This window comes from Conger conger, chromosome 2 (assembly GCF_963514075.1).
Source record: "Conger conger chromosome 2, fConCon1.1, whole genome shotgun sequence".
In the NCBI taxonomy this organism is placed as follows: Eukaryota; Metazoa; Chordata; class Actinopteri; order Anguilliformes; family Congridae; genus Conger; species Conger conger.
Window position 1 is genome coordinate 51232912 of NC_083761.1, and position 65711 is coordinate 51298622.

General features: G+C 41.2%; 2 protein-coding genes across 3 annotated transcripts; one reads left to right on the forward strand and one right to left on the reverse strand.

The window, feature by feature from the left end:
• Positions 1-14662: 14662 nt before the first annotated feature.
• On the forward strand, positions 14663-23649 carry LOC133122311 (uncharacterized). Its single transcript, XM_061232238.1, has 2 exons — positions 14663-15654; positions 20820-23649. Exon 2 carries the CDS (start codon positions 20839-20841, stop codon positions 22375-22377), a length of 1539 nt encoding a protein of 512 aa, XP_061088222.1. The 5' UTR covers positions 14663-15654; positions 20820-20838; the 3' UTR covers positions 22378-23649.
• A 3425-nt stretch (positions 23650-27074) lies between these two features.
• LOC133121777 (liprin-alpha-3-like) lies at positions 27075-59477 on the reverse strand. 2 transcript variants are annotated; one of them, XM_061231233.1, is made up of 31 exons: positions 59148-59477; positions 47815-47916; positions 46700-46864; positions 46286-46360; positions 46145-46204; positions 45407-45535; positions 44645-44737; positions 43644-43696; positions 43211-43304; positions 42610-42744; positions 42345-42428; positions 42041-42172; positions 40935-40997; positions 40703-40782; positions 40334-40499; positions 39749-39942; positions 37493-37739; positions 36955-37088; positions 36372-36523; positions 35677-35770; positions 35477-35558; positions 34832-35032; positions 33327-33389; positions 32870-32896; positions 32373-32548; positions 32123-32220; positions 31144-31319; positions 30767-30835; positions 30437-30596; positions 30075-30138; positions 27075-29247 (listed from the first exon to the last, which is right to left on the reverse strand). In XM_061231233.1, exons 1-30 carry the CDS (start codon positions 59475-59477, stop codon positions 30086-30088), a joined length of 3687 nt encoding a protein of 1228 aa, XP_061087217.1. In that variant the 3' UTR covers positions 27075-29247; positions 30075-30085. The 2 variants fall into 2 exon arrangements, with proteins under 2 accessions (XP_061087217.1, XP_061087216.1); XM_061231232.1 differs by having other exon boundaries at positions 40679-40782.
• Between the last annotated feature and the right edge of the window lie 6234 nt (positions 59478-65711).

Genomic DNA, 65711 nt, shown 5'->3' on the forward strand with positions numbered 1-65711 from the left:
AGTCTATCTATATCTAATTTATACAGATTTAATGCATGTTTCTGATATAATAAGACATATATAATTATGCTGTCAATATTATTTATATACAGTAAGTAGTAAACCTACATTTCTTTAATAAGGATAAAATATTTACTGTCAGAACTATGTTTTCACAGTCTGGGAAAATCCCTGTCCTTATATTTCAGAGGTTGCATGTCATTGCTTGCATTAGGCAATTACCCTTGAAAGATGCTTGATTGCCAGGTTCTGTGTTTTTCATTGTCTAAGTGGTTAGCGTTTCCTTATATTCATTCCCTCTGTGCTTACCGTAGTTTCCTGGTGGTTCCTTTCATTAATTTGTTTCATCATTTCATGTCTCCGCCTCCCTGCGATGGACTGGCGACCTGTCCAGGGTGTATTCCTGCCTTTCGCCCAATGTATGCTGGGATAGGCTCCAGCACCCCTGCGACCCTGTTCAGGATAAGCAGGTTAGGATAATGTATGTATGTATGTCTCCGCCTTTCCACTCCTTATATGTACTTATAAGTACCTACAGTGGTGTGAAAAAGTGTTTGCCCCCTTCCTGATTTCTTATTTTTTTGCATGTTTGTCACACTCAAATGTTTCAGATCATCAAACAAATTTAAATATTAGTCAAAGACAACACAAGTAAACACAAAATGCAGTTTTTAAATGAAGGTTTTTATTATTAAGGGAGAAAAAAAATCCAAACCTACATGGCCCTGTGTGAAAAAGTGATTGCCCCCTAAACCTAATAACTGGTTGGGCCACCCTTAGCAGCAACAACTGCAATCAAGCGTTTGTGATAACTTGCAATTAGTCTCTTACAGCGCTGTGGAGGAATTTTGGCCCACTCATCTTTGCAGAATTGTTGTAATTCAGCCACATTGGAGGGTTTTTGAGCATGAACCACCTTTTTAAGGTCATGCCACAGCATCTCAATAGGATTCAGGTCAGGACTTTGACTAGGGCACTCCAAAGTCTTCATTCTGTTTTTCTTCAGCCATTCAGAGGTGGACTTGCTGGTGTGTTTTGGATCATTGTCCTGCTGCAGAACCCAAGTTTGTTTCAGCTAGAGGTCACAAACAGATGGCCGGACATTCTCCTTCAGGATTTTTTGGTAGACAGCAGAATTCATGGTTCCATTTATCACAGCAAGTCTTCCAGGTCCTGAAGCAGCAAAACAGTCCCAGACCATCACACTACCACCACCATATTTTACGGTTGGTATGATGTTCTTTTTCTGAAATGCGGTGTTACTTTTACGCCAGATGTAATGGGACACACACCTTCCAAAAAGTTCAACTTTTGTCTCGTCAGACCACAGAGTATTTTCCCAAAAGTCTTGGGGATCATCAAGATGTTTTCTGGCAAAATTGAGACGAGCCTTAATGTTCTTTTTGCGCAGCAGTGGTTTTCATCTTGGAACTCTGCCATGCAGGCCATTTTTGTACAGTCTCTTTCTTATGGTGGAGTCATGAACACTGACCTTAACTGAGGCAAGTGAGGCCTGCAGTTCTTTGGATGTTGTTGTGGGGTCTTTTGTGACCTCTTGGATGAGTCGTCGCTGCACTCTTGGGGTAATTTTGGTCAGCCGGCCACTCCTGGGAAGGTTCACCACTGTTCCATGTTTTCGCCATTTGTGGATAATGGCTCTCACTGTGGTTCGCTGGAGTCCCAAAGCTTTAGAAATGGCTTTATAACCTTTTCCAGACTGATAGATCTCAATGACTTTCTTTCTCATTTGTTCCTGAATTTCTGTAGATCTCGGCATGATGTCTAGCTTTTGAGGATCATTTGGTCTACTTCACTTTGTCAGGCAGGTCCTATTTAAGTGATTTTTTGATTGAGAACAGGTGTGGCAGTAATCAGGCCTGGGTGTGGCTAGAGAAATTGAACTCAGGTTTGATAAACCACAGTTAAGTTATGTTTTAACAGGGAGGGGGGCAATCACTTTTTCACACAGGGCCATGTAGGTTTGGATTTTTTTCTCCCTTAATAATAAAAACCTTCATTTAAAAACTGCATTTTGTGTTTACTTGTGTTGTCTTTGAATAATATTTAAATTTGTTTGATGATCTGAAACATTTAAGTGTGACAAACATGCAAAAAAATAAGAAATCAGGACCACACCACTGTATATGTATTTAAAGCAATTGTTTCTGTCTTTCGTTGCCAGATTGTTATGTGTCCTGACCATAATCCAGCGTTTATTTCTGATTGACTTCTGTTACGAGATGTTTTGTCCTAGAGTTCTGCCTCTTGATTTATCCTTCTGTTGTGATTCGACCCGTAGTTTTTTGACCCTGTTTGGCTTATCGTCTTTTGTTCCTGGATTCTGTTTTTATTTGGACTGCCCATTTGTTATCAACCCTTTGCCTGTGACTTTGACTTTGTTTTAGATTATCCCTGACATGTCTGTTTGCTGGTGTACCGACCCATTGCCTGGACAATCGTTTACGAACTGTCTGATCTCTGTTGCTACTATTTGCAGGTTATCCACCTTCACTGGATAACTCTGCTACAAAGATAATAAAGAGTTTAAACATACTCCTGTGATCTCGCTACTGGGTCTATTGTTCTAGGATCCTGACAGTTGATGTTTGCATGCGATTCAACTGGACTCTACAACAACAACTGGTGCCAATGTCTGTGTCCTGATTAATTCACAAAGCCCTAATGATATAGCAGAAGCTGCTGACTTGGGATGGGGGTTGGGGATGTAGGGATTTCAAGGGATCAACATGTCAACCCAATTCCTGGTCCCTCAACCCAGCTTCTAGGCCAAGCAATGGTACTGTCCCACCGGGATACTGCAACTCTGTTCTGCTGGCCTTCTGGCATCTGGCATTAGACCCCTGCGACTCATCCACAATGCCGCAGCTTGTCTACTCTTCAACCTCCCCAGACACTCCCACTTCACCCTGCTCACTGCCATCCACTGGCTGCATGTTATGGCTTGCATCAAATTTAAAACATTGGTGCTAGCATACCAGGCACTTAAGGGGTCAACCCCAGCATACCTCCAAAAGATCTGCCAGACCTCTCCATTCTGCCACCGCAGGACGTCTGTAACCTCCCCCTGTAACCACTTTCTGATCATGACTGCTGTCTGTTCTGGCCCCACAGTGGTAGAATGACCTTCCCATGGAGGTCAGAACTGTAGAGACTCTGACAACCTTCTAGCACAGACTGAAGACGGGCCAATTCAGGGTGCACCCCTCCTGAACTCCCTGTAATTTTAAATTAGCTATGTAAGATGTTAATTGTAGTTATCACACTTGTGTATACTTATTATTCCTTGTGTTTCTAGTGGTTTTATTTGTTGAATATAATTATACTGTCCTGTCGGTATTCATTTCAACCCTAAATTGGCATGCTTGATTCTACTAGCAGCTTCATTAAATCTCTAGCTGTTGAAAGAGGTGTGCTTTGTAAGGGTTGGAATGAAAACCTACTGGATCGTAGATCTCCAGGAACAGGTTTGGACACCCCTGCAATAAGTTATTAAAACTGAGGCCCGGCAGTTTATGTAGTACATGTAGTTGTAACCCAGCAGATCTGAAGCAGTAAGGGATAATGAGGGGCTCTCTGAATACTGAATAGTGGCGTGCATTCACTTCAACAACCCCACCGTGGGAAAGTTCAGCTAGCTACTAGCCTAGAGGTAATCGCCTAATACTTCTGATTTATTTTTGATTTATTTTGTTGGTTTTATAAAATGGGGGGAGAGATGGATGAGGAGGACAAGAGAACAAAATCAGACAAGCAACCAGCAGCAAAAAAAGAAAAGAAAAAAAAGATATACCATACAACTCAGACTGGGCAAAAAGAGAGCACTTTTCTGAATGGATAAGGCCAACCCAACTGTTAACATAGTATATTTGCAAACATGGTTTAACCCCCCCCCTGTCGCACATCAAATGTCCCAGTTTTTCACAAAGGAAATGTGGCAACCCTAATACTGAACCCAGGATAACTGGAGATTACCCAGTTTATTCACCTTCACACATAATATTATATTTAGAGGGAATTCTCCCTCCACATTTATAAATTCAGATGTCTCTAATTAACTTTGTTGGTGAATCATTCCTTCAGCATGAGAGGGGAACCACAATCAAACATGTAAGCAAAAATAGAATATTTAATAAGAAATGATGCAGAACTGACACAGTATGCAGTGCAATGCTGTACATACAAGGTTACATGCCGTGATCAATAAGACGTGGCTATAAAAGTATTATTATTCATATACGGGTTACATTGAACTGATAACACGGAAGTCTAGATATCATACAGACAAGCTTACCACACACTGAGGCCTTCTCGGGTACAACTGGGTGAACTTAGAAATACAGCGTTACTTACGTGTCGAGTGTAGATAAGCGGAAAAGGAAGAGAATGGAAGGGAGGATCTCCGAGGCCTTGTTAGTGTATGATGTGCGGGGAAATGCAATTCGATGCTGGAATTCTTCACAGACGTCAAAGTTAGCACGAACACTGTAGCATCCCAGGTGCAGTTTCTGAGCAGAAACTCGGAGGTCCAGCAGCAAGGCAATTCAAACTATAGGTAAAGGCTTGAGGGCAGGGACAGTTCGCCAAAATTTTGGTAGAAAGAAGAAAAAGTAAAAAGTAGAAGAGCAAACCCTGGGGTTGTCTACCTAAAATACCTGGCGGACTGGGGGGAAGTCTAAGCTGCTATTGGTTCCTCGGAGTACATGCCTTCATATCATAGCTGTTTCCCCTCGGGGGCGGGTCACAATAATGTAAAGTAATAGAAAGTAATAACTTAAACTTAAAACACCAAGTTAGCTCACCATGTTCAGAAGAGTCCAACTATCGTGACGAATAATGTTAACTAAAAATATATTTCCAGACCGACAGTCTGTATTCATTTATCATCCAATTAAAAAAGTATTTTCCACATATTAATGGCATGCAGGTTGTAATTTTTTTAAGCATCATTCACAGGGTTGCTTGCTTGATTGTTTGTCTGCTCGCTTGCTACGGCCTTCCTACTAGTTCCTTAAAGTGTGATGTGTTTTCACTTAATGTGTGATTTGCAGTGCTGCGTGCTTGTGTGTGTGTGTGTGTGTGTGTGTGTGTTTGTCGTCTTAGGCAAACTAGTGTAGCTAGTACGTGGTGTGGTGCCAGGACCTCTGGGAAGGTAACCTCTGTGTGCTCTGTCACTGCCAAAAAGGTCATCTGTAATATTCTCAAATTTGGGCCATGTTAGGTCATTTATTCCCTTAAGTCTCATTTTAGCTTTTCGATAAAGAAAATAAATAAATAATAGTCTGCATTTATCCCTTATGGTGTAGTCTGCCAAACACTAAGCCTGTTATTAGGGCTGTAGGTCACACGAGCATAATTTCAAAATATATTCAGCATATAGCTATGCATTTAAACCATGAAACACATAATTTGAACCCAGATATCAATGCTACATAGTTTGGTTATTCAACTTTTGCCGCTCTATTTATTAGGTATCAGTATACCGGAAGTATTGCTTCCAAAACATCTGCTTTACCTCTGTAGTTTTGGGGGTGACAGCTCAATAGGCTTTGGAAGTCTGTTATTGCTGTTATTGTTTCATTATGCTGCATCATTTTATGAAATGCTGGTCAGCATTTACTTCCCCTCTATGTGGTCATTGCTCAGTCATTTTGTGGGAGGAGTTTGTGGTGAAGCTTGCCATAGCCAGCCTGCACTCACCCACTCTATGAGATGAGTAAGATTAGGATGACTCAACCAAGTTAAACCATTTATGGCTGACCGACCTTATGTATATCCAACTGTACACTGCCTTTTGTGGCTGCCCGTCTCAGTCCATATTGGTACAGGTTGTACCAGACTGCAGGGCACATCCACACACTAGAAGCAGCGTTATAGAAGGATGAGCCAACCAGCAGCCTCTAGAGATGTTGTTTAATGTTGTAAACTGCCCAGTGATTGTAGACATGGTCACATTACTATATGATTAATCTAATCAGATTACACGGCCCAAATTCTTATCTCTGTGGTCATTCCTAGCACATGTACTTCCCTCTCAGGTCTTTTCAGGTTTTCCCTGGTTATGGTTATGTACTTTGTTGTACATGGCTCTAGATAAGAGTGCCTGCCAATTGCCTGTCATGCAATGCAATGTAATCAATGTAATATGGACACAAACCATTTGCCTCAGCTTCACCTGATTGGATCACTCTACTTGTGTGTGAGAGGAACATCAGCTGTATCCAGACACCCAATTCACGCCTGTCATCAAAATGCAGCTTCACCAATCAGCACCTTCTTACTGTCTCCTTTACACATATTAGCACCAGTGTTTTAAGAATAGTGCTCAGTCAGTCATAGAGAATTTGCAGTATTAAGCCCCCCCCCCTCCTCCAATGACCACACTTTTTCCCAAAATCTACCCCAGCCTTGAATTTTACTTTAAGATTAAAAACAGACGAACAGCTGTTTTAGGACTCTGCACACATCTGCACCATCCTTAATTGTACCAGATCCTCTTGCTGTTTTGACTACATTAAAACACCATATAAAAATATATAGAGCATAAATAGCATGGTGAGTGCATGTGTGTGTGTGTGTGGGTGTGGTGTGTGTTCATGCTTATGTGTGTTTGTGCATGTGACTGCAGTGTTTGGCTTCAAATACCATGCATACACACAGACAGAAATGTATTGATCAAGACAAATGTATCAATATCTGTGATTAACCAGTGTACCAGTATGCCAGTACAGATCAACTTGCTGTACAGTACAGTGTCCAGTGAAAGGATCGGCATATTGACTTTATTATTCTCATTCTTTTAGGATGTCCAAAAGGCCATTTGTGCATGTGTAATCTGTAAAACAGAGAAACAGTAATATGCATGTGTGCGTGCATTTGCTTGTACCCAGGGGACTAACTACAAAGAGAGAGGCAGTATTAAAAAAGAGAAAGGAATCCCACTCCTCTGTAATCTGCTGCACATAGTAATCAGATGTCTGATGTACTCCTGAAGCGCAGATGCCTGGCTGCTTCCGTTTCTGCATTCCCACATTCCCTGTATTTTTTTCATCTTTTCGTGTGCCTTTGCTTTCCCGTCCAATCTCTAACGACGACCGCTTTATCTTCGTCTTCTCTCTGTTCTCAGGAGGACCCTGTCCCCCCTTCCCTCTCCCTTTCCTCTCAATCTGTTACTCTCACTTCAGTTTGTCTGCTGCAATCTTCTGGATCAACATTCAATTTCTTCTATAGTTTTCACACACAAACAAATGTCTATATATGAATATATTGTACCTTGCATGCAAACCGCCCAACACCGCCTCCCTATTCAGTCAATATTAACTATGTGTTTACATCTGCAGATTGTGAAAGACAAAGTTGCACCACATTGTGGAGGACACTGCAACAGCATTAATGGAACATGAGAGGCATAGGAAAAATGCGAATTAAATACAGACACAAAATATAAAGATTGAACCAAAACACAGAAGACGAATTTAGAAATCCATGTTGAAGTGGTCTATATCTTGTAGCAGGCACATGTTGAAAACCGGCCTGTGGTTTGACACTGTCCTTCTGCTCACAGTAGATAGACATCAGAGCAAAACCAATGAAAAACCTCCCTCCGTCTCTTTCACTCCCTCCCTCCCTTCCTCCCTCTCTCTCTCCCTCCCTCTCTCTCTCTCGCTCCCTCCCTCCCTCCCTCCCTTCCTCCCTCTCTCCCTATCCCTCACTCTCACCCTCCCTCTTTATCTCCCTTTGTTCCTCTCCCTCCCTCCATCTCTCCCTCCCTCTCTCTCTCTCCCATTCTCGCTCCCTTCCTGTCGAATGGCAGTAGCCCTGTACAGTGGAGCGTTGAGCACAGCTGCAGATACAGAACCGGAGTTGGAGAGTCAGCAGCTTGTCTCAAGTAAGACTCCCTTCAATCCTAGGATTGAGATTACACAATAATCCATATTTAAGACATAATGTCCAGAGGACCTCACAGGATACCCTCGCTCTGTATGTGATGCTGTAGGTGCCCTTTCCGAAAGCCCACTATAAGGTGTGCTTATCTCTTTTCTCCACGACTCTGACATTCCTTCCTTTTGCTTCTCTTGACAATAGCAATTGTACTATTTACCTCAGATAATCTGTGATATGAAGGGTCTCGTAAAGCCAACAGGCTGTAATTGCAATGAAAACGACATCCTTGCCAGGACTGCTAGTGATCAGTCTAATGCAGAGAGCAGAGCTAAATCCCCTGGGCCTCCAGCTCACTGCCAGTCATCTGGCTGACAGTTACAGGGCTGTACCTGTTAAAGCCGTTACACTAACCTCGTTACAGTGTTCTTTTCAAAGCGCTAACAGCAGTGAAAATGTAAACTTTTCTTGCAATTCTACCCTCTAGACCTGGTGTGACTCTGACAGCTGGCTGTCTCTGAGAAAGTCCAGCTGTGGCTTTGTTGTTGCTGGCTCTGCAATAACAGTATGGACTTCCAGGATTTTTTTCGCAAAAAATGTTTTATCATTTAAATCTTCTAAATTCACTACATGCCCTCCGTATTTTTTAGTTGGACCTTCTGGCTTAATACGGTTGGTTCATAAATTTTGGAATCCATTAAGGACTGGGGAAATCCATAAAGCACATGTCTGCCAAGCTATTTAGATCAGATGATTATTAGACTCAATCCATAAATAGGAGGAGCTGTCAGGTATTACATATTTCAACCAATAATATTGCTTTTGCTGTGGAAAGCAAAGTCTTATCATTTGTTCATGCAACCAGTGATTTACAGAATTTGATAGCTTCACCAGTTGCAGGATTCCTGAAGCATAACTCTCCCAACTCTCCCACAGCTTTTCAGGCTGTAGCACAATTCCTGTCCACCAGGTGGCGATGTGGGTCTGGCAGGGACAAATGTCGGCGATACGTGTGTAACTTGAATTTCAAAGGCTGTTTTCTCACTCTGTCATCGCCATTATACAGTACCATATTTAAATTATTTGAAAATTAAATTGGTATATACATCATAAAGTAGCTCAACCTGTGTACAGCCAGGTAGTGACATACAGTAAGTGTGGTATAAGGTGCACAAGTTAAAGGTACAATAGGTAAGATTTTTGTGTTAAAACATTGTTACTAGACCATTGTAAATGGTCAGCGTGTTCACAGAGAAGGGGGAGGGATAAACAGTGTTGTAGTTTGAAGGTGTTTGTTGCTGCAATTCCTCTCCTGACCGTTAGAAGTCCAAAATGACCCATTGTACCTTTAAGGGTAAACAGATCAGCGGTGTGACCTCGTGAAAAGCCTAGGTATCAATGCAAAGATATGTGTGTCAAAAGTATCCATCACTGACAGGGTTGCAGTGACTCAGCTGGTGTGACGACCATTATTAAAGAATAATTGTATCACACGCTTATTGTGTTTTTGATCTCGTATAGTGTGATGATAACCAGTCAGTCAACGTGTCATTGAGTCCATCTGTGTAACCCCCTCCACCCAAACAGTCCTGCTCCCCAGAGATGGACAGATGGCGAGAGAGGGGCGGAGAGGGGGCTCCAAAATACATCTCCTTTTCAGCATTGGACAGAGGCATGAAAAAGTGGACCGTCTCTCTTTTGTGCTCTGGATACAGAGTAAATCTATCTCCTGTTAATTGTTGGTGTGGTTCAAACAGTCTATACAACAAGACTGCCTTTGAAATCCAAACCGGTATGTATTGTAGCGCGAGTAAAGTTTATACTGTGTTGTATTCTTCCCCTGACACAGGGAGAAAGAAAGGGAGAAAAGAATAAGCAAGAAGAAATGAATTACAGAGACAAGGGGGGAAAGTGGGGAAAAGGGGATGGAAGGATGAGTTTGAGATCCAGAGGAACAACCGTATAGTCTGTTCTGAAGCGCACAGACTATGTACTACAGCGCTTCTTGCTTTTGTGGGGTAACTGCTTTGACTCCACTGTTCGCTGTCACACCAACAAAGCACCTTTGACTTTGAATGTAACATGACCTTGGAGGAAGATGGGGGAGTCGATTGAAGGGAAACAGAAGAGTGGTGAAATGCGGGTGAGACAGTGAGAGCCTGTTAGGCTAATACTCAGAGATGCTGCACAAGAGCTTGGGGACGGACCACCGCAGACCTTGGTCGCTGTCCACAGCAAAGTTGATCATCGTAATCCAGTAATGCTTCGCAGACCCCCCCCCCCCCCCCCCCAACCCCCCACCAACTCTCACTCATTCAAATCTGTTACTCGTTAAGGATTACATTGAACCGTGCCCCCTGTTCCCATGATTAAGAAATTCCAGAAATCAAACCCGCCCACCCTCCATGGCACTCCACCCCCACCCCCTTCAAAAAAACAGTGGACATTCCACACTACAAATGCTCTTTAGACATCTGCATGTGCTGAAGCTTGCTCCTCACCCTTTTTGACCCCTGCTTTACTGTGAAATTAAGAATCACTCTCGTGGACCCACCCTGTCAAATGAGAGCCACCCAGAGCTCCACCAGGGTCAAAGCTTTTTTTTTTTTTTAAGTATAGTATTCAATGGGGCACATTACGGGAAATTAACATGAAAATGTTAAAGATGATTGGGATAAAAATAAAAAATAAAACTCACCACACCCCCTTCTCTAAGTGTGCCAAAATAAATGTAAATTATTTTCCAAGATATTTAACCCTCTCCCTCTCCCCCATTCTGTCCTTGTGTCGGTCGCCCCCTCTCTCTGTCACTGTCACACGTTGATCTGAGTTTTTTGCTAATTAAGGGTGATTCTGGTGGACAAGATTACGGGCGAAATTGGAAACACATGTCGCTGAAATCAATGTCCCAGACAGAGTTTGGGGGAGGGCTGAGATCGTGCCAGGAGAGGGGGGAGAGAAAGGGAGCGGAAAGAGAGGGTTAATGCTGGGCACTGAAAACACACAGATGAGCTCCAGGAGACGCGGTCCCCAGCCCATGTGCGCACACTGACTGAGGCTATAATAAAAGAACAGGAGGAGGGAGAGGTTAATAGACGCACAGTAGACACTTGACAGCAGTAAAATGCAGCCTAAATGGAAACGGCACGAACACGGCCAGTTTTTTTCCTCATTTCTTCACTGTGTTTTCTTCATTAGAATCCCTGTTGTTGTTGATGTGTTTTGCAAGGCCTGCTTGATTTGTTGCTGTATTATTCCACAAACCCATTACACGTGTTAAACCCTGTTGTTCATTGTTTCCTTATGCACTAATAAACCCAAATTAAAGACAAAAACCAGGAGGAGAGGGGAAACAGTGTGTGAAAATTGCATTGGGTGGCAAAACAAATGTAGAGGATTTGCGCAGTAAGTGATACTTTGTTTAGTTCAGTAAAATAAAAGACTGACAGATTTCCCTCAGCATTAAGTCACACATTAACGCTCAACTGGAATTACACAAACTGCCATTGATATAAATCCCAGGTCTGGCGATTTCTGAGAGAGGGATTAAAACTGTTTATTTAAGGTGACAGTACACTTGTGAGGTTTAAAACTTGACAAGGGGTGTGAGCAAATGAGAAAATGAACAAGAGATAGGACATTGAATTAGATGATCTATCCTGTCTTCTCTTCCTGCAACAAACTGTCTTTTCCATCCTTTGCTCTTCTGGCATGTGGACATGAGAAGGGAGGAAGTGGCAAAAAGATGGAAAAAAGTTTGTTGGAGGAAGAGAAAACAGGACAGAGCAAGTGAGATGCAATTGAGCAGGGAAGGGAAAAGCAAAAGGAAACAAGGTTTAGATAGAGATAATTTCCACAATCGTTGTACCTCCACAATATTTTCCATTGCCAAGTAACTCAAAAAGTACCTTGCTCATTTTTGCATTTTAATGCTTATTATCCTGTATATCTAAATGTTTTTGAACATTTTATACAAAGCTAACCCCACACAACACCGACAGGACAAAACATAGCATTATGTTTATTTCATGTTTACTGTTTTAATCCCACCAAATTAGAAAATTAGAAAAATCATACAGTTTCAAGATTTAAAAAAAGGTTAACAGGTTTTTAAGAGATGTCAAACACAGGTCATGTCAAATAGAAAGCAAAGGTTAATTTGTATAGCCTAGTTTTATCGTCTGTAGTCTTCCTTTACAGTATACACTGAGCACTTAGGTATTTATTAGACTTATTTTGTTCTTGTGTGTTCGGAGATGCTCTTCTGCATACCGCGATTGTAATGTATGGTTATTTGCGATACTGTCAGGCCTGTCTCCTCTGACCACTCTCATTAACAATGTGTTTTCGCCTGCAGAACTTCTGCTCACTGGATGTTTTTTTTATTTTTTTTATTTTTTGGTGATTAAAGTGCCTACTTTCAGCTTTCATTTGAAATGCATGCTCAATTGGATTGAGGTCAGTTGATTGACTTGGCCAGTCAAGAACATTACACTTTTTGTCCTTGGTTGCTTTGGCTGTATGTTTTGGATTATTGTCATGCCGCAGGAGGAAGCGCCGTCCAATCAGTTTTGATGCATTTGCTTGGAGCTGAGCAGACAAGATGTTTCTGTATACTTTGGCATTCATCCAGTAGTGACATCAATGAACACAAGCGAGTAAGTTCCAGTGGCAGCCATACATGCCCAACCCATAACACTACAACCACCATGTTTCACAGATTTTTTGGCAAACTGTAAACACGGGCATTCTATTCTTGAGGCTTGCCAGGTGTTTGGATTTTGTGGTGAACCCTCTGAGGTAAAGTTGGCACAGTAGTCTCTTGATGGTTGGCACATCTTTGCCTATATCCTGGTGAGTTTGAACAGTTACAAAAGGATTCTTCACCATTCAAAGGATTCTTCTGTCACTCATTACACTGGTCTTTCATGGTCTACCAGGCCGTTTACCATTGCAGAGCTCACCAATGCATTCTTGCTTATTAATAATATACCAAACAGTTGATTTTGACACACCTAATTTTATCACAGTGTCCCTGACTGATTTATCTTGCCTAATGATGGCTTGTTTATTGGCATCTTTGGTCCTCTTGTTGAGAGATAACAACAGACTCCAAACCTAGAATCAACTCTGAACCTTTTGCTGGCTCTTTTATTCATGACCTAACAATGAAACCTAACACACCTGCCTTAACATATCCAATTACTTTTCGTGTCCTAAAATTGGGGGGGACTATGTATAGAAAGGGCTGTAATTCCTACACAGTTCACCCAATATTGACGGAAAAAAACTCAAATTAAAGCTGAAAGTCTGCAAAGTAACCACATGCTGGTTGTTTATTGCAACTGTTTGTTTGAATAGTTACGGACTGCACTGTATATTCCATCTCTGTTCAGACATATAACTCTGGAACTAAACTTGAATGGTAATTATGTCATTATCATTAATGCCAGCATATCAAACAATAGTCATTCATAAAAGCAATTAACAGAAACATAAAGTGATGCACCCATTGCATAACTGTTTCTTCTCTTCAGGTTTTTTCTTTGGATTTCCACCCTGCCTGCACACCAATCCAAATACTATCAGTGCTCCAAAAAAAAAAAAAATCTGAAACTCACAAACAGTTCTCTGTCATGCTGCATTAATGGCTGGCATGTAAGGGTGGAGTAGAGGGCCGTCGACCTCTGACACTGCTGGAAGGGATCCAGGGTCAGGTATATCTGTCAAAGTTCAACAAAACATGAATGAATGGATCCATTGCAACATGGTACAGGCAAAGAATGTTTGGAGCTGATGAGAACCCAGTATTTTCAGTGTGGTGTCTGTTTTTCACACTCATCTTGCCCTTTGCCATGTCATCCTTTGTCCCAGCATTCTTTGCCTCTCACGCTCTCTTGACTTAAGGCTGACGTATCTCCCGGTAAGTATGTACAAGGCAAGTTTAGACAAAGCAAAGAAACAAGTGGAGGGAGGGCACAGCTAATGTGAGTGGCAGACATTAAATGCTAAGAAAACACATGGAAGGGTGGATGAAAAGAGTAAACCCGCTTTGGGTTGTATTTGTCAACAGTAGCACAGCAGTTTTCAGACTTTTTTGGAGGTAGGCCTACAAAATAGTTCATTAATCCTGTGCCAGTGCCTGTACACCATTAATCACTACATAGTCTACTGTCATGTACTTCAGGATCCAGTCTGCGTTGTCTGGATTAACCACTCTTACCTTCTCACTCCCCTTTTTTCTTGACTCTTTCAAGGGCATGCGCTCAGGGCAGTACTGTAACAGAACACATCCCGCTTTTGTCTCCTTTCTTTCCCTAACCCTTTCATCTTTTAAAACTTTCAAAGTAGAAAGCTTTTGGTGAAATGAGAACGACAGATTGGTAAAGGAAAGAAAAGGCCAGGGAGGGGCACCCGCTTTCTCTGTACATCTACCAATTTATGGCTTCCCATTCAATTAGAGCTTTGACTAGACCAGAAGCTGATTGGACATTAACAGCACTCCGTTCTAGGACGTGAAGAGAGTACACTGGACACTATACATCTCTATGCTAAATACCTGGTCCCATTATTTCTTATCATCCTTCCATCTTTGTGCTTCCCCCTTACCTCCCTTCTCTTTTCTTCCACTCAAACACTTTTATCTTGCCATACCTCCCTGTCCTCGCCTTCTCGCGTAGCTACATACACGTCTTGTTTGAATCATGTCCTCTCACACGCACACTGTAGTCCCGCCTCAAACCACTTGATTGTTCGTCGTCGTGACGTCATGACTTACCTGGCCGATTTACTTTCACTGCAAAAAGAAAAGGCAATTTATGACTTCTCGTGTTTTAGATTTCGGAAGAAACTCTTTTCTTGGTTAATCCTCTCCTGAATATATATGACTACATCGATACATAGCGCTTGAGAAGAGCAAGTTAGATGTGGTAGCATAAATAGTTGTCGTAACATGATAGTCATGTCAAACACGTGTTTCTCATTTTAAAAAACGACATAATACATCCATTGCTGTGAACATCCGAAGATATTGAACGATTGTGGAAGGTTGTCTTTTTGTTTTGGTTTGTCCTCACTAAAACGCTTTTCCAGAAATAACCTGTGTAAAATAGGAGGCGGTCGATACTACCACTCTTTACAGATGTTCCTCATCCTGTCTGTCTGTTGTTGCCGTCCACGCAGTCCTATTCCCTCTTTGGAAATCCTCCCCTCTTGTTGTATTCTTCCTTCCACGTCTGGCTCGAGAGTGAGTAAAGCTCATTGCGCCAACTATTTCCGACAACGACTTCTTCAGCTCTAGACTTCTAGCATTTATGGAGCATTTATTTTAAAACCTGACCTGACGTAATGTCCGAATTCAATAAGTTCTTATAGTTTTGACATCGCGGTTCTTAGGCTACCAATTATACGTTTGAAATTAGTTAAATGATACATTGCATGATGTCTCATTTCATGTATAGATGTTCAGAAACCCACTGTTGATAAAAAACAAAAAACAAAACATAGTTTAAGGAATTTTCGTGTTTTTCCCCATATGGATCGAAAGCGAAATAGGCTATTGTTGAAGTGACTTATTTTAAATACATGGTTACGCGATATAATGTAGAGATTATTAATATGGACAAAACACGTAAGATATTGATTTTGACAACTACACCACTGGAAGCTATTACTACGGATTCTTGGAGAGTCTCGGACCACGGAATCTATGCCTTTTCCGCTGAAAGAACGAGCTGTCGGAATCTCTCCTAAACGGTAAGAACACTGTCATTATTTGTATTATTAGTATTAGTATTATTATTAGTAGTAGTAGTTATAGTAGTAGTAGTAGCCTAATAGTTTTTTCATACATTGCATGGCGCTCTAGTTCAGACATCAGTTGTTGCAACATATTGGTATTTAAAGTTTTACTCTGATTAAACAGTTAAAATTTAGCTGCTGCAATAAGTGCTTGCTCATTAGGGTTCAGGGAAATAAAGTGCAATTGAGTAGCATATTTCTGTGTACCACCCAGACATGCCACACTCAGATATTTCATAGAGCAATGTAGACAGTAATGTATGGGGTTAATGGGCTAGTGCATATCTTAGGCATTATTTATTTTATTAAAACACTTAAATGTAGTACATATTATTACTATCACCACCTGACGGGATCACTATAAGGAAAACTACCTTATTAATGAGTTTAATGCTTGTTTCAAAAATTATTGCAGCCCACCGCTCTAACCCCGCTCTACATCAATTTCTGGCCCAAAACTGCAGTAGTATATCAATCATACAGCCCATATTTGTGTAGTCTTTTCATACACAGCATTTTTTGAATATCAAATAGATGTTCTCTTCATTTTACACAAATATTTCAGAAAACTTGAAATGCTGAATTTTAGTGCTTGTTGCTTTTCATTTTAAAGATGACAAAGTCGTACATTTTTAGAAGTAGAAATAACGTTACATTATATTCTTTTCTGCCTTATGTCCTGCTGCTTTTATTATTTATAATAAAGTTAAGCCAATGCTTAGTTATAAGTACTAAAGTACTAGTACTAAAGTATTAAGTACTAAAAGTACTAAAATCACCCTTGCAAGGGTTGTCGACTACCTGCTTGAATGTCTGTAGTCCACAGTCCTTTTTAATGATAAAATCTATGTTACCAATGGATTAATAATCAAGAACTTTGTAGTTACCATCCTGTGATTTTTTTTTGTAGTTCGTATAAGCTATATGCATTCACATTCATTAATGTTACAGCTCAAGTTTTGATTTGCAGATGTATAGAGAGTATATTTGTACTGCAAATGGAACAAAAAATAATCTTGCTAGGGTTATACTGACAGGCATTAATCTTTTTTGCCCTGTGGGAAAATACATTTACATTTTTCTCTCCTTGTGTGAGGGATTCACACAAACAGACTCCAGTCAACATTACCAGCTAAGAGGAAAAGGGCCGTGAGAGGTACTAGATCATGAGGAGAAGACAGAATACATGGAGCATGATGTGATCAGGGAGTCAACAGGACTAATGGACTTTTTGCGCTGAGGACAGAAAAGCTCAACCATGTGCAGACAAACATACAACCTCAGATACACAAGTGGCACAAAGTAAATACAACCTCACATATGCCTGTAAAACTGTCATTCAGTTTCCCAAAGCATCAAAACATGCTCAGTGCTATTTTGTCTGATGCATAGGGCTACAAGAACCTTTTAATGCCTGTCACTTTGGTCTTCAACCATTGCCATTCAAAAATCTATATCTTTAGCAACCTGAACTCCTGTAATAATGGAAAACTGTTTTCTACATAAGTGTTGTGATACTTGTTAAATCCTTATCAAAGTGTTTACAAAATGGTCTTGCACAGTTGGCAAGTTAAATCATTATTGAAGTCTTTACAAAATGGTCTTTCATGGTTGGCATGTTGGCAAACTGTATTACAGTTTGCTTGTCCCTTTCTTGAGGTCATTATAAGTTAGGGTTGATTAAAAGAGGACTGGAGACAGGAAATGTATCTAATTTCAACCTTAAGGAGTGACACCATGGGTGGTCAAACCTGCCAGTGTCTAGCTGCTGTTTCATGTTTCATCAAAATTCTTGCTTAAAGGCACACTCCTCCAGCAACTTGTTTCCCAACCCTAACATTGCCTGCATCATTTTTCACATGTTTTGTAAACTCACCTGAAAACCAAATCGGGGAATTCCATGGCAATTTCAATAGAGAAGCTGGTATTGAGTTAGCTGCTCTGTTGTGTTACTGTAGTATTTAGTTTATTTCTTGATATGATGCAGTGATGGTCTGATTTTTATTGAGCTTTCTTTGTTGACCGAACAAGGCTAAATTGAGCTTTAAACATGACAGAAATTTGGTTCAAAGGGTAATAAAGGTCAGTTTTAGCAGTCATTGAAGATAATTTGGAACGCCAATAAAAACAATCATTGTCCTCACTAAATGGGCTTTGTAAAAACTGAGATGCTGAAACTATGGGCATATGTAGTTATCATATTATTACAGAAAAAACAGTGTATATGACTTAGCTGCAGTCCCTGAGTGTGTGGAATAAGACTTCAGCATTGCAGAGTAAAGCCTAATGAAATGCACACTTGAACAATAGTTTGCTAATGTGCTGATCTCTTAATAAGAACAGCATGTCCCTAGAGATCCCACTGTTTGATTAGAAATGAAAGATAAAGCCACATTTTCCATGGACATAACAACAAAACCTAGAGGAGTCTAGTCATGGTGATGTCTCAAGACCTGCTTTGAGGTACTTGTAATTAAAAAGAGAAGACATTGACTGTTTTACCGGAAATTATTATCAAATCACAATGCTGGAGTACTTATTTAAACTTAGGAATTAGTCAAAACCTTACTTTCCCAGCTTTGGTGGATTTGGCAACATCTGTGGTGTTTGGGAAAAGTTAATTTTCCAAATACTCGAGTTCCATATGAAACAACTATTACTAAGAGCATGCAGCATATTGAGTTCTTCTTTTTCTTAAAATTTTTCAGTAGCATATTTTGGAGAAAGAAGACTGCCTAGAGACAACCAACCATGTTGTCTGACATGGTACTATTGAGCAACATATCATTTTACATGACACAGGATATGATTAATTTAAAAGGCACTTTTTTTTAAAGGCTCTTGCTCTTTTGCATTTGGCACACGTGTTTCTGAGCGTGTATTATCAAATTTGAATATGTGCTGGGTATATCACACCTGACAGCACTAGTGGAAAACAGCATATACTACGGAGAAGTAATTAACGAATGCAAACACATTGAATTGATATTGCTGCAAAACATTTCCATTTTGGAAACATAATATTTGCTCTTTGTACTTCTGCCAAACTGTACAATTCTAACTTGGGTGTAATTTCCTTATTTTGACTGGATGCCAACACTTGCAGTGTAACTCGGAGTTAACAGAACTAAGAGAGGTACGAATAGGGGCATGGTTTGTGAGCAAATATGCTACAATATCCATCACTCCAAACCATCCAGCAATCCAGTGAGTTGACCCTGTCCAGCCATAACCAATTAAGCATATCATTGGCTCAAATGAAGCGTGAAAGTACTTCTGTGTGTGACAGAGACAACAAATGCTGTTATCTGCAGATGTGGCTGCTTGTTTCTGAGTTCACAGATCCCCATCCTGCAGCCAGACCTATATGTGCTTGTTAGGCTTTGCCAAACAAGCACATATACTCAAAAATACACTCCTCTTTCTGTCATTCATTCTCAGTAAAAAAGGTAAAAAGAACATGTCATAAACACACATATTCTGTCTTTTATTTTCTGTTAATGTTGGCTGTTCCTAGGCAATGCCACTGGGCTCATAAGAGACCACAATCTGTTGCTACCAATCAGTTTCCTAGAGTGACAGAGTGTTGACCGTATCTGAGAGCGGATTAACCTCTGTTGCACTGATAATTCTCACATTCTAGCATTTTCCACATCCTTGTCAGGCCTTCAGAATGACATGGTGATAGGCATGCTATTCAAATGGTTTAGGAAGGAGCTCAAAGGTCAGGAGAAGGTGTCTGCTCCAGGTGCAAGTTTTAACAGACTACTTAAAAGAGTGAGAACCAGAAAGAGCAGTGCAGAAATATGGGAACATTTTAAATACACTTTCTATGGGATTTGTAGATATATATTGTATACAGAATTTCACATACATGGATTAAGCACAAATTGATGAAACTGAGCAAAATAGGCAATTTTATGAATCACCCGAAAGATGAGATTCTTTTTAATTACGGTATAACATATAATATATGCTTACAATCTACAGTATGTACTACAATCTATGTTGGGTGTAAAGGCCTTGCTCAAGGCCCAACAACTGTTTGGATGTTATCGTGGCTACCAGTCATGTGCTTTAACCACTAGGTTATAGGCTGGGCCCAAGGATTACGTGGAAGATTTGTTTATAAACCTCCGTACAAAGGCAGTCATGTTTCCACAGAAGTGCTACCTGTCAGTCAAAAGTTCAAAAATATATTTAATGGTGTAACGAGTTGCACCAGTTCTGAGAGTTTATCTGTTGCTCTCGCCAATGTGGAAAGAAGAAAAATGAAAGTGACAGAGGAGCATGTTAAACTGCATGTTAAAACTGCATCAATAAAGTGAGCAGTCCCACCAATATCTATTACAAAGTATTGGTAATCCAATGGCAAATACTACATATTGTGCATTTGGCAGCTCATATTGCAGGCTTAGGTGTTTTCTTTATTCAGATCCTTGACCTGGAGTGGCGCTCTCTCCCTTGGTTTGACAGCAATCTGTCAGTCAGAGCCCCAGAAGCGAGAGGGCGGGCGTGGTTGCCGCTCAGCGTGTTGACGTCTTAGCATGTAAATGTGTGGCGGTGAGCACCCCTGCTTCTCGCTCCCTACCTCTCCCCCTTGCGGTGAGAATGACAGATAACCCTGAGGGAATCTCTAGTCTAAACCCGCATAATTCACATTCTGGGCATTCCTCCTGTTTTACTCTCTTCTGTAGGTCTTCCCTCCCTCCTTTCTGTCATTCATCAAAATAAAAGAAGGACACCTGGCTGTACCTTGGGGTGGGGATGGTGGAGAAACTAAATGACATTTGTACCTCCGTGCAAGACGGGGAGATTTAAGTGCCGGAATTCACCCACATCACTGCAGTTAAAGACACACACCTCTGAGATAATGGGTTTCAAATGTGCTCAAGGCAACCTTTGGCAAAGCACGCTAGGATGTTAGCTCAGGAATGAATAATATGTAGTTTCAGAATATAGAGGTCTTGTTTGCCATCTAGTGGTGGAAACAAACTGCTTAACCACTGTCCCAATCGGTCTGGTGTGAGGTTGTCAAAAATATTTTTTCTTATATATTGTCTTGTCCTGTGTACTTACACTTATGTCCCTCTCATGTATCATATGTTCTGTCTGTTTAGTTGATACGTCTTGGGAGTGATGCACTGGCTTCCCTTGGTTGCCATGGTGATCACCTCGGCCCTGCCCTTCCCTCGCAGTCCTGCCCCTAGGCCCATTGCTGCAGCGACAGAGCCTGGCAGAAGCATTGATAACCACAGAAACAGCAACAGCGAATACAACCGTCTTTCTGATGCAAGTATGAGCTTAAGGACTGATACAACGAATAGCAAGCAGACTCACAAGAGTGTGTCCTCTCTGCACAACACTGACCGAAATAGTAAAAGCCTGAAACACTCAAGCCATCTGGACAATGCTTCACAGAAGGATTTTAATGTGACTACTGCTAGCAATCAAACAGACAAGACATCCCTGAGTGATACAGCCGACGCTCAGTCACAGGATAACCACAACCAAGTGGACTACAGTTTACCTTCTTTAATGGATCAAGTGGACTACAATTACCAAGACAAAACAAAGCAGGAGAAATACTTACTTCAAAGTGAAACACAACAAGATCCCCAGATTGATATCGTTACACAAAGGGACAATACATATCAGGATACTGACAATGACATTGTCAGAGGAAACTTGAGAAGCTTTCACACTGAAAACGACAGGTTACAGGATGTACAATGGAAGGGGAACCGAATTTCTCCAAATAACCGCAAAGCAGAGGAATACAAATCTCAGGATATCGCTGCTCATGAAGACGACCGTTTACCTGGCACCACTCCAAAGGAAAATTATTTTCATGCAATGGGTCATTATGATAAGGCAGAAAAGCTATCGGTGGAGGACAGTGCTGGTAACTGGGGGGGTGAATTGAATGAAGTATACAGGGCAGGAGAGGCGGATATGACAGGAGGGAAGTTGCTGGGAGAGGCAGATCTGTTGTTTTTGGACTCGCACCCAAGAGTACTGTTTTCCCCCTCTTCCTCACCGCCGGACCACCCCCCTCTCATGCTCATGCTGGAGGGTGGGTTGACCGAGGACGGAAGGGTGAGAGAGGAGGACGAAAAGAGGGATGAAGGAAGCGATATGCACACAGATGGACCAGGGGGCATGGAGGGACAGGCGGAATCGGAGGGATTCGACGAAGAGGCCGATGAAGCGAAGGGAGAACAGGCCTCTCACACTAGAGCCAGGCCCAAGCGCTCCCACGCCTCCTCTGTCGGGCCTAGGGAGATGTCGGTGTGCGACTCGCACAACATGTGGGTCACGGACAAGAAAACCGCCGTCGACCTCTACGGGGACACCGTCAACGTGCTGCCCGAGATCCAGACCCTTACGGGTCCTCTGAAACAGTACTTTTTTGAGACGCGGTGCAGAACGGCCCAGCTCCGCGGCTCCGGCCGGGGCAAAGCGGCGGCGGCCTCAGGGAGTTCGGCGCCCCTGGGCGTCTCCGGAGGGAGCTGCCGCGGAGTGGACAAGAAGCAGTGGGCCAGCATGTGCAAGCCAAAGCAGTCCTACGTCAGGGCTCTGACTATGGATGTCAACAGGAAGGTCGGCTGGAGGTGGATAAGGATCGACTCGTCCTGCGTGTGTGTGCTTCTCTCCAGAGCAACCAGGGGGGGTTGAAGGCAACAGGAGCTGAAGTTAAAGAATGCAGTGCAAGGGAGTGTCCCAAGTGTTGATTGGAATCTGCTGCTGCTAACAATTACATGGTATATTTCGGTCAACTGAACTCTGCTGAAGAAAGTCATGGTACTGTTAAAAACTGTTACACACCAAAAACACCTACATAATCTAGAACATTTATATTATCATTCTGCTCACCTAAAGTGGGCAAATATGTTCTGTGTGTGTTCTCTAAATAAAGAAACTACTGCTCCCTTTATTCAGCCTGTAAAATTATAGCCTTCTTCTCACAATTTTCTTGAACACAGGTGATGTTTAAACCTGTAGGTGCTCTACCTGTAAGAATTTATTTGATTGGATCATTCAAAATTGGGTCGGCACTCCATGTAGGACTCAAGCTATGCTGATGGTGCTTCTGTTTAAGGCATTAGGAGGGAGCTGGAGTGAGGGCAGGAGGTCTTGGTGTTTTGAGTGTAAACTTTAATTCAATCTCCATCTGGTCAATTTTACAATTTTCAGTTGACCCTTGGACCTGCCATGCCTACTGCTTAAAAACCCTTCTCTGCATTCACCCTCCCTCTCTACCTTTATGTCCCATCATCCATCTCATCCAGCCATTTCTCATCTGCCATGGCTATGTGACATGGAAAAACCTCAAGTCAAAGGGAAATATGTTTATGTAAATATTTAATTTCCCTTTCAGGAGCTTCTTATGACTTTTTAATATATTTTTTAATCACTGTTATTATGGATGATGTAAATTATTTTAGTATTGTTTAGTTTTCATGTAATCCACTACAAATATGTTTGATATTAATATATTTCTTGATGTATGTACTACATATGTGCATTGTATACATGTATGTATATTACACATACGGATTATATATAATCTGTGTATATAGCTATATATTATATATGTACATATATTTATATCAGTTAGTGATTTGTTAATAGGTGCAATGAAAAATCAGCAGTATTTGGATATTTGACAAGACGATTACCCCCTATACTACTGAATTCATGCTTTTTATATTGCAAAATATAATGTACAGTACCACCGGGCACTGAGCAGTCAATGCAATCCTTCAACAAGTTCAGTTCATACAGGAAAATTCTGTTCACCACATACATTTGTGTTCGCATAATGAAGTTTTGAATATTTTCATATTCATATTTTCATGCAAAAAATAATACATAATGACCAGCATGTAATTAACCACAGACAATGTGAACAATATAAATAATGTTTCCTGACATAAGTAATAAAAGTAATTCATTCATGAACTGTGGTCTGTCTACCACAAGAGGATACAGTATGTGCAAAAATGACAATATAGAAAATGACAATAAAATGAATCTCATTGTTGAAAGAGTGCCAGTATAAAATTAATTTACAATTAATACAATTAATTTTTATATTAATACTTTTCTGTCTGGCTGTTGCCTCTTTCCATGTTCATGCAGAACCATTCCAGGGATTGAATCCCCAAAATGTATTATATGAATCGATATACAGCTACAGGTATGTATGCCCAAAACCTAATATTTACCAGGTATCTCCTGGCTGAATGACAACTTCTCTGCTAAGAAAATACACAAACAAGCACTATTCCAGGAACATTTTCCACCAAGCAGGATTATTGATTTAGCCAAAAAAAACTGTACCGAGTAAACCTAGAGTATCTCTTTTTACTTTTAACAGTCCTTGTTCCAGATTTCAGGGAGTCTGGGTTTTGCAGTGCAGTTGTGCAGTATCTGGGTAACTAGGTAATCCTGCTTTGTGGAACAGGCCCCAAGGCTGTGACTTTAGTGGGTACATGTGCCTTTTGAGATGAAGTGAAAGTACAGTAAACTCTTTGGTGGAACTACTCTGAGTGAGTGTGGTATAATGGCTTAGCGTCCAAACAAGGTATGTGCAAGTAGTCTTTGCTAGGTCACATTCTCACACAGGCACATCCGAGTCCAGATGTAAACATAGACATCAAAGCACATACAAATGGAAATGTAGCAATGTTTACTTAAAAAATTTAAAGCAATAAAGAATCTGTTGAAGATTAATTTGATAAACTTCAGATATATAGATATGGATGTATACAGTAGTGTGCAGTTATGATTATACACTTAACACAATGAAGATAAACAGATAACAATATATTGTGAAAACAAAAATAGTCTGATAAGTTGATATCTATTGTGGCCACCCTTTGGTTTGCATTTAATCGTTCACATATTTTTTATTTCTTCACTTGTTAAACCATTCCATATGGTTTGAAGTTCATTCCAAAGAGATTATTTCGATGTTACACCAGATTTATTTATTTTGGTATCCAGCAAATCCCAGATTTGCTCAATCGGATTAAGGTCTGGACTTTGAGCGGGGCCAAGTCATAACTTTTATGTCACCAGATGATTCTTTTTATCAAGTGACCAACCGGCATCATGTAAAGCTACAATGCGGCTACAAACAATCTCCTTCTGTCGTGCCATCTTGTTTAACACTTTGACACTGCTCAAAGTTTGTGTTACCTTAAATACTGGAACAACTGACCATCAGAAGTCATTTTGGAGAATAATGTTGCTTCAAACCAGTTTAAACAAATTGTTTAGCATCAACACTCATGGAATGAGTCTTCAAACATGCATTCATGCTATGCAAAAGTAAAAAAAAATTAAAATTAAAATTTTTATGAAAAGAATTATGTTTTCAGTGCATCTGTTTATTAGCCATACTTTCCCTCCAATGTAATACTGATTTTTTTGCTCTCATTGCCTATAATAGTATTGTTCAATACATTTTCACCAAAAAAATGTTCAAGAAGTAATATATTAGGACCCCTTTTAGACAAGCGTGGAGGTGTATAATCATCACTGCACACTACTGTATATCTGTATGGTATTCAGATTATACATATGGTTTTAACAATAGATGCTGTATTTTAGTGAGCGCGGTAGCACTATATATTTGCGTTGGTTGGCACTTCCATTCAAAATAAGACATTTTGAACCTCAATATCTCATCCGTTCCAAACCTAATCTCAATACCATTTCACAGGGCTACTACAATGGCAGCGAGCTCGGCAACTACTGATTTTGGTATTGCGAAATTGTGCCATTTCTGTGTTATAGACACCCTTAAACAAATTAGCATAAACATTGATCGCAAAAATTTAAAAAAATTAATCCAACGGATCCTCACAAAAGACCACTTATTATGTGGTTAATTCAGAAATGTACATGTTTTTCCTAATTTCATGACTACATTTTATGAAATTGATATATCAACAGTAGCAGCAGCAGTCTCAGTCACTGTCCAAAGTGACAAGCAAGCACTCAATTTGTGAAACCATGTCGGATACAGTAAAGCAAGGGCGGTCAACGAGAACAGCTTACATAAACAGAAAACTTGCAGCTAAATCGCCAGCTATGTTATTTTATTAGGCTAGGCTTAAACACCAACAAAGTGAGTTCACCATGCTAGCCAGCTAGCTCTAGCTACACGGAAAAATGGAAGGGACAGTGTTAGCTAATGGCAGCTAGTTAACTAGCTAGCCCGGTTTTAAAAGTAGTTTGCGATCTACCTTGCTAGCTAGCTGACTAGCTAGTATGGGATATTTCTCATTACACATGACATGAGAGAACCCGCAATATTGGTAGCCAGATAATATGCAAATGCCGTGTTGATGGCAGACGCTGTCCTCTCCTTAAGATTTGACTGAAGAAATGCATTTCAGACAGCAGAATTATTGTTGAAAAACAAATGACACCCCTTATACTTTTAAATCATGCATTGTTATGCATAATAGCTATAAAAACAGAACTGAACCAATAATTCATAATCAATGAATATATCACTTTTTGCCAGTAGATGGCATCCGCCTATAACAAATGGGATTTTCTTTACTTTAGTTAGCTATGTTTGAAGTGAAATGTTTGCATTTGCTGAAAGCCTCATAAAACAGGAAATTAAACTGATCAGCCCTAACGCTAAGATCAGCCTGCTCTCCATCAAGGTATTGGCACAGATCTTTGACAACATGCTATTGCCATGTACAATGTCTACTCTATGTGAAACAACATCTGCTTACCACTGGGCAGATTGTTTAAGATTCAAACCTCTCAAAAGAATTCATAATCTTAGAGTAGCGCACTGTAAAGTGTATTGACAATTTTGCATATTAAAGTGAGAGGCAATATACTTATTTAGCATTTTTTAAAAGCATGCTTTATTTCCAACTATGTCTCCTATTTGGGACACTCTTGTATCATTCTTTCAACATTTGGCATCCGTTAAATTTCACTTAAAATGTAGTTTTTTGTGATTAATATCTGTAAAGCCCAGCTACATACTGTTTAGGTATAATGATTTATTGTCAAATGAAAAACATTTATTGAGGTGAAAAATATTTATCATACAGATACTCCTATTTTATGCGCAAGAACTTTGATGGGTATAATTATAGTTATGACTATAATCATACAAGTCATTTTGCAGTAATTGTATAGCTTAAAACCTATTGTTACAATGTACTGATCTTATTCATATTGAACATGGAGTCATATTTATGGTTGTGCATTCGTTTTTATGGGTGCTTATTATTCAAAATCCAGTAACCCAAATCCTGCCTTTTTCAGACTAGCAAGCCAGTCACACTTTTCAAAGGAAGTACATATAATAAACAAACACTCAGGCACCATTCTGTTTAAGTGGTATTGTATATTTTTTTATTTTCACCAATTTTGGTTTTATCATCATCATTACTGTAATTGCATGTTTGTCTTGTAATTTTCCATTGATATGACTGTTTTCTTTATTAATATTTTTCCTTTAAATCATAACACAATTTGTTCTCAAAATTTACACGTACAAGTAGCATATTTTACTGTCCATTTTTAAAATGTATTTACTTTTCAAACTAAATAAATTAAGGTGAATTACAGTCAGTCAGAATCAAGTAATAAATGAACAAGTACATACAGCTATTCAATACATACATACGTACATACATACAAACATACATACAGAAATAAGTAGTTATCATAAAAATAAAAAATAAAATACACACATTTTACAAACTGTTCCGACAAACTCCCACCTCATTTAATAATGTATATCTTTTAAATTCATTATAATTGTCTTTCTCTAAAGTTGAGTTCATTGTCACTGTTGGTTTGTCATGCATTTGAACACAGAAGATAAACTTATTTTGTTCACCAGTGCCCCCTAGCTGCATATTATTCTGTGCTCTCTCTCTCTCTCTCTCTCTCTCTCTCTCTCTCTCTCTCTCTCTCTCTCTCTCTCTCTCTCTCTCTCTCCCCTCCCCCTTCTCTCTCTCCATACATATACATGTATACACTCAGTGACCACATTATTGGTTATTTATTCAGCTGCAGTAGCCCATCCACTTCAAGATTCAACGTGTTGTGTGTTGAGATATACTCTTCTGCATACCAGTGTTGTAACATGTTTTTTGAGTTACTGCCACCTTCCTGCCGGCTTGAAGCAGTCTACCCATTCTCCTCTGACCTCACTCATTAACAAGTTGTTTTTGCCAACATAATTTCCGCTCGCTGGATGTTTTTTGTTTTTTGCACCATTCTCTGTAAGCTCCAGAGACTGTATGCATGGAAGTCCTAGGAGATCAGCAGTTTCCCAGGTAGTCAAACCACCCTATCATGCAGCAACAATCATTCCATGGTCAAAGTGACTTAGATTACATTTCTTCCACATTCTGTTTAATCTGAACAAAAACGGGACCTCTTGACCATATCAGCATGCTTTTATGCATTGAGTTGCAGCCACATGATTGACAGATTAGATATTTGCATTAACAAGCTGTACTTAATAAAGTGGTCACTGAGTTTATATATAGTCCTCCCCCACTCATTCCCTGTCACTCATTCTTTGCTTCTGTTATGGCTTACGTGCATAAAATGAATCCCTCTTCATCACTGCCTATACACTTTCTTTTTGCTTGTCTGTTCTTCTATCCTCTTTCAGATCTTCCACTGCCGGTTCGTGGAGGTGTATCATCTCTACTGCTGTCTATTTCTGTCCCAGACAGACCAGATCGAATGGGATCGAATAGAGGTTTAGTCTGTTATACAAACAGAAATCATAGGTCAACCTTCCACCACAAACTTGAGTTCAGCCAGGCAAACTGAATGAGACCTCAATACAGTTGTCAAAGGATAGAATGAACTGACCTAACCGAGTAGAAGTACACTACAGCCCACTTGCATACAAACGCTGCCTGTGTCATGGCAGTATCCACTCTGTTGCAGTTTATAGACACTGCCGGTTTCCATGGATTCACATTAACTTCACCACCATGGTTGCCTGGATAAATAGCTCTAATTGAACATGAAGACACCAATAACATATTCATATTATTCATATCCCACTGCACATGACTGAGGGATCAAAGTGAACCCATGGTCACCCCAGAGAGGCTTTGTCTCTTCAGATGAATAGAAAATAAGAGCCAAAATGGCGGTCAAGTGGGCAGTTTTACATACTAAAACTGTGACACACTCTGCAGAGATGGGGCTACCATGGATGACTGCAGTCAGTTTCAAAACCATCTTACGGCTTCACAGCACAATTGTGGACAGACAGAGAGAAAGAGAGACAGACAGATTTTTTTTATCTCTTCCAACTATTCATATATTTGTTGTTTCTCATCCTCATTTCTTCAAACATCAGTATTTTCTTCTCTGCAAGTGGTTTCTCTCATTCTCTCTGTTATTGCAGAATTGTAAGACAAATATATATTTATATCTATTTATATTTATCTATATAGTTTTTGTTCTTATTTTCATTGCTTCCCTGTTGATTTCCAAATGAAGGAAACACAAATCCAGTGGATCCTGTAGAACATAAAAAATGATAGTAGGACTCATTTATGAGCACAATTACACAATTACTTTGTAGTCACTTTTTAGTCACAACCTAATATGATAAATCCCATAATGCTGCCCTGTGGTCTAAGCTTATGTGCCAGAATTGCATCATTGGAAATTGTAAATAACAATGAGCAGCACAGCTGAATCTACTTTAAAAATATTCAAGGGAAATAATTCCAGAACTGCCAGTACAGACTTGTACTGCAATGAAAACAAGTGTTAATATTTCACTCCTTAAATGTAGCAACACTATTTTACTGATATGGTGATAACATAAATGCAATGAGCAATGCACACGGTATGCGCAGAGCTAATTCGCTGAGGGAACTCTACGGCAGCTGACCAATAGTCAGCTGCAGCAATCACATTCACAAGCGTTCCATAAGCAACAAATCACAATAACAACTCATTTCATCCAATCACATGCACGCATCACCTCAGAGCGTCTTTCTTAAACCGACAGTTAGACCTTCCCTATGCTGCTCATTGCCTGGGCTTCCTCTCCATGCTCGCTTGCTTTGCACAATTGTGTTCACCCTCCACCACCCCAGCTACCACCTGCTGTTTGGATCTGCTTCTAGGTACTGGGGGGGCCCAGGACTCCGCTGTTGAGTAGGAGAGAAGCATTGTCCTCCCTGTAGATAGGGTTGTGGACGCTGGTGCGTGCACGGTAGTACCTGAAGCAGATCCATTTAGCGGGAGATCTAAATCATTTACTTACATATTCATTAATGTGTTTATGTAACTATGTGAGTTGTCCTGACTGTATAATGGTTACAGACTCTGCTCACCCCAGTGTGTTTCAGCAGGAGTATGTCCTCACTGACCCGGACTCTCCTCTGGACCCGGAGTTAACTGAGAGAGAGACACAGAAAGAGATTTAGTGACAGGTGCTATACATAGTGGTACATAGGATTGCACTACACTGCAATGTGTTTTTACATTACAGTATGCTACTGATGTTGTGGTTCCTGGCACGCTTAAAAAACAGGCGCTGACAGGAGCAGTACCATTGCTGCCCCACTGCAAATTCCGAAGATTCTCTTTGCAGTGAAGCTGCACTGGGAGAGTTACACAGGCAGGAAAAAACAGTGAAGCAATGGAACGGTTAAAAGTAAGAGAAGCTAGGAAGGAGAGAGAACAAACACTTCACCTTCAGTCTGAACTTTCCTCAAGGTCACAGAGGGTGTGGAGATGGCTGAGGCACGGAAATTTGGGGGCAATGTTTCGGAGTCCGAGGTGACTCCCCTCAGGTCCTTCTCTCTGAACATCTTCCTCCATGAGGGTGAGCGAGTGAAGGTCTTTGTGCCATCCTGAAAGGTAGACAGAGACAGAGACCGTCACCCTCTGTATCCAAGACCGATCACATTTGTGCGGAGGTCCACGGAAGCATTTATTGTCTGTGCATTCTCCATGCATGTCATGTGCTTCTGGAGGTAACATTTCTTGAAGATGTATTATGATTGTTATGATTTGTCTTTACCTCATCAGGCCTTCTCTCTGTTCCCATGGAGATGAGAGCATTATACTCCTTCTCCAGAAGCTGTCTGGCCTGAGAGGATAAGGTGCAGAAAAAAAAAAAAAAACATCCTAGTCATGAAAGTTAAACGGGGAGTGTGGATTCAAGACCCAACACTGCAAATAAGTAAATCTTTAGTACTTGGTCATATTTAGATAAAATCTTTTTTAAATAAAATTTCTATTACTTTTTTGCTTCAAAACCTTCATGATTTGCCGGATGGAGTAAGACTATTTCACTAGTGAAGCAAAACATAACTTAAAAAACAAGCTAATATTCTGTTTTTGAGGGGAAAACCAAACGTGGCCAGGGCGGAGCAGCTGTTGGGACCGCTGGGCTACCTGTGTGTTCTGGTTGGGGATCTGCAGAAGCAGGGCCAGGTCAGTGTAGTCGAAAGTGTCGTCAAGAGCCAGCAGCGCCCCGTGAACCCCACTTTCTGTCAGGTTATCTGCGAACTCCTTCAGCCCCACAGTCTGGACCCAGCACATCACACGCTCATTCGACCACACCATCACATCTAGATGGGGGGAGGGGCCAAGCTTGTTAGACTGTACCATTGTTTTTTCATTGACTTATCCTTTATTCATCCAGGTGTATCTCACCAAGATCACACTCTTTATTAAAGGCTCACACAAATCAGCGTCCTCTTCCTGGTTTTAGTATCTAAAATGCCCACAAAACATTCATAAAGTGGAGAAGTAGGTTTTTTGGTAGTCCTAAACCCTGCACCCAGAGCCCAATTCCCCCTCCCCCTCCCCCTCCTGTGGCCTGATCTCTGTTAACATTTAGCAACGCCATCTGGTAATTACACAAAAACATATATCATGTGGGAAAATCGTTTTACAAACAGCTCAATAAAAAAAAAAGAAAAATAGAAGACATGCATACTTCTACCAAAACTGCAATTGTTTTACTTGGATCAGTATAACATACGACTTTTATTCTTCATTAAATGCATAGCTATTTTTGACATAATGTGGCTTAAGAGGGTAAACAATCCCTCTAAACATGAAAAGCACCTCATTAATAAAAACTTTTACAAATTATGAACATTTTTGGATTGCCATTGTGGTTGGAATGAAAACCAGCATTGGAATGAGGGCCAGTGTTGTGGCTGCAAATGTGCAATTTAGCTAACTGAATAATTGTATTATTCATCTGCCTTCCACTAACTAAATGTCAGACAGAATATCCAGAACTGGCAACTCACAGGGACTCTCAAAACCGGAGGTTACAATAGAGGTCACATTTTGGTGTATGTTAAGTATAAGTGAAAAATGGAAGGCTTAACAGGGAGATGAAGGAAAAGGAAAAAGTCACCTTTGTTCTGATGTTGACTGTCATCTCTCCTCCTCTCCAGCTCCTTCCTGTCATAGTTTAATCTCTTCAGACACATGATGCCATAATGCAGACTGACTCTGAGAAAAAGAGAGAGAAAGGAATCATGGGCATGGGATTGGATGCAAGTCAAGAATGTGACATGGCGTCACTTTCAAGTGACATAGCTACAGGGTACACGAAGACATCAAACTTAAAGCAGTAGAACAGCCTTAAACCTATGGAAAAATACCTATGGAAGCTGTCCACCATTTTAAGCTGCCCCCTCAGCTCCTTCTTGGTCAAGTGGTCCAGCATGCGGGCATCCACCAGGGACTCCATGAAGTAGCTGCGATACTGGGGCAAGCCCAGGCTGGGCAGCCACTCGTTTCCGACCCACTCATGGTTCATGTCCCCATAGGCCAGGATCTGCAACATGAGCATAAATCATGTGAGGAACAGGAATACAGTAGACTGTGATAAAAATGTGGGGAAAATAACCGGCAGGTCGACAGGAGGATAGGGGGAGAGAGGGGGGAATGAACACAAGTAAAAAGAAGAGATAGAACATTTCAGAGATTGAGAAAGATTAAAGGTTGCAGAGAAGGTAAATGTCACATTTAAATCTTTTTGAGAACATGCAACTGCATGCCTATGTACTTGTATTATGTGCATACATGCAGTATGTGTGCTCATATTTCTGTGTGTTAGATGCACTTTTTACTTTTAGATCATAATGCGGTTACTTACCTGATCCCAGCTAATCTCTTTCAGTTCCTTGGAGGCAGGGGAGGACAGAGTAGAGGAGGAAAGATGGAAGGAGGAAGACGGATAGGGAGGAGCGATTGAGGGCAATTTGATCGAGGGAAAATGGAGGGAAGGGAGAGCAGGACAGAAAGGGGACCCAAAGGGAGGAATACTTTGTTAGTGAATGGATATTAGTCGGAAAGATTCACACTTAAACAGGAATCGAGGGGGCAAGGGGTTAAACTCTACTGCCTAATTAGAAAAACAGACAAAGAGAAAAAGAAACAATAATTAAATGAATGCAAGATGGCTGAACTCCAGGTGAGAACACTGACCAAGATCAAATGATGTCCCTACTGATAATAAATGATACAATTAAAAGTAACGTGGCACATTTATTTTACTTTTGAATTAAATGTTGAAAATCATGGCATGTGCCCCCTATGGCAGATATACTCACAGGTTTGGTGGCGGCAGTCAGTGACTCCATCTCAGCATGTGTCATCCACACGTTACTGGTGGACTGTCATCATATCCAGTTGTGGGGATTTAGATTAATTGAATCAGAGAAAAGCATCACATGAGATATGTTTGACATAACAAGTTAATAATTAATACCTTCTATTAACAGCATAAAAAGTGTAAAAATCATGTGATTTGTAATACAAAAATAAAGTTTGTGAAAATGATGGTCTGTGGACAGCTAAGGCTGTAATATAACTTATAGTGAAATCCATAAGTATTTGGACAGTGGCCAGTGAAATCCACAAGTATTTGGACAGTGGCTCCAACACATTGGACTTGAAATGATTACATTAAAATGCAGGTATAAAAAAGCTTTCAGTATCAAGTATTGATTCTATAGCCATTGGAGTCTGTAATTGGCATTTGTCAATATGAGGACCAGAGCCAAGAACAACCAAATAACCACTATAAGGCTGAAATATAGAGAAATATAATCAGACATTGACCAAATCTTAAGCTTACACAAATTAGCTGCTTGGAAAATCATGAAGAATAAAGAGAGCACTGGTGAGCTTAGTAATTGCAAAGGGGCTGGTAGGTCAATTAGCGTTTGTCAACATGAGGACTAAATGAGGCTGAGAAATAAGAAAATAAACTCAGAGTCATTGGCCTAACAATAGGCTTACCAAAATAAATTATATAGCATTAAAAGTGGACAGAAACAGCTGTGAAGCCAACTGTACAACCGTAATCAATTGCCAGTAATTAGTGTACCTTACCTTCTAAAGGAATAATTCGTGTATTGGCTAAAGGAATAGGCTATGAAGACAGAATCAGCTGTGCATTATGAATTTTAGTGTTAATCAAAAGTATTTCATTTCTATCTTTTAGTAGATGGAAAAAGGAACTAATAGGATGCATATCAACAACATGTTGATGTTTCTAAATTCCTCAATTCAAGTCCTTCAGGTTTTGAATGTGTAGAAATATTTAATGCCTACTGAGACAAGAAAAAACTGATTCATCTACTGTGGATATTGTCTGTTTTTGCCGTCTTTTGCTATTAGAATTTTGTGAATATAGCTAAGTAAATGGGGATAGATGAATAAAACATCACATAAGGCATTCTTATTGGAAAATACCACCACAAAATCAATCAATTTGATCACAAAAATCACATTTAAAAAATCTGAATGTAGTGAAACCAGCTGGGTGGAAGAAACACATTTTCTTTTTATTTTCTGACCTCTGGACTTTCCAACTCTGCATATATGCATGTAAGCACCTCCAAGATAATCCTCTATGGCAGTAATCAACAAATTCATCATGAGCCCTGGTTTTCTTTCCTCCCAGGTAATTAGTTGAACAGTTAGTGCTACTGATTGGCCAGAATGTCCTCACACCTGACTCCCAGGTAAAGGGAGGTTGGAAAAGCAGAAGCTATTGGACCTTGAGGACCTGCCCTATGGGATAATTGAGTGGGTTTGTGTGGGTACTGACAGAGCGTGTGCTGGCCGGGGCGGAGGGGCTGGTGAGGGACACCATCTCCTGGATGGCCAGCCGCAGCTTGAGCCGGTGCAGCGGGTTGCTGATGCCGATCTCCCTCTGGATCTCTGTGTCCGACAGGTTAGCCATGATGGCCCCGCTCTTTACGTTGGCTCGACACGCCGCAACGTACCAGGCTGGCATCCCCACCCACAGCTATTGGGAATAATAATAATAATAACGACAAAAAGTTTTATTTTCATAGCAACTTTCATACAGTGAATTTCATGAAGCACTAAGATCAAAACAATTACAAAGACAAGACAGAAATCAAATAAGAATAAATCAAAATGACCACCCAGGTTCTAACGTCAAAAAGACGATAGTGTCAGACCACTAGGTTACACTAAGTTACCCTTAAAAACGAATTATTCAGATCAGTTCAAGTGCCTACCACTCAGAGTTAAATTAAACCCCAGGAAGATAAGCAAAGAGAAACGGGGGAGGGAGGGAGTGTGGGAGCAGTGACAGGTGCCAGGAAGACAATCTTACTCAGCGTAATTCACAGAAGAGAGGCAAACTAAAGGAAATTAGTATTTTTTCCTCGGTGGCTGTGTTGACTGAGAGACACCACCAGACAGCCAGAGCGAGATTCATTACCTCCAGCCAAGAGACGACAGTGGGCCCGTCCCAGGAGGCGAAGGGTAGGCCCTGACGACAGGCCTCCTCCAGCAGCTCGTGTCTGAAGCAGCGAAGGAAAAAACGCACATCGGATTAAGGCCATAGGATCATGTCCATTCAATTCCAACTAACCGGTCACATTTTGGGCGAATGATGAAAAGGAAGAGATATTTCCTCACTTCTTCTTGCTCCGGCGATCCTTGTCCACAGATCCAGCCAGCTTGGTCAGGCCCAGAGGGTCTGCCGAGCCCAGGTCTTCAGAGGGTGTAGAGGCTGAGCGAGAAGAGAGGGTGTCAATACAGACAAGACTACAACTTTGGCCCTATACACTGCACATCCTGAACTTGGCGGCCATTTTATCCGTACCCTTCTTCCCGGTTGTATGTAGCTCTGCTTCTGCTGCTGTCTCCACAGCCGACGCAGGAGCGTGTACACAACGCACTCTCTTTAAGCACGTGATGTCACCAGCTGCTTCTTTTCACACCGCAGCCCACAAGCCAAGCTTGCATGGATGAGTCAGACACTTAACGCGCAGCTTTACTGAACGGACTGTGGAGGCCGCTGGATAGCGTTGAGGCGTGGGTTCTGGCCGACTGAACCCTCCCTAACCCTGGGCAATGCTGCCGCCAAGCATGTATCATTCTGCGGTGCCACTTGCCGCAGTCAGGCCACACTGGCACAGTCGGGATTTAATCCCAGACAATGGGGCCAATGCACTCAGTAGAACAGGATGAGCTACCCAGCAGCCCTATTTTTAACAAAACTACAAAAATGACGCTTCGTCATCACGCAACCATTCATCACACTCCACTAAAATAAGCCTTGAAATATTGATATGTGCATATTATATATTTGTATTGCTCTTTCTATTCACCCAGTGATGCAGACTCTCTTCCGGGTTGACCCATCCTCCCTTTCTCCTTCTTTCCAAAGAGGCGGCCGATGGAAGACTTGATGCTTTTCTTCTTACTGGATTTGTGAAGGGAGTCCTGACTGCTGTTGGAACTGCTGCCATCTGCTGAGAGACTGAGAGAGCAGAGGAAAGGAAGGTATTTGTGTACAGTAAGCCTAGTGCACAAGCAGGGAGTGATTTGTATCTACACATCTGGCATATCAGACCTGGGACACTGTGAATGCAGTATACAGTATTACAGATTACAATAAGGACATGTAACATTAAGGTGGTTTTATTATTTGACATACACGTTTGTATTCATAGATGTTGGTGTCCTTTTATCACTTGGAATATTGTAAATTTCAGTGCAAGGGTTAATTAATCAAAGATAAACATGTGGGAGTTGGAAAAATGTGCATTCTTAAGATTAATACTGGAATATTGACATACCATGAAAATGAAACAGTCTGTTGTTTTAAATATCAGCTTGTAATGCAATGCAATTTTGGATGTTGTACAGGGGTAAACAAAGATGTGTATAAGGGACTAGCGGCTGGCAGACCTGCGGAATTCACGATGGTCATCGAGCCCAGCCCCTGGGTGAGTGTGGGTCATTCTGTCCAACCGTAGTGCACGAGGAGTGGGAGGAGGAGTAGAGTCCAGCAGGGCCAGGGACCTGTCATCCTCCTTATTGTTCTGTAGTGAAACACTTCCTGTCAGCAATGTTGGACTCCTGGCTGATTCTGTTCAGAGCACTAAGCAGCTAAGGTATAAGGAACTACAAATCCCTTCATTACCCAAGTGGCTTGTTCGAAACAAAAATATCAGGGCTAGGCAGTTTAAACTGACATATGCAAATGGGGTCTCATTTACAACAGGAACTGGAGGCAGTGTATCTTCCTGTCCACATCCCAGGACCTCAGTCAGTGGTCTGAATGAAAAGCAGACTGCTGCCTTCAAAGAACTGACAAGAAACAGAACAGTTCTATGACTCGAGGTTACGATATGAATGCGTTCAAACACACAGGGCTGTTGCAGGATGAGAGCTGAAATTCACAGACACACGCTTTAGTTTCTACAGACCCGGAACGGCAGCGTACCGGTCGGTCGGTCTCCCGGGCGGGGGAGTGAGGCAGGCGAGGTGTGGAATGTCCGGAACTAGGAGGCGAAGGGGAGGCCAGGGTGGAGGAGGTGAGAGAGGGGGGGATGAAGCCCCGACCAGTCCCGTCCCTTCCTCCGCCTAGTGAGGATGGGGGAAGTGGGGGGCCATCCAGCGCAACACTGCTGACCCGGCTCTCGATCTCCTCCGCCCTCAGCTCTGTGCTTTCCTTCTCCTCCTGAATCAGTCTGGGAGAGAGGAATAATAATGTTAGCTGCGACTAAATCTCTTCTTTCTTTCCTTCTTTCTCTACACCCTCCAACTCACGCCCTCAATATATCTTCTTGACCTACATTCATTATCAAGGATGCACATGCTCACCAGACCTGGGAAAAATATGTAATTGTTTTGGATTCAAATACTTTTCTATGCTATTTTCTTGACCTACAGGCATTATGACAGATGCATATTCTCACCAGACCTGGGTCAAAGAGATAACTGTTTTGGATTCAAATACTTTTCTACACTTTACTGAGCTTGTCTGGTGTATTGGAACCAATGAAATACTCTCAAAAAGTACAAACCCTGCCTTCTTGTTCTTTTGGCTGGCTCAATTGCACTGGCAATATCAATTGAGCACAGAAAAGTATTTGAATTCAAAACAATTACGTATTTGACCCAGGTCTGATCCTTACCCCTTTTTACCCTGATGAACAAAATAGCATCCTTTGCACACCAACACCAAGCACCTTAACTATAAGTGAAATAAAGCAACCACTATTTCCCTGAGTGTGCTACATGTTAGTTCAGACAAATCCAAACCAATGAAACTGGAGGGGGGGGACTGTATTATTGATCAAACAATACAAAAATACTGGCCAAAAAGAATCAAAACCTTTCAGAAACCAACAGCCTATCACTGTTCTCCCTAGCACGGGCTCCTCACCCCCACTGAGACAGGCCTACGTGGGGAAGAACACCACCCTGCTGAAAAAAACAGCTCAACCTAGGTTTTGAAACTGCCGGTAGCTGGTTGATCAGTTCAGACCAGCTACCAGCTGGACATGGTTTAGCTGGTTGACCAGTTCAGACCAGCTACCAGCTCAACATGGTTTAGCTGGTTTAGCCTAGTTCTCAGCTCAACCAGTTCAGCCTCATGATTTGACCAGCACAAGCTAGGTTTTGAAACATAGGCGAGCTACCAGCCCCAGCTTTATGACCAGCTTGGCCATGCTGGTTGTGACAGAGGGCTCTGTCCCAGGCAGTGAGCGGCACTCAAATGCTCTAACCTGACTAACGCACACTGCTTGGTTGTTTTCTGTTTCCCCAAATATATGCCAGTTACAGTAACGCACTTTTGTTAGTTGCTGGTTTCCCTAGTTCAAACACACAAACATATCCACACCAAATACGCCACCTAGCATTTTGCGACCATAGCAGACACAAATATACACACAAGCCCAATAAATGTCTTTTGAATGTATATTTTGTACTTATTGTTTGTTAAGCGCGCTGTATTTCATTTTAATTGTACTGCCTGCCGTTCTCCATCTCTGTTTGTTTGGGGGTTAGGACCCTTTTTCCAGGTTTGGGACCCAAACAGAACCATGGCAACTCAGGCTGGCTAAGCAGTCCCTGTCTCAAGGTCCACATCTGCCAGTATTGGGTCAAACCAACGACAATTGGTTTTAGTTATAAAACAAAAATAATTCTGCACAAAAGGAATTGTAACCTAACCAACTGAATAGGTGTTAAATAACTGGTATATTGAAGACGTGTTTTGGATAATAACTGCCTGGATAATGTGGTATATGCTAAGGGTAATGGTTGGTTCTGTTCTGGGGGAGGGGCCTATGGTATAAATGAGCCCCATTCCATTCTTCTAGAGAGAGGGAGGAATACTTGTGAACAGAGAGCAGCTGTGGTTGAGTTTATTGGTTTATTGCGTTTTGTTGTCTTTTTTATATAATTTTTTTCCCTTATTTTCACTGTATATATTGATTATTGAAAATATTGAAAATAATTTCATGTATTTTGTCACCTTTTTCCACCTGGTTTGGATTTTGTGGAATTCTAGCACTGCATATAAACATCTTGCATCGCATTATTTGTCTTTGTGGAGCCTAAACACAGCCAGCTCAGCCCGTCTTAGACGACACTGGTTGACCAGCTCATACCCAGCTAGACCAGCTTACGACCAGCTCAATCTTCAAGCTGGTCAGGCTGGCAGAGCTGGATGTCACAGCAGGGCGCTCACTTGATCTCTTTGTTGATGGCCTCCAGCTGCTCCTGCAGCATGATGGCCAGGGTCTGCACGTCCGTCTGTCCGCTGGGCGACAGCAGCTCCGAGCCGAACAGCGTCTCCCTGTCCTCCTCGTCATCCGAGCATCCGCCCTCCACACCGCCCTCGAACCCGCCGCCCAGCAGGTTGCTGTTGTCCCATTCTCCATACTGCAGGGAAGGAGGAGATGGTAGGGTACGGTCAGGCAGTTTGTCACTGCCACTCAATGAGCTTCTCAGCAGTGACCAGGGTCAATTACAAGATTCATTACAGTTATTTCGCTGATGCTTTTATCCACAGCGGCTTACAGTTGATTAGAATAAGCAAGGGACAATCCCCCCTGGAGCAATGCGGGGTTAAGGGCCTTGCTCAAGGACCCAACAGCTGTATGGATGGTATTGTAACTACACCGAGGGTTAAACCACCCCTCCTTCTGGTCCTCGTGCTCAATTGCACCAGGCAAGCTCAATCATGAACAGAAAAGTATTTGAATCCAAAACAATTATGAAATTGACCCAGGCCCGGTGCTGATACAGTCAGGGTTTGTTTTGGCCGCTTCACCTTGCTGGCGTCTTCTCTAGCTGCACCCCATCGCCCACGGTGGGTCCGCCTCACCACGGCCCCAGAGGCTGCGTTGCCATAGTGATCCAGGTGTGTGGTGGAGCCAGCCGGGAGGGACCCGCCCCCTTGGGAGTATCTCAGCTCTAAAGCACTTCCTGGAAGGGACCTGGCAGGGACAAGAGCAGAAAGGGGTTGAGCCCTCTATGGCCTCTTCAGCTTTAGGAGAGAAATTGGACACAGCATGCTGTAATTGTCATGCCATAATCTAAAATGGAATTTGTGCATTATTGTTCCCTAACGTATAAAGTGTTTGTTTTACAAAATGCTTTTACGAAACGTAGATACCCTTCAATCGCCAATGTGGCTAACCTGGAGTACGAGGAGCCAGGCCGCCCTCTCAGCTGATCCAGCTCCAGCTGAATCCTCTCCAGCTCAGCTATCAGCTGGTCCTGAGAGAGAGAGCGAGAGACGGAGAGAGAGAAGGAAAGAGAGAGAAAGACAGAGAGGGAGAGTCAATACAGAATGTACATAAAGTCTGCAGAGAAGAGTGAACAAACTGATCCAAACCCAACTGTCTGCACGGCCTGGTCTAGCGTTGTACCTTGTTTGCGAGTAGATCATCTTGTATCTTCTTCATATTTGCTAGCTCCTCTGAAAGAGCGTTCTGGGAGCAAAAGAGAGAAAGATCTATTTGAATCCTGACATGTGCAATGGGCACCGGTTACAAACAACATGAGGGTCAAGGGGAATATCTACACTGATGAAATTCGACAAGAGTGCAGATTAAACCTATTCAAATGGGTGAACCGGAACAAAAACATTTAGCTGTGTAAACCTAAACCGATTTGCAGAATTGTTACCTACAGTGCATAATTATTTATATTAAATCTGCAGGACTCAAAGTTCAATGGGATTTCTCTTCTACGACAGAAAATTGCACTATGGGAGATGCATTTCAAATTGTTAGTATCATTCTGTAGTGCGCCCATAAATATCCATCCATCCATCCATTATCTTAACCCGCTTATCCTGAACAGGGTCGCCGGGGGGCTGGAGCCTATCCCAGCATACATTGGGCGAAAGGCAGGAATACACCCTGGACAGGTCACCAGTCCGTCACAGGGCACACACACCATTCACTCACACACTCATACCTACGGCCACGCGACACGGGGAGAACATGCAAACTCCACACAGAGAGGCCCTGGCCAACCAGGATTCGAACCCTACAAGGCAGCAGTGCTACCCACTGCACCATCCGGGCCGCTTGCCCCATAAATAGCAATACTTTAAAGCTTCAATTCCAGAGACTGAGAAAAGTCAGCTAGCTAGATTCGAGAAAATATGGCCAGGACCATGTATACCCTAGTGTCCATGCTTCGATACTAATGGCCCAGATGTAACTGTAGGAAAAATGTTTTAATTTGTAGATAAATGGCTTGATATACACCCAGTGAGCACTTTATTAGGTATTTATTGGACTTTTTAGACTGCTGCTGGAGCCTATCCACTTAAGAGTTTTGGCGCGTTTTGTGTACAGAAATGCACAAACTGGTCACACAGCATATTAAATTATCAGCATAATCATTCTCAAAGATACGGAACAAAACATGTCCAGTATGATTTTATCACAGAATAATCCAATTAGCCCTGATTGGCCCTGAATTAGCACGATTGAACAGTTACTCAAGGCTTTGAGTGCAGCACCTTCTCTTCCAAGGCTGCCATTCGCTCTTTCAGGTGAAGCTGGAGTCTCTCATTGGACTCTGAGAGCAGCTTGTCCACCGTGTCAGAGAGGCGTTTGTTGTGCTCGTCATTCATTCTCTCTCTCTGTCTCGCCTGGAAAAGAAATGGGAAACAAACAAAGAGAGGACAGTTAGATGGAGGGAAAGAGGGGAGAAGTTTGTACAGGAATGTGGTGCGAAGATGGTGAGAGGGGAGTCCATGGATGCAAATGGGGGTGGTGTAGAAAAGAAAGACACTAAAAACAGAGAAAGAGAGAGATACTCACCCTCTGTAACTCCTGATTCTTCTCCTCCAGTTGTGCCTCCATCTGTCGCAACCGCTCTTCAAAGTTGCCATGACGTTCTTCCGCCTGAGCGACAGAACAGGAGGGAGGGGAGGAAGTGGGAGAGCGAGTGAAAATGAGCGCACACACAAAGACTATCCTCCGCATTCATACACCTATTGTACTGCAGGACAAGCCGACAGGCAGAGAGGTAGAGACACAGGGATACGATAAAGCAGAGGGACGAAAAGGTGGAGGGATGCAGCACCTTGTTTAGAGCAGCCACTCTCTGTGCAAGCTGGGCCTCGATCTCTGGTAGGGTCTCTGCCCTCTGCAGTGTCTGCTGCAGCTTCTGTTTGGCGTCGTCCAGCCGTTCCTGTAGCTGCCTGTTCTTCTCCTCACTCTGGTCACAAATAGGAGGGAAAGAATTAGCACAGAAGATGCTTATGGACACTGATCATTACTTCTCCCACAGCAATACTCTGTTATTAATATGCTATTTTCCAGCACAGGCAACGATAATGAGACGTTGAGTCCTGTCCTTCCTCAATCATGCTTGCATCATACCGCGCACCTTTTCAAAATAATTATTAACTACTACCAAATTACCATAGCAACATTTACATGACGCCTTGTTCTGTAGCTCATACCGTGGTAGTCTCGTGTTTGCATTAAAACATTTGACTGTCAAAATGTGAACAACGCATTAGAGTGGCACATTGGAGCTGACTTCCTCCAAATATCCCACATTAAAATACACCTTCACTTTGCCCACAGACAAGACATGGTGAGCAAATAACTATTATTTCTTCCCTAAAACTGCATGTCGTCACATTTCAACTGCATCATGTAAACAGTAATGTCTATACCTGTCTGTAGAGAGACTCCTTGCTTGCCAGTTCATTCTCTAGTTTGTCTTTTATGTCATGGAGTGAGGTTGCCTCCCTCTGGGCACTGAGGTACCTACACAGAACAAACACAAACCAGACTAGTGCAAACACTGCATAAAATGACTCACACAGAGAGAAGCAAGACAGCTTTACTCGCAGAAAGACAAAGACAAAAGGATAGAAACTGTATGAAACCTTTTTTTTCCTCTTTAAAACGTCTCTTTGGTCTAAGTTCAAACACAGGTGGAGAATTGTATGTTGTCAGTCTGTTAGAGAGTGAACTCTGAAGAGCAGGTGAGATAAGTACTGATGGTGGAATACTGTGAGAAAGTTGAATGCAGTTATAACTAAATTCTGGGTCAAAGGAAGGCTGAAATGGAGTAAAGTGAATTTCATATTTAAGGAAAATTACCTGCGCTCTAATGTAGTAATTCTCTCCTCCATATCTTCTCTCTGACAAAGAGCCTATGAAAAAAGAGATAGACACAACCATCATGCACACTCTAAATGAACCATCTGCTTCTGCATTGTAGATAAACCACTGAATGACAGACTACCATAAATGACAGATACACAAAGAAAAGGGGCACTATCATAAATGGCTAAATGTGAACACGCACCAGAGAACACAGAAAATAGATCATTATGACGGTATACTGGACATTCAAGTCGCTCTACTGCACCAGCACTGTATAAAGAGAACCAAAAGCAACCATTACAATATGGAATCATTTATATATTAAAGCACTATACAGTATTTGTTGCCATTCAACAAATAGCAAGAAACACTGAGAAGAACTGTTTTTTTGCCTGTTCTTTTTTTTTATCTTGTTTGCAAATGCAAACTCAATTGACTCAATGACTCATTTTAGCATGTTGTTTACAGTAACATGGATTTGGAAAACTCCTATTTCAACATTACGAGCTGTAAGTTGCATAAATCCCAAGCCACACTCTCAACAGACAACAACCCAAAGGAAGCTGCACCTAAACAAACAGGTATAGACTTGCTCTTCCAGCCCATCAATTGAATTTCAGACAAGTTGGCAACATTTTCCTTGACAACGTATGATAACATCCTCTAATGGGAACAAACAACTTCCCCCATTCCAATCTGCAACTTGCGTAAGCCTGTTTAATAGTTCCAGGGAAGATTCTATGGAATATCACCATCGTGATTTGCATGATTTCATTATTACATGACATCCCATAAACTTATAAATGCATATTTTACAGTGGCCATCAAAGATTTAGCTTTTGTTTGAAGGGATTACTCTACTTTTAAGTCATGATACGTTTGTGGATTTTGAGTTACTGTATGCTGTACAGCAGTAGAACAAGGCAGTTTGCAGAACAGCTCCAAATGTAGGATCCTTTATATTCCACACTCAAGAACAGTTGGGACATACCCACCTCTTTAACATCTCTCTGGAGTTTCTGATTGGCCTCCTCAGACTTTGTCACCTCCCTCCTGGCAGCAGCTAGCTGTTCCTCGATTTCTCCTACCTGACAGATGGAGGTAGAGGGTGGTATATGAGAGTTATTGGACGACAGGGGACAAAAAGGCAGCTGTTCATATTAGTGCCTCATTGGCAAGATTTTACAGTGGCTGTGATTCCATAACTGTCCACAAGAGGGAAGTGAGGTGAGCCATAATCTAGCTTGTGTGTTTGAACTTCGTTTTGACTACAATATGCAAGAAACGGCAGCTTTGCAAAACTGAAGAGTTCCCATTTGTGAATGGGTGCATTTTTGACATTTTGCTTTTATGGAGATTCTGCCAATTCAGTTTATCATATAAAACAAAGACAACAAATTGATGATATATGAACCCTCAATATGCTAAAGCAGTATTTGATCTTTTTTTCCCAAGCAGACTTAATATTTAATAGTTTTATAAATATGGGACTTGTAACCCTTCAATTAAGATCTTAAAATTAATGCATGGCACACATTTTTGAATGAAGACGTTTTGTGATGTGAATCCTAGACATATAAGGAACCCTTTATATGGTTTCACGAGAAACCATTAAAAAATAAATCCAAAATGAGTCAACAGTCTCGTCGGATGTTAATAGACCATTAATAATGTACTCTGCCAGGATAGGCAACTTCAGGCTATGTCTTGGAAAAAGAAGGATGTTTTTGTGGAGAAGCACTTAAGTAAGGTCTCACCTGTCGGCACATGAGAGCCAGTCTTTCTCTCAGTTGGGAGAGTTCTGCTCTCTGGCGCTCAATCTCTCCCTCTCTCTGCCGGTCAATCTCTCCATCATCCAACACAGATGAAGGACCATTTGGCAGGCGCTGAGAGAGTATGGAAAACATACATGAATACATGAAAAAGAAGGACAAATTGTGGGAAAAACAGGAAGTAGACAAGGGAAGAGAGAGGGAAGAGAGAGGGAAGGGGTGATAAGAAGAAAAAAGACTACATGGAGATGGCAGGAAAGCTCTCAACAAATATTACACTGCGCTTCTTCAATAACTTCTATTAAGACTATCCTTGTTAACATACAGTGTCATGAAAAGGTATTTGCCCCCTTCCTGATTTCTTCGATTATTGCATATTTGTCACATGGAATGGTTTCAGATCTTTACAAAAAATGTAAGATTAGAAAAAGGGAATAGGAATGGGAAAGGGAAAAATATTATAACACCCATATCAGCCCTGTGAAAAAGTGATTGCCCCCTTAAACTTCAGCAGAAATAGTAATTGCAAGCAAACACTTCTTATAATTCCTATAAATCTTTCATATCACTATGGAGGAATTTTAGCCCACTCTTTTTTGCAGAACTGCTTCAGTTCAGACAGATTGGTAGGTTTTACTTTTTTTTATGTCCTGCCACAGCATCACAAATGGGTAGCTTTTTCACATAACTGTACAACAAAGATCACACGCAAAACCACCTTACCTCTTTCCCATTATCTAACCCTTGCTGTCGCCTTTTAATCTGGTCTCTTAAAGAAAGCACCTGTAAGTGAGAGAATAAAACTCAACGGCTTGCAACTGCAGCAGAGATTTAGAAGAATACACAGCACAGACATATTCTTACCTCCTGTGAGGAAGATTCCAGCTCCTCCTCTAAAACAGAGACCCTTTCGAGGGCCACGCGTAGTCTCTCTCGAACCTAGAGCCAGGAAGGGGTCGAGTGGAATGAAGAGGGAGGAAAGGACAAAGGAAAACAAAGAAAGGAGGAGAATACATGAGATACAAGCACAGGAGATCCGGGTAGGAGCAGGAACATGATGGTGGAGGAGGATGTAGTAGTAGAAGAGAGGGTTGGAGAAGATACAGTGTGTGGAGTGAGACAGTCATAACCACAGAGAAACATCTCCCTCCTGTCACCACAGTTACATATAAGGATTATCGGTGCTGGAATTTTCAAATTATTAAGGCAAAATGTACATCTTGCAAGTGCAAGTTTAAAACCATGCATTAGACTGAATAGGGGGACCCCATGGCTCACCTTCTCGTCCAGAGCCTTGTGGTGCTCAAAGAGTGACTTGAGGGCCTTGAGCACCTCCACCTCGCTGGAGACCCCAGCGGGGGACTGAGCCTGCCTCTTCACCACCGTCATCCTCAGGCTGCGCTCATGGCGGGACACCAGGCACTCCAGGTGCTCCAGCAGCAACTGAAGGGGAAAGAGAGAGCAAAACAGGAAGTGAGGTCACACAGATCTCTACACAGTCTTTTTGACATACTGTAAAGGACAACAAATCCAGGAGTATTCCACATTTTACAGTTACTTTTCAATGGCGAACTCTTGTACCACTGAAATATCCAGTGAGCTGGATATTTTTAAAATTTAAATTTAAAATTTTTTTAGATTTGAGGGCTCTGGCCTCCACTGAAATTCCGTTCCTAATCATAGTGGCTCACAGGAGATGCATGCTTTATTATCACAAATGGATGCTACTGTGAGCAGAAGATAAATACAACAATACAAGAAATGGAGGGAAAATAATGTAAATTAAAGAGAGATAACTACACAGGAGTAGCTAGAGTAAGGACAGGAGCAGAAGGGACACTGGTACCTCACAGAGGTGAGATAAGTCACCATGCTGAGCTTTAGGAGGGTAAATGAAAGTACTGTCTTAACATGAGACCATCTCAACCAATGGAAAGAAGATGACTAACTCAAACCAAATATTGTATCAGCTTGCATGAGCCTAAAGTGTGATTTAATCAATGTGACAAATTGCTTTTGCTGTTCTTGAGTTTTTTTCATTTTCTGCTTTTAAAACACTTCTAGTCAAATCATGTCTTCTGGTAATCTACACTGTTGTTCTGTTTCAAAAATCACTTAGAGAAAAGGAGTGGAGAGGCTGTCGTTTGGTTTTTTGGTTTACAGTGGGAGAGTTGGGTTCTCATCAGGGAGATTTTTTTTCTCTCCCCACTAGGGAGTTGTTTGCCTCATATTTGGAGGCTTAGGGCTGGTATTTCCCCTTTTTTCTAACCTTCTTTTACTCCGTTAAGTATCTTTGGGACAGTCTTCTGTGAAAAGTGATATGCAAATAACAAAATTGAATTGAGTTGAGAGTTGTACTGTAGCTCAGACAGGTATGAGGGGCTGTGACTGACCCGTGTGTTGTTCCTCTCTGCCTTCAGCTCAGCGATCTCCTCTTCCCTCTCCAGGAGCTGCTCCCTGCACACATTCAGCTCTTTGGTCAGCACTGCAAACTCCTGAGAAACACAGAGGAAACCGTCACACAACTCACAGAGTAAGAATAGACACGCACACAAGCAAGAGAAAAACAACACAATAAAAGTCCCAATAAAAGTCCACATATATAGTGGACATTTGTCATTTAATAAATAAGCACATAAATATCGCTTTGTAGTGACCCTTCCAGACTGAGGATCTGTCATCATTTGGTTTGGTGTGCTTTAGCATTGCTGTTACATCACACTGTTACACAATGGCACTGGAACATAACATAAACTCATATAGCACTGCATGAAAGCACAAAGATATTTCCACTCACCAAAGCGGTTACTTGCAATACATTTGCACGCACACAAACACAAGCTCTCTTATAACTGCACTAAGGAATTGACAACACCTAACTAATCAGAAATACCTGTGAAGCCATTTTTCCTAAATGTTATGGCACCCTGAAATTGGGGGACTATTTATTCAAAGTGCTGTAATTTTCACATGGGGAAACCATAAAAAAACCTGAAAATCTCTATTTTAACCACATGAAAAATTGCACAGTACAGGGCCTAATGGAAAAAATATGTCTTTGTCCCTGTATATATATATTCAGGACTGTGCAAAAGTCTTAGACACCTGTATAACATTCTGTACAGATAAGATTCTTTCAAAAATAATTCAGTGAAAGGTCCTAAATAAACGTACTATACATTTTACATTACATTTTTGTAATTTGGCAGAATAGTGAACAACTGAATCAAATCAATATTTTTTGTGACCACCCGCATTAAAACTTCATCACTTCTCTGAGATAGCCAACACTGTCCTGCAGTTCTATAAAACAATCAGCAGGGAGGTTGTTCCAAGCATGTTGGAGAAGTTCTTCTGCAGACATTGGTTGGCTCCTTGCTTCTGATCTCAGGCAGCCTTGATCAAGTTTTTATGTAAAAAGTAGTCAATCGCTTACAGTAATATGTTACTTTTTAAAATTAAATACAAAAATGTCTCTGTAAAATTAAATCTTTTGGAAAATGAATATTTGGAAATCTCAAATGTGTTCTTTTATACTAACACACACAAAAAAATTAACATATATACATAATAAAGTCTAGGATGCCTAAGACTTGCACATTCAGTGAGCACTTTATTAGGTGTCTATTAGACTTATTTTTTGTTTTCAGAGATACTCTCCTGCATACCACTGTTGTAATGTGTGATTATTTGCGTTACTGTCACCTTTGTGTCCGCCTGTCAGTCTGACCATTCTCCTCTGACGACTCTCATTAACAAGGCGTTTCTGTCTGCAGAACTGCTGCTCACTGGATTTGCCTATCTGCCACCAGCAATCATTCCACGGTCAAAGTCACTTGGATCACATTTTCCCATTTTGATGGTTGATGTGACCATTACCTGAAATCCTGACCCGTATCTCCATGATTTTATGCATTGCACTGCTACCACACGATTGGCTGATTCGGTAATTGCATGAACAAGTAGGTGTTCCTAATAAATTGCTCAGTGAGTGTGTATACAGGCCCTCCCTGACCTCTGTTCAGTGTCTGCTCAGAATTTTGGGCCAGCTGCCGTTAGGCCGTGTGATTGGAGACAGGCATTTGCACAGTGACATGTTTCTCAGCCTCAGAACCTCGGTGAGGCCTCCACCTGCTGGAAGACTGTGGTTCAGCACCCATGGAAGGTCCCTACAGGGAGCACTTGGGAAAATTCCACCTGCACCTGTCTCCGACTGTAGTCAGGACTGATGGCGTGGAGCACAGAGGTGTGCATGGAAGCACAGGGGAGAAGCTCAAACAGTAAGTGTGGTGAGCGGGAGAAGCTGAGCCAAAGCTGACAAAAGTTGCTGAAGGTTTTGCCAGTAATCACAAATTATTCTGCTCTTGTATTTTACAAGACGCTAAGCTGCTTTGGCCCTGGGGAAAGATAGCAGGCCACTGAAACAGACTAAAATGAAATCCAATGGTGAGAAGCTACATTTCCCCTCTAGAAAAGTCTTGGCTCTGTACTCCAGCACATTGGATTTGAAATGAAACAATGAATATGAGGTTAATGTGCAGACTGACACCTTTTCATCCATATCAAAAGTGGTCCATCCATTTCATACATAGCTCATACATTTCATATCCAATGTGTTGGGAGTACAGAGCTTGGGGAGTGAAGGCTCCCAACCAATGCTCTGGTTTTTGTGAAAAGGAGACAGACCTTTTGGAAGAAGCAAGGGTTCAACCAAAACGTGATCCGTGAGGCATCAGGGTTCCAATGCGTGCCTCTTGGCTTAGCTGACAGGGCATGAATGGGCTAAAGCATCCTGACCGAGCGGGATGGATGCCTCCCCTAAGGAGAACCACAGGGGGCAATGTGTAGCAAACAAATCCACATTGGCATTGCTGAATCTGAGCCAGATCTGTTCCTGTTCCACCACCACTGGATGGAGTCTCCATTCCCCAGGGGAAGGCTTTTGGCAGGAAATAAAGTCTGCCATTGAGCATGCCATGTAAGTGGATGACTCTGACACTCAAGAGATGAAGGACCCAGGTGTGCAGCTGCTGAGCCACCTGCAAAGCTGCTCCTGACCTGGTTCCCCCTTGGGTGACCTGATAAACAGCAGAGGTTCTGTCTGTCCACACAAGAACATCCTTGCCCTCCAGGACTGGGAAGAAGTGTTGTAGCGTCATTACACTGCCCTGAGTTCCAACACATTTATGTGTAGGCGGCCTGTAGCGTAGTGGTTAAGGTACATGACTGAGACCCGCAAGGTCGGTGGTTCGATCCCCGGTGTAGCCACAACAAGATCCCTTGAGCAAGGCCCTTAACCCTGCATTGCTCCAGGGGAGGACTGTCTCCTGCTTAGTCTCCTCTGGCTGCCCTGTGTTGCCAGTCTGCAGCCCACCCCGAAATATGCTCTTCACCTCCGCAATTCCCTGTCTACACTGACCCCTACGTTCTTGTGCCACATGAGGTCCAAATGTAGACCATTCAGCTACATCTGTGTGGGGCGCAAGGCTGGTATTACTGCCGATGCCGCAGTCTGCATGCCGAGCAGTCAGAGGAAGAGACCGGAGCTCAACACCTTGTGCCTCTGAAGACTCATGACCTCGATGGAATATGGAAATATGCATCCTTAAGGTCTAGGGATGTGAACCCCCTGAGCGCAGCATATGAAATTGCAGGAATTTCAGAAACATCAACAACCCCTCAGATCAACAATTGAAAAAGCATGTTGAGTAGAACTCACTGCACTGTGCGTGAGGCTCTAGTCCCTCTATGGTATCCTACCTCCTGGGCAAGAGCCAGAGAATTTATGGAACTGTAGACCACAGACATTCTGATCCCATTGCAACGGGGAGGCCAGAGTCAGAATAGTAGATGGTATCCCTGGCACAGTGTAGCTACTACCCAGGGGGTTGTGGTCTGGGATGCCCAGCAACTCAAGTGATGCTGGGAGAATCCTCCAACCACTCACTGTATATATACACTCAGTGAGCACTTTATTAGGTATTTCAAGATTCATGTTTCTTTATTTGTCACATACACAGAGATACAATGTAAAACATGCAGTGAAATGGAGGAGATGCGCAGTCACTGTATGAAAAATAGTAAATTTAATGAAATCAAATAAAATAAATAAAATTTCTAGTGCAATACCAGTCTATGTACATGCAAACAAATATATATACAAATCTTATTTTTTGTACTTCTGCGCAAACTCTAGAGACGGTTGTGTATGAAAATCCATGGAGATCAGAAGATTCTGAGATATTCAAACCACCCTGTCTTGGCACCAACAACCATTCCACGGTCAAAGTCACTTAGATCATATTTCTTCCCCATTCTGACATTTGTTCTGAACAACAGCTGAACCTAATAAATTGCTCACTGAGTGTATATGTGCATTGACCACTTTAATAGGTAGACCTGTCCACCAGCTTGTTAATATAAGTATTTAGTCAATCATTTGGCAGCAAGTCAATGCATCAAAGCATGCAGACATGGTTAAGAGGTTCAATTATTGTTCAGACCAAGCATCAGAAGGGGGAAGAAATGTGATCTTTATCTCAAACGGGACTAGTTTCTCCAGGGGAGGTTAGATCATTTTGTGCATCACAGACATATCCAGTGATATTAATCCTGTCCGAATCGATCATGTCTTTGTTTTTTATGAACCACCTCAGTGAAAATTACGTCTTTTCGTTGAACTCAGAGGTACTCTGATAAATGTAATCCTGTTCGAATTGAAACCTTGAATTAAAACCTGTGTTGCATACATTTATATTTGTACATATGTTTTGACCGCTTTCTGGTACCATAGGATGTTTTTTTCAAAATTATCCTAAATTAATCCTGTCTGAATAGGCCTTAGGTGACTTTGACTGTGGAATGTTGGTGCCAAACAGAATGGTTTGAGTATCTCAGAAACTTCTGATCTCTGGGATCTTCATGCGCGACAATCTCTTGCGCTCACAGAGAATGGTGCAAAAAAACATCCAGTGAGCATCAGTTCTGTGGGAGAAAATTATGAAGTTATTGAGAGAGGTCAGAGGAGAATGGCCAGACTGGTTCAAATTCACAGGAAGGTGACAGTAACTCAAATGGCACCTACATCATTCCAAAGTCAATAATTCTTGCAAAAGTAAATGGACAAATTAACATCATCTTAAATTCTTAATAAACAAAATCTTGTATTAAGTACTTGCCACATCCTGCCCTGCCCTGCCCTTTTTTCACTCATCTCAGAGGTAATTTAAATTCAGGTAATTGCAATGTTATTCTGCTTTAGCCCCTTTCTTACATGCAACAGTACATTTTAAATAACAACAACCAAAATAGTTAAAGGTCCCATATTGTTATACAAGACATTTGTGTGTTTTAAGTATCCTAAACAATCTCTATCAAGTTTTAAATATCCATTCTCCTGCGCCTTTCAAGAGAATCACCAAGAACAAGCTGTTTTAGTGACTGTGTCTTTAAGGTTCACTGATGTCAATGAACCTCTGTTCTGATTGGCTGGCTAGCTCCAATGAACTGAAAGCGGTCTGTGCCAAGCTCTTGGATTTGTTCCATCTCCAAGGTGAGCTGTGCTGGAGCAAATGAGCGTATCATTGTGATGTCATAACTTCTTAAATCCAAACGGCTCATTTAAATGACATCTTCATACGGATTGGGTGGATATATTTGGGGACTGTGCATGTTGATACTTTATTGTAAAGGTGTTTTTATAAAGCCACCTTCACAATCCACATAGCCAATGAAATGTTATGTTCCACAACATGGGACCTTTAAGGGCATTTTTTTTTGGGAGGGGGTTTGGTTTTCAGAGGAAGGGAGCAACAAAGAACGTGAACATCAACAGCAACCTTAAGGATTATAGTAGGAGTAAAATGTATCCAAGATAATGAAAACATAGTTTAACATATTGTTTCAAGTTAATATTCATTCACAAGGACAAAGTAACATTATTATAAATTATAAATATAATAATATTGTGACCAACCACAAAACCTTTTAAACTACCCGATTTGATTCGACTCAGTTATTTTTTTAATTAAAGACAACCATTGTTTTGCAAACTAGAATATTAAACTGAAAATACCTGTTGTAGAACTGGTTATGGTTTGAAAAATGATTTCTTACTGGTGACCGCAAATTTGCTCTGAACGCTTTAAAAACACAAATGCAGGAAATACCAATCAATAGCATATCGAGGGATCCAAACTAGATCCAAAGTAGACAAAACTGTTTCTCAGCCATCTGCAAGAGCCATCTGGCCCACTCCACTGACCATCACGCTCTCTACATAAACACAACGCCTTTAGCCAAGCTAGTATATTTAGCTTTGGTGAACTCACTCTTGACACAGATCACATAGCAACACAGATCACAGGCTTCTATAGTTCACTTTCATGTGCAGGTATGCTGCACTGTCACGCAGCCTTCAGAAATCAGGCACAAGCGTGGCCCCTCCTGCCGCTAGGTCCCCCTGGCTGACAGTAGCTTTGCGCGCCCTCGGTTCATCCACCAGCCCCCTCATTAACAGAGGTCACCGGGCCTGCTGTACAGCGCACCTGGCTCCAGTCGTTCTGCCCGCCGTGCCAACTACAAGCAGACAACATGCTCGTGCTAAGTTGCTTGTTTTACAGCATGCTTATGCTTACATTCCGCAACACATGGGCCCACATATGGAAGCAGGATTCAGAATAATAAGTAAAACGCATTTGGCAGAATTATTTTATTCTCAAAATCCACAATCTGACAATTTGCAATTAAAAAAAGATTTTTTTTCCACAAAGATATGGCCAGCTGGGACTTTCTGTAGAAATAATAGGCCGAAATATCTCAGTCATCGAATATCATCACAAGAGAATATACAACCTATGCCATTGTTATTGGCAAACAAATAATATTAGACTGAGAGCTGACTGTACACATGGAGCAGTACAGTATGATGCAATATATTTACATATGAAGACAAACCATGTCAGGCTGTAAAGCAAAACATTACCCATCGCCTGGTGGTTTCCTTGCGATCAAAAACACAAGCGTTTTCAAGCAATAATCAGAAATTACATTTTAAAGTGAACCTTTCAATCCTCTGTTTGCTTTAAAATATACAGTATGTATAAATTGTGACAGCAATTTGTCATTGTGAGACTGCTGATTTTTGTGAGTCATTAGAACAAAGCTGTCAGTTATAAAGGCTGTCCAAAAGCCCCATGATGAACATGGGCCACGCACACATTACATTCTCACTCTCTCCATGGTAGTGCAGAATGGGGAGCTGTCCAGCAATAAGTGGTGCTGAAAGCACTTTCTCTTACTTTTCCCCACACTTACACCTTTTCAGATACATATTTACATTGCCATTGTCAAGTCAGCAATTGGGGTGTTGTAACCCCGAGCTAAGTAACGTAAATATACAAGGTGCGCGGTCAGCGAATGAGCTTGCGCGCCTGACAGCTTATGTTTGAGCTGCTGATCCAGTCATTCAGTGGGTCCAGAGATGGAGACACAGTGACACAGATGGAGAGGAAGAGTAGGGGAGAGAGAAGGGTGTGCAGATGGTGACACAGTGGGCCCATTGGCGCAAGGCCTTCTGGGATTGTATCTTGCTGGGACTGAGCTAAAGTTCCTATTGGCTGTCCCACAGCTCACTTCAGCTCCCTTCCCCTTTGACTCTATTGCTTTCGCACTCTTGGTAGTTCAGTGCATTGAGTGGCTGCGGTTTACCCATGAACTGGGAGCGAGTGGTGTATTAGCCACTTCCCTAATTCACAATGTAGTAGACCCGTGTTAAAACACATAATTATTTTGGATTTACATACTTTTACTGATACTGATCTTGCCTGCTGCAATTGAGCCAACCAAGAGGACCAGAAGGTGGGGTTTGCATTTTTAGCTGTATTTCATAGGTTCCAATACACCAGATAAGCTCAGAAAGCACAGAGCATGCAGTCCCATCATTTATTTATGTGCCTCTGTACTCCAGAATTTCAGATTTGTAATAATGTGCACTTGTCATGTGATTTTTTTATCTGATTTTAATCGAGGTAATTTTGATCAATTTTGGTACCATGTAGAAACTACAGCAGTGTTTTTACATTTCAGGGCACCAAGATGTTTGGGACACAGCAATGTTATGTAAATGAAAGTACAATGTAGTATTTTGTTGCATCATAACCTTTGCATGCAATAACCGCTTGAAGTCTGTGATTCATGTACATTACCAAAAAATGACAAAACGCCTTGTGTTTTTATAGTTTAGCACTGAATATCTCAATTTGAATGTCAAGGACCAACCCACAACTACATTATATTTGCACACAAACATGATGTCATGTACATAATCTGGTAAAGATATCGACAGACAGCACCCAGATGTCCTCAAGTGTACCCAAATCTCTCCAAATACAAAACATCTGCGTATCTTTTTGTCCAGACACTTGAATGATCAGAAAAGCTTAGTTTTCTATTAACAGATTTTTTTCAAAATGTAAAGAAAATTAACCCTATTATTCATCCTAAATTCTTTCTAACCAAGCTGCATTACATTTACAATGGAACTGTTTTTAAAAATTTGGTTAACCAGAGCCCCAGTAGCCCTGTTAGCCAGTACAATTAACGTTACAGATTTACCTATAGGAAGTTGCATGTTTAAGCACATCTACATATTCATTCTGCTATGTGAACACAGCCATATTTCTAAACTGTCTGTCGCCTGAATATGACACAGTATAAATTGTTGGAAAGGGTAGGAAACCCTGTATAAGAAGCGTATTAGTTTGGTACTGAAATGACTTAGCAATGCATTTACAACAAGAAGCAGTTCAATAGCATAAGGTCCCGACAAAAGTAGTTTTCTCAAAAATGGCTGAACAGAAATAAATTAAATAATAAATTTATGAAATAAACTTAGCTAGAAAACAGTCGTACCTTCATAACCAGGTAGGATGTCCGGTTCTATCAATATTTCTTTATCAAATAATATGCAAAACAAACGTAAATTTCAACCAAACTGGAAATATGTCTGCCGGAGGTGCAATATAAGTGAGCTAAGAAGATTAGAAAGTTAGAATATGCCTTTTATTGCCTGAGATTGTGGTGAGCTCAGGGTTGTAAACCATGATAGTGGCAAGGGGGAGGATTTATTGCCCTGCTTTGCAAATAAGAGGCTGATAAGCATCTAAAATGCTGTTCTCACTAGTGGAGAGTCTTTTTAGCAATCTGTTTTTTTGTATTCTATAAATATGAACACAACAATAATTTGAGACGTTCACTCAACCACAAGGGGGTGAAGTGGATAGGGTTAAACGCACCTGAGCAATTACAAACAACTGTGAAGCCATGTGTTCCAAACGTTATGGTGCCCTGAAATGGGCGACTATGTATAAAGAGTGCATTTCTATATGGTGAAACCAAAATCTATAAAAATACCCTAAAATCTGCGAATGTGCACTTTAACCACATGTTAATTGTGTGATTCCAAATTTTTCATTCTGTCAAATCAGAAGCAAATCAAGACATAATGCATCTTTGTCCCAAGCATTATTACACATTATGGAGGGCACTGTATTTCAATCCAAAACAATTATGTATTTGACCCAGGTCTTCAATGTAGGTGCAATTGTGCTGTAGGGTCCAGACAATCTCTTCCTCTCTCTGCCTTGCTTGCTTTCACTCTTTATCTCTGTGTTAACTTGCTGCACCTAAGAATAGATTCTCTTGAGTCCAAATTAGCATGCAACAATATGTAAATTGAGCATAGATTTGTTGGTGTCAGTACATGTTATGTATTACCATCTCTCTCACTCCTATATTCCCATACTTCTAATGCTTTGAGGGAATGACTCTACAGCAGTAGAAGAAGACTACCACTAACCCCTGTTACGTCAGTCTTTTCATGAATGAAAGTGTCCTCTTTATCAGTCAATCAATGTGAAGTGTTTACAGCCCATTCACTCTGTTAATGTTGTGGTTATGGTCCTTTAATACATTGTCACTAATCTTGTACAAAATATACCCTCATTCTCCCATTCTTTCTCTCAACTGTTTCTGCCTCTCTTTCTCTCTCTCAAAATGTCTCAATAAATAAACAAGTTAATATTAAAGTTGATCCTTCTCTCTGGGGTTTAGGCCCATAATTTCATAAATTAATTATATAACTAATGCACAACTAACAATTTGTAATCAATTTAAAAAGTGGCCTAAGAACCTTGTCTCCTCCTATCTTTCTGTCTTTCTCTCTCCTTGTCATGTTTGATGGTATGCATGATGTTTTCTTCTCGCAACCAATTCCATACATTCATTTCTCACAGAACTCGCATGTACAATTATGCTAATATCCCAGAGGAATCTGATTACACCTAGGGTGATGAAATGGCATTTCTTCTGCAGCTAAACTGACAAAAGGCTAGAACCAATGTCCTTGAATGGCAATGCCAATTCGCGCAGTACCATAAAACTAAGTACGCATTTAATATCATGGCATCATCATTCCCTCATGCCGGATACCCAATAAAATGAGATCTATGAAGACGATTTGTAAAGGAAAGGTACTGCCAGGGTACTTCCAAGATAACTTTCTTTCAGAGCATCCATTACAATGTAAAGGTGGGATTCTTCCTGTGATCCTTGACCCAACAAGTAGACAATGGCAAAACACTCACACTCACCATCTTTCTGGTGATCCCATGCCTGCTCATATGTACGACTTTTATGACCACAGAAAATGTAAGAATCCAAACAAACGCATACACCTCATTACAGGCAAGTCTAGGGGCTGGCATTGATAATGCTGGAAACTCAAAAAGTCCTCTAAGTGGATGCTGTAAAATGAAAGTTGGAACATTGCCACTCCTACGCCTCTCCTTGTCCTTCCTGCTTCTTTTACTTCCTTGAACCTCTCAATAATTCAGTCCTCCCTCCAGCTCCACAGCCTTCCAGGGATACCTCTATTCCACCATCAATCATCACTCAAAGGACTGCACAGTAATCAAAACCATTCAAGAGACCATCCCAACAGCAGCTTCAGTGGGATATGCAGCCTGTAGCCTAATGGCCAACGTACATGACTGGGAAACTGAAAGTTGGTGGTTCAAGCCCCGGTATAGCCATGATCAGATCGTTTGAGAGTTTTTCTCTTGTAAGGGAGTCGTTTACCTCATATGCTATTGGGGGCTTAGGGCTGATGTGTTTAATTCACTCCATAATGTGTCTTTGTGACAATCTTCTGTGAAAAGCGCTATACAAAATAAACTGAATTGAATTGAATCAGATCCGTGCAGCTGTTGGGCGCTTGACAAAATCTTTGTCCCCTGCTTAGTCTCATCAACTGTAAGTCGCTTTGGATAAAAGCGTCAGTTAAATAATATTCTGGCTTTAACCAGACAATATCGGGATATTTTTCCAATCATTCAGAAACTTTTTAGGATTATAACAGGTTAACATTTTCCAGAGTCAACATATCAAAGCAAGCATATTCTGTCTAAGCAATGACATTCACACAGAATGAGAACCAGTCTCATACCTGACGCAGCCTGTAGCCTAGTGGCTAAGGTACATAACAGGGACCCGGAAGGTTGGTGGTCTATGCCCTGGTGTAGCCACAATAAGATCTGCACAGCTGTTGGGCCCTTGAGCAAGGCCTATATCTCCACATTGCTCCAGGGGGGATTGTCCCCTGCTTAGTCTAATCAAAGTCGCTTTGGATAAAGGCTTCAGCTAAATAACAAACGTATTTTATTATTACCTGTGGCAGGGCGATGGAGAGCTGTCTCTGCAGCGAGTCCTTCTCGTGTCCTAGCTCCCTCAGGCGTAGCTGCGCCGTGCCGAGGCTGTCCTGAGTCTCCCTCAGGCTCTCCAGCAGCCTCTCCCTCTCCGTCAGCATGTTGACCATCAGCGACTCCAGGTTCCCAGTGCTGCCCCCCTCGTCGCCCCTCTGTCCCCCGTACCCGCCTCCCATGGCCCCCATCCCGCCTCCGCTGCCGCCCCCAACTCCGCCCCCCGCTGGAGAGGAGGGCCCCCCGCCGCTCCCTCCCCTCCCGTCCTCGGAGATGGTGGGCATGACCTCGCACATCATCGTGAGACCGGAGGACGCGCACTCCAGCCAGCGGGAAGAAGCGTTCCGTCAGGGAACCTGGCCGCCCGGATTAGCGTGTCACGCAGTGTGCCGGAGTGAGAGTGCGTGGGTGTCTACGTGTCTCACTGCTTCACTGTTTAAAGATAGTGGGCGTCAGCAATGGCTATGTTTGGCGTATTTTGTAGAAGAGTGATTGACTGATCTTTGCTTCAATGTCAATGAACAGGTTTAGTTTGTATAAAGACCCTTACAAATGGCCTGGCGGTGTGTGATTTTGCAGGCAGCACTATATTTGTGCCGCAGAATTCTTTTACGATTTATGTCTTTTCTCACTTTACTGAAAATAATTTCAGTGTATCTGTATAAATTAACTTATAGACAGATGCATGGGTGTTGAATGTTCTCTTCCTATGTGCTAAATTATCTGCTAAAATCAGCTTTTAAAATCCTCTATGGTTTTTTATCACACATGTCTGTATGAACCTGTAGGGCTAAGGGTCATTCTTAAGCTGTCGGTAGCAGTAGTAAGAGGAATGTTATGCAAACGCTAAAGAGAATGTGTCTAACTTCATGCAACAGTAGGTGACATGCTGTGGCTGAGGAGCATGTCGGGTTTAGCTTTGTTGAAAAGGAAAAGCTATCGTCCTAAGCGTCCACAAGGATGGGTTTCAGGATGACTGGGTGTGTCTAAGGGTTTAAAAGGGGAGGGGCAGAAGGGGAGGTTGGAATAGAGGAGGTCCTGCTACCCCAGGATTGGACTTCACAGCACTTAGACAGGGAGCTGAAACAGAAAATAAAGAGATATATTAATATAGTGTTTATTCATCACATTCTGTCTTGACACATCACGTGACACACTGACACTATGAAGAGCGAAGAGGGGTTTGGAAAGTGATGAAGGGCAGAGGTGCGGGTACTACAGGACTGAACATGACAGAAAAGGAGCTTTGTTTATCTCACTAAAAAGTTTTCATCTTATGACACAAGGAGAAAAGTAAAAGAATAAGAGAACAAAAATGAAATTATACAACACTCATTGTTTTTATTGTTGTAGCTCAGTTTTTAAGCAGTATGAATAAGATTGTAGTTTCTTTTTATTTCAATTCAATTATTTTTATTATCTTTAGCAATATTATTAGAATTGGTGAAAAGTTAAATTATAAGGGAAATGACTAACCATGGTGAATTCATAAGGTTTTGAATTATTACATTCACAATGACATTATGAAAATGAATTGCACAGATAACTTGGCTTAGGAGATTATTATTATTATTATTATTATTATTATTATTATTATTATTATTAAACAAATCTTGTGATTAATTCAACACCTTTGGACCCTGTGGGTGACTAGGCCACTGCACGATGGTGCGACTAGCTTCTGAGTGACAGGGAGTGCAACAAAAGGAAGAATTTCTGATTGCAATAGATTCACTCTGACATAATATCACCGATAACAAAGCCGTTTAGAGTTTAAAAATCTGCATACATGGTAAGTATACTTACAGCCCATTGAAAGATTAATACAGTGATGTTTGGGTGGGGGGCATTTAGCGACGTAGGCTGTAGCCTACCAGGAAAGGAAGCGCGGAATGTAACTACATGCGAGGGAAATGAAGTAGCCGATAAGGCCGACAATAAATAGATGTATCCAAATACCAATCACATAATAACAAAACAATAACAATGATTTCCAAATGCAATATTCAGTTGTTCATTTCAGACGCCCTACAGGCTATCACTAAGTAGCCTAAGCGAGGGAAGGTCTTCAATGTGCTAGCGAGAATAGGCTACATGTCCTTTTCATACCACGAAATGGACCGATAGAATCAATACTCACTGGTCGGACACTCAGCAGCTAGGCAGACAATATGCATGTATATAGGCCAGAAATTGTGTATGTTTTCATTTCAGTTACAGAAAGGAAATTTGACTACATACAATATGTCGCCGGGTAAGATAACCAAACCTCAATTTCAGAATCTATAAAATAAATATTACCAGTCGAACGAACACGCGCGCGCGCGCGCGCACACACGCAAAACACGCACGCACACACACCTATGTTGAATTATATTTAATCTAATTCTGCATTTTCAAAGATATCGTTATGTGACATTACATAACTCTGGTGGATGTTAACACCTATTTGGGTGACGCTGCCATATCAAGACCCCCCTCCCATATTGTGTAGTTGGTATGTATGTTTGTGCTGTTTTCGGAAGCTCCGATCTACAGTCCAATACCAATGTAGCCTAGTAGCTAATAACAACGATCCTAATTACACATAATTACACGAATAATAATAATAATAATAATAATAATAATGTGATGATAATCACATCTATACGAAAATATACGTTGTATAGGTTTATGCTCATATATGGGACTGAACCCGGTGTTCTATGTAAAGACACAATTCGAACACACAGGAGCACGAAATAGGCTGCATGCACGATATATTAGCCTATCAATAAAATTATATGATAAAGACGTGTAAAATGATTTTCTAAGTGATTCATGATCATCGATTCATGTGCATGTGTTTGGGTACATATGAGCTATTTAAGAAATATACAACACGGAAGAAGGTCTTACGTATATGAATCCGTAGCATGCGAGAAACTGTCTAAGAAACTAACAACAGCCTATATTTCACAAAGAATATGAGACAAACTATGCATATGGTTGACCTCTCTACAGTACGTTTAAGCGATTTATCTCAAACTCAACCTATATGCAAACACATGTAAAATGAATTGTGGTGTGGTGCCCAAGCTAACGCACCTGTCAACGCATGAAGTATCTCGACATTCCAAGCTTTGCATCGTTCATTCTTTTTCCCTCCCTTCTCTCTATTCCCCTCCCTGCTCCGCTACACAATCGAATACACATACAGATTTATTTACGCGCACACATTTTACACCGTCAGACAAAACACGCACACACGGTTATTTCATGATACACAGTCACAGGCAATGGGGATGAAATGGGCTGTGGGTTTGTCGCTTACCATGATCATCGTCGCAAGCAGATGGTTGGCATTATATTCCCTTCGGCTCCATCACAGTCTCTCTCTCTCTCTCTCTTGTTTTTTCAGAGTCAATACCCCCTTTAAAACCCCGGATAACTGTTTTTTCCTACTCTATCTCCTCCCTCTACATGTAAAAGGCACAAAGGAACAGAAATCGACGGTACAACACCACACCGTAGCCTATACCCCCTCCTCCTCTCGCTCTATCTCGGATGAAAAGGAGTCTTAAAGAAACATTATCGCAACATTCACTGAATTTCAGAATGTATCTGTCATCTCTGACTTTCACCAACCTCCATATTAAGAACCTATTGTATGCCACCACCCTTGATAAGACATTATCAATATGCACTCAGTGACCACTTTATTGGGTACACCTGTACACCAACTCGTTAATACAAATATCTAATCAACCAATCATGTGGCAGCAACTCAATGCATAAAAGGATGCAGGCATGTCCAAGAGGCTCAGTCGTAGTTCAGACCAAACATCAGAATGGGGAAGGAATTCGAACTAAGTGACATTGACCTTGGAGTGATTGTTGGTGCCAGTTTTCTGGTTTGAGTATCTCAGAAATTGCTGATCTCCTGGGATTTTCACGCAGTGAACAATTTCTAGAGTTTATGGAGAATGGTATGAAAAACAAAAAACATCCAGTGAGCAGCAGCTCTGTGGGTGAAAATGCCTTGTTAATGAGAGAGGAGAATGGCCAGCTTGGTTCAAGCTGACAGAAAGGTGACTCAAAAAACCACACGTTACAACAGTGGTATGCAGAAGAGTATCTCTGAACACATAATGCGTTAAACCTTGAAGTGAATGGGCTATAGCAATAGAGGACCACAAGTGGTTCTACTCCTGTCAGTTAAGAACAGGAGACTACAGTGGGCACAGGCTCACCAAAAGTGTACTCAAATCGCCTCCGCACCAGATCTCAATCCAATAGATCACCATTGGGATGTGGTGGAATGGGAGAATTGCAACATGAATATTCACTTCAAGCCAACAAATCTGCAACAACCTCATGATGACATCATATCAACATCTCTAAGAGATATTTCCAGCACCATGTCAAATCCAGGCCACAAAAAATTCAGGCTGTTTTGTGGACAAAGAGAGGTCCTACCCAGTACTAGAATGTTGTCCCAAATAAAATGGCAGCTGAGTGTGTGAGTGACAGGTAGCAAGTTGGAAACAAAGATGTACTATTACCCATTTACTATGGCAATTGAAACATTTTAACACATCTTTAAGCATCAACTGCAGAAGGAAAAACACAAAGTAACAGTGATATCCTCATCTCACCTACAGCATCATGTAGAAAAAGAAATTTGGTGTTGCTGTACCCCTAGTAAAACCTAATTAGTACATTAGCTAATTGCTAACAGTTTTAAAGCATATGGATCATGTGTATAGAGGTCATTGAATCAATGTAATGTTTCATTAATATTTTTTATTTTAAAACACAGTTCAAGGTGGCAGAATAAAAGCTGGTTGGTGCATTTTAATGGCAGCCAACTGCCGTTGGTGTATGAATGGGTGAATTAAAGCATCAATTGTACAGCGCTTTGGATGAAGACACTATATAAATGCCGACCATTTAGTAAAACTACAGTCGAGTGATTGTAGTAAACAATACTGTGCTGATGCATGATGGAAAAATATACATCAAAACAACATTGAAGTTCTGCAAAGGCCATCTCAGTCTCCAGACTTAAATGTCATCAAAGCCCTGTGGTCTGAACTGAAGAGGAGGGTCCATAAGCGCAAACCCAAGGATATCAATGATTCTGAAAGGTTCCGCATGGAGGAATGGTCAAAAACCTCTCAAATTGTGTCCTCAAACCTTATCAAACATTATATGAAAAGACTCATGGTTGTCATCTTTGCCAGAGGTGTTTGCACAATGTGTTAAACCATGGCTGCCAATAATTTTTTTGGAGAAAAAAAAACTGGTTGATTACAGTGAATAGTTCATAAAGCACACTACTTTACACATTTTGGAAAATCACGATAAAGCACACTACACATGTTGGAAAATAAAGTTTTATGTCAATAACTTTTTATTTTTTTTACAGTATATTTATCAAGGTTGCCAATAATTCTGGAGCCCACTGTCCATGTGTAACACGTTTTAGCATAATAGAATAGAAACCATGGACATCACAAGAAATGGATGTTTAGAACTGTTCTCAAGAACTGTACTTTATTCTGACAATAATGTTGTACAGTATGTTGGACCTTCATAGTAGGCTTTGGTTACATTGATAAGGTAAAGTTACAATGTCCAAAGTATTCTGAATAACAGCCAAACATATTACAAATGTGCATACTGCAAACAAGAACGGTAAAACTATATAAACTGTAAATAATACATTTATACATTTATATATAAACAGATGCTACAACATGTACGTTGCCCTCATCTTAATTTTGTCCCTATATTCGATAGAGATTTTAGCGCATCCTCAAAATCTCTTCATTCTTTGACTGAAGAGTAGGCACCATGGTGTACAATGTAACTAGGTTTTGAGCAACAATGATGCCTAATTCTTCCAATGCTCTTAAAATGTCTTAGTACACACATATTTTCCTCAAATGTTAGAAAGTGTATGTATGAGCTTGTATGAGTATGGTATGCACTATCAAATGTCTGACTGAACTATCATAGCAACCTGCTTTGATAATGCAGATTATTGTTTTTATGTTATTGGACTTATTTAAAGAAATGGAAATCCACGCATATTTGATCAGAAGTCCAGGAGAAGGATTTTTCAAGAACCTCATTCTGGACTGTTAATAGGGCTGTGTGATGGGATTATCATGTTAGTGTAATTATAATTCCTGTTTCTGCTTCTAAAAACCTCTCTGGTCTCTGTTACAAATCACTCTGTGGCACTCCCTGTGTCCTCTATGAAGCAATGTAAGGCGCTGTGCCACTATTTTTATGGATGTGAATACAATTCAGGCCATAGCACATTGCAACAATAATGTTGTGGGAATGACTGAATGATTGACTGAAAAAAACTCCACTAAGATGCAAATCACATAAATTGCATTAACTTTGTATATTGCAGGAAGAGATAAAGGTGTAGGACTGGTTTATGACCAATTTTCTGTACTATTATAGGCCTGTTTAAAGAGCACACATTCACCTGTTTTAAAAATAAGGCAGTAGTCCGTTATAAAGAACGACTGACA

What these genes read in the sequence shown, in the direction of transcription:
- LOC133122311 (XM_061232238.1), top strand. Translation starts at nt 20,839, where the DNA reads ATGCACTGGCTTCCCTTGGTTGCCATGGTGATCACCTCGGCCCTGCCC.
- LOC133121777 (XM_061231232.1), bottom strand. Translation starts at nt 59,477, where the DNA reads ATGATGTGCGAGGTCATGCCCACCATCTCCGAGGACGGGAGGGGAGGG. An exon ending in CCCCGGCCAGCACACGCTCT is followed by an intron (nt 33,390 to 34,831) that starts GTCAGTACCCAC and finishes ATATGATGACAG; the next exon opens with TCCACCAGTAACGTGTGGAT. An exon ending in ATGGTGGACAGCTTCCATAG is followed by an intron (nt 32,221 to 32,372) that starts GTATTTTTCCAT and finishes TCTTTTTCTCAG; the next exon opens with AGTCAGTCTGCATTATGGCA.